The sequence below is a fragment of the Rhododendron vialii genome, chromosome 3a (assembly GCF_030253575.1).
Source record: "Rhododendron vialii isolate Sample 1 chromosome 3a, ASM3025357v1".
In the NCBI taxonomy this organism is placed as follows: Eukaryota; Viridiplantae; Streptophyta; class Magnoliopsida; order Ericales; family Ericaceae; genus Rhododendron; species Rhododendron vialii.
Window position 1 is genome coordinate 35,373,669 of NC_080559.1, and position 70,665 is coordinate 35,444,333.

Genomic DNA, 70,665 nt, shown 5'->3' on the forward strand with positions numbered 1-70,665 from the left:
TTTCATTTTGTCCATTTTTGCACGAGATCATTGAAATGACAGCTGTCATGGGCTCAAAGCCTACCGCTGGTTCTTCAATAATAGCTTCAGGAGCTTTGAATAGATCCCCTTCTCCCTCCGTCGACCTCCTTTCGTCGCCCTCCGTGTCGACGAACGGCACTCCATTGTAGTTGCCGTTCAACTTCTCTTCCGCCCGAATCAGCGGGTTCAAAAACGATGAGTTTGGGATAAAGAAAAATGGGTTCAGATAGCATCGCAAACAGAGTGGCGCAAGATCTGGAGTGGTGTTCGACATCTTTGCTGGTTAGCTCCATTTAGTTTTGTACTTTTTTCGTTTCATTGTGTTTTTTGTTTCAAACGTGATGTATTTTTCATATTGTTGAGTTTTCATGAATAAAACATTGTATATTCATATTTTTCCGTGGTGTGTATTCATGAATAAAACATTTTATATTCATGTTTTTCATGCTATTTTTCCGAAATGTTATGGGTTTTCAAGTTTCGCCCAAAAAATCATGATTTTGGTTTATTATTTTTAATGATAAATTAACCATGAAAAACATGGTCAGTTTGAATATTGTGTATGTTCCAAAATATTTCTTAAGATCTGCGAAAAATAAAAACATGGTCAATCCACCATGTTTCAAAAAAGGGCTATTTTCCCGGAATGTTATAGGTTTTCAAGTTCCGCTGAGAAATCATGATTTTGGTTTATTGTTTTCATGACAAATTAACCATGAAAAATATGTTCAGTACAAATATTGTATATATTCTGAATATATTTTATGAGAATTTTGCAAAAAAAAAAAGGTCAATCCACCATGTTCGAAAATATTTCATGATAATACGTGTATAAATGAAAAAAATAAATATGGTTTTCGAATGTAAATCGGGGAAATTTGGTTATTACGAATCTTTTAAGTTTTGAAATCATCTTTCATAATTATCTCCCGTAATTATTGAGATTGAATCTCACTAAATTAGGAAATGGTTGAATCCTACTAAATTAAAAAATGGTTGAATCTCACTAATTTAGAATGCCAATTTAATAAAACATATATGAATATATTATTAAAAGGGTAAGATAGGTAATTCATCATCTGAAAAGATGAAAACACAACTGTTCAAAATGACCGGGATGAATTCTTAAATGGGATGAGATTTGAGGATGAATATTTAAATCTCCCTAATATTTATACTATGAAACTGTACTGAAACAAGTCAACCATTGCTCTCTTACATTAGTCACGAATATGAAGCTACTAGGATAGAGATAGCCCATTCAAGGGCCCGTGGTGCCAAAATTATTGCTCTATAGTGATTAGAACCATACAAATGTGATGATAGGATCATAGAATAATTTGTTCAATTTAGGGGTAAAAAATGCCACGTGAGAATGTTAGGGTTCAAAAGAGAAACTTTAACAGCTACAGTGCACTCTCTCTCTCTCTCTCTCTCAAAACTCTAGCCGACACATTTATCTCTTAGAAAGCTAAGGTGGCTCAAGCGTGCCATGCCAATCCCCACAGACCTTTTACCCAATTTTCTTTGTGTGGTTGTTGCTCGAACTGCACTGTTGGGCCCGGTGTCCACATCTTGGACCTACTTTTCACGACTGTAGACAATGACGTTATTGTTGGATAATCTCACTACGAGATTAATTAGTTTTCAAACTAGTGGGTAATAATTAATTAGAATGATTAATTATAAAGAATAAATACACTTATCCTCTTATACATACTCAGAGAACTTTCCGTACTTTTATCTTTTAGGTTATAATTTGCAATAGCTATGAGAACATATTTTAGATCACAGCTTTAGATTTCAAATTCTAGATTCTTGTATAACGCAATAATTTTTTCTGGCTATAAAATTATGATTAAGCTGCAAAAAAAAAAAAGTAATTAATCAGCTTTCAGATTAATACTTAGAATTTTAGATCTGATCCCAAAAGCACACCAACCATTCTCTAGAATCAGATCCTACGTACACAATATTTTTTAGCTTCTAGAAATTCATAGAATCCCAAAATCTCTGTCCATAATTGTTTTTAGCAAACTAGCAGCTTTTTAAAAGCTAAAATCTCAAAATATGGTCCTAATATTTTCTTAAACACTTTTGTTTTCAGAAATTGTTGTTCAATTTTACCTCTTCCGCTGCAAATTTATTTGGCTACAATCTAAAAGCCCAATTATCTTTTATTTTGTTAGTGTTCATCCACTTTTTCACACATAGAATGATATTGTTGTAATTTCAAGTAGAAGAAAAGACAAAAAGTGGAGTGCTAATGACTAAAAGTGGAGTGTCAAAATCAATTTCCTAGAAAATATTGTTATTGAATGGTGTAAAATTGTGAGACTAGCTATGGTTTCAACTCCAGAAAAGTGATTGGAGTCCTCCAACATGGGAAATCCCAAAAGATGTACCACCACGTTTTTTTTTTTTTGGGGGGGGGGGGGGGTGTTGGTGGTGGTGGTGCGGTGCATGGGGTGGTCCTCTGTATTACTTATGAGGCTGTGATTTGCTTCTGGTTGTATATATATGAATCCTCATGAACTGCATGCTTATAGGATCACGACCTAGGTTACATAATCCTCTAATAAGCTCTTCCGCTTTCGTTTTCAATTCTCGCTTTTTGTTCCTGATTTTTGTTGCCGCAAATTTTAATTCTTTGGGTTGTTTTCGAAAGACACTTCTACACTTGCACTATTGCTCACACTCACACACAAACACACATGCACACACATTTTGTGACTTAAATATAACTACTAAGAAAGCAAAAATGATTCCAGGGTGCACACAAACTGCCAACCTGCCCAATCGGCCCAACCCAACCGATTTTTGAGGGTTTCGGGTAGTATTTCGGGGCATGGGACTGAGCTGGGTAGAGTTTTTAAACTTGTTTAATAAGTCGGATGAAGTCGAAAATATATTTCCTAACCCAACTAGGACCGGCCCACTTAAGACGTTAGTATATTAGTTTTGGGGAAAATGGCGACCAATGACGTGTTTTGATAATTAATACCCGCCAAGGACATGCTAAGAACATTTGTTAATGCTGAAAATGTTCTTAGCGAATATTAATTATCAAAACACGTCTTGGGCCATCATTTTCCCTTAGTTTAGTGTTTAGTATATATCCAACTAATTTACAGTACTAGTACTTAAGAAATAACACAATCCATAGCTATAGAGTATCATTTTAGTTTTAATTCTAGAATTTTGCTAATGCTAATTAAAGAAGCAATACGATCAATGACAAAGAAGGTACGGACAAATATTGTCAAAAAAGGAAGAAAAGAATTGTATTACTCCTTCCCATTTAGCTGTCCTCCATGCAAAAACAAATCAACAACTAAATTAATTTTGTTTGTTTCTCCTTTGTCACGTGCATTTTAATTTCTCCATACAAATTACTAGTAAATTGAAATCTTAACCCGGCCCGCAGGTGAGGAACTCGCATGTGGCTGGGGGTCCCATGCATACATATAATATCATGAGGCTGTCTGTTACTGTATTTGCTAATAATGCAAGCTAGCTTGGCAAGTTGTTGTGATTAAGACTGCGCGCAACTGATCATATGATAAACCCGGCCAATTTACGTGGTTGTTCCTTCCTTCCTTGTCCATCTCAATTCATATACGTAAGGCTAATAAACAAGCTGGCCAAGCACCAATTTATGCTCTTATCTTCAAGATCGATCGATGGAACTGTTAGGTAGTTTGAATCCTGATGACTGGCTGATTCAATCAGAGCCGGGCCCTGCTGTGCTCGAGCGCTGCCGCGCTGCGAGAATAAAGCGAGTGCTTGCAGGCTGCAGCATCTCTAGCTAGCTAGCTCGTCCGGAGGAGGGGGCTTAGGGCTGTCTTGACGGTCGAACGCGGACACGAAGTATTTCTATGTTCCTATATCTTTGTTTTTTTTTTTTTTCGGGTCAAACGGAAATTCAATTAAATTTAAGGAAGAGAATACCACATTAAGAGTACAACCAAAGTTTTGGGCATTTGAGCATAAGAGCTCAAATCCTAGTCAAGTACTTGCCTGATATTCAAGCTATCTCTAATTACAAATTTCCTCATCGCGATAGGCATGTCTATAACAAAAACGAGGGCTTCTGTGTGTTCCACTCCCATCCTAGCGAGGTGGTCGGCGCATTGGTTGGCCGAACGGGGGATATGCCCAATCGTAGTATTAGTTTGAGCCAATAAGAAATGGACTTCATTGATCAACACACCCTGGGGATGATTGCCTGGGTTTCCTTCCGTGATGAGGTTCACTGCTACCAGTGAGTCTGATTCAAGTTTCACATTTTCAAGCTTCCTTTCTAGTATAACGTCCAGTCCTTTGTGTATGCTCCATAGCTCTGCCTCCAAGCTCGAATGGAAGCTTCGCTTGCCATAGTACCCCGTGATCCAGTCTCCCAAATGATTTCTGAATATTCCTCCAAACCCTCATATTCCATTCGACTCATACCTGCCTCCCATCCATATTCAGCTTGATATTTCTTGCAAATGGGTTAGACCAAGAATTAAGGCAGATTCTTGTCAAGCCATTAGTGAGAGGGGACTTGAAAGCATCCACTATTTCTTGGGCATAAGCAATAATATTCTTAGCACTAACAAAGAGTGGGATGTCAATGTTATCAAAGCTTTTTTTTGTTTCGATCTTTCCAAAGCTGCCATAGAGAGGTGATAAACAGGATGTGCCAAGGAATATTATTACCATATCCTGCAAGTATGTTCTTTCTAGGGTTAAGAATCTCTTCTTCTTCTTGTTTTTATATTGCAGAGTGCCCTTGGATCAACTTGCGCACACTACAAGACTAAATCTATATGGCCCCACACCAGTCTGTGGGACGTTCTTAATTATGGGAGCCCATGGGGTGACCCTTAGGGGACTCGAACTGGGGACCTAGGGGAGCAAACCCTAGGCCTTAACCAATTGAGAAAGAACGGAAATTCTAATCGCAAGAAAGATTTGCAGAGAACCACGCGAGGAAAAATGCGTTTGGACCCATTCCGGGTCCCACTAAAATCTAAAAAATATACATAAATTTTGAATAGTATTATTTTATGATGCCCTGTAAAAAATCAACTCCAACGGATATCGGTAAGTATTACTTTTGGATTCGTAGGGGCGAAACTACTTACTTCGCCCATATTAATCTAAAAGTAATACTTACCGATATCCGTTGGAGTTGGTTTTTTACAGAGTCCCATAAAATAATACTATTCAAAAATTTATGGATATTTTTCTAGATTTTTGTGGGACCCAGAATGGGCTCAAGCGCATTTTTTCTTGCGCGATTCCCTACAAATCTTTCTTACGAATAACAGGGCTCGGTTAAGAACCTCATTATATTGAGAGAGAGAGAGAGAGAGAGAGAGAGAGAGAGAGAGAGAGACTATGGTAACTCTAGTGAGAGAATTTACGAGTGTTTTCCAACAATCAATAATGAACTGGTGTGGCTTCTGAGGAGTAGAGACGTACGTTGTCGACTCTTGTATCTTTCGTATGTTGCTCTTTTTGTCTTTGTTATTCTCGTGTGGGTTTGTTTCTATCATTCACATTATCCAAGGTTACGAGAGTTTGTGTATTCGTGAGTTCAACGCGTTATTCGAATTTCCCAGCAGAAACATCATTGTCAAATGCCAAATTAATTTGTGGCTTCAAAGAGCCTCCAAAAGGATCAAAACGGAGAGGTTTGGCAATAATTGTTCAGTTGCTGTCGACTCTGGCCGGCTGGTGGGTCTATATTGTCATACTATCCTTGAAGTATTCAAAAGTTTAAATTCCAATCCACTCTAACGACCTGTCTGTCAAAGACCAATAAGCAGTACTCCTAAAAATTCCACTTCATTACAAACTTCATACAGTACGACCAAACTTTTGGTTGGTAGTATTATTAATCTTGTATGTATCCTACTTTTCATAGGTTTAATTTTCTTCTTTTTATGCGGATAACGGTGTGGAGAATCATGGCAGGCCCCATTTGATGAAAAAGTGTTGGCCCTGGGCTGTGAAGCCGGTAATTACTAATCTTGCAGCATCATATTCCGTTCTGGGTGGGGTGGAGAGAGAGAGAGTGTGTGTTTACCAAAAAGAGAGAGAGAGAGAGAGAGAGAGAGAGAAGAGACTGTTTACATGGCATGCATTTAAGTCCATGACGTACAAGAGACTGTTCTACTTTTATCCAACAATCATATGCATATAGGGGTAGGGTTGGCTGTAAATAGGAAATTGAATCCAGTATTTAAACTAGTCAAGCCTTCCCACGATCTTACTTCTTTAAGGTGTCTACTACAGTATTTCAAATTTGTTATGTTAACGCCAACAAAAATATACCCCCACAAGCCTCCAAACTTCTTGTAACAAAGCTCGGGTCTTTCCTTAACTATCATAAACTCGTACGAAAAGTCACAAAACGTCCTCGAATGGAATTTCTATATAAATAGCCCGAAAAAAGATGCTTGCATATGTGATAATTTCTCACGGTCATCATGCGTGTTTGTTTTTTGGTCACTTGTAGTATTGAGAATCTTAAGATCCCGTTTGTTTTGGGATTTTAAATTTGGATTTGTAAGTAATGAGCGTAGAGAGAAATAGAGTAATGATTGAAAATATGGGTAATTATTGGAGATAGATAGAGAGAAAAATGAGAATAATGTTTGAAGAGAAATTGGATAATGATTAGAATCCAAAATCTAAAACCCTTAAAAGAACGGGGTCTTAGTAACCTAGCTAGCTAACCGTGACCTAACTCATCCGATGGTGGTGTTAATGTTTTTTGGGAGAAATGAAATTACAACCTCACTACACCTAAATAGAACTATGAAAGTTATATTGCTGGACACAGTACGTTCTGGTATTTCTCATGATCACTACGTTGTACGCTTCGATCATAAAGTTTAGGAGAAATTTCCTAAGGGAAAAAACCAATTAAGAAGATATGACGTGAATGGCATAATGAGCTAAATTCGGGTATTTCGTTTTTTGACCAATGTTTTAATATTTTTATCAATATATCCTTATGCAAATCAGTAATTGATAGAAAGGGCCGGGGTTAAACTAGCAGCAACTTTTCTTTTCTTTTATTGGGTAAGTGAAAAATAGCAGCAACTTGATCAACTTATCAATTTGGTTTTATCAACTCAAAGAAATTACTAATAAAAGGACCCAGGCCGGCCAGTTCAAATTAAACATGGTTTCTTTAAATAATTGTCGGTGGTGTACTGTGTATTCATCGAATGGGAAAGCAAACAGAAATTGAAGGAGAATGAATATATATATATATACACTCCTAAACAATTGCTTTGCACAAATCAAAATAAACACACCCAACCCAACAAACAGTCAAGATAGTGAGTTTTGATGAAATTAAGATCTAGTCAGCTAGCACGCTTATACTATTATCCTATCAAACAAGATTTATGATCACAAATCCAAGTGGGAATATCGATATATGTCCCATTCCAACTTGTCCCTTCAACCTGCCATTGGCAGAGGTAGCTAGCTATCATCTATATATGCATGGTTAATTTACTTCTTCAACCCAAGGGTTTGGTTTAGAGGTCAAAGTCACGGTACTTTGAAGTTTGCTCCATTTTAGTCCTAGGTCTTATGTTCGAAACACCTCAGGTGCTATATATTAACTCTGTTAAGGTCAGCTTATATATACATACGGAGCTTTTCTCTAGTTTTAATTGGGACGCTTGTAAGTGGATGGGAAAATTGGTCCTATGTGATAAGTCGAGAGATACGTATAAACTAGATAGCCCAAGAAAAATGGTAAAATGGTTGTTCTTGCTCTGGTCAAGGAAACTAGATAGCCCATGAAAGCGGTGGTGGGCGGCCGCCGGCCCAATTGTTTGACTGCTCGTAGTTGCAACTTGCAGGGCGGAGCCACCAAGGGACGCTGGCACCTCCAAAAATTTTCCTATATTTTACACGATTGATACCCTAGGTATATATATATATATATATATATATATATATATATATATATATATATATATATATATATATATCTGAATAGTTACGATATAGATTTGTTTCTAAATTATTAAGAAAAAAAAAGTTAGGTATGATCCTCACTTCAAATAGTGCTAAATTGCTCCTTGAAATCTTAGTTTTATTAGTTTTTTAAGAACTCATAATTTTGTTTTTTGGTTTTAATGTGTGAAGTTAACAAAATGCCCTTCCACTTTTCAATATTTTCAGTTTGTTGTTATTCAAATGAAATGATTTTTTTATAAAGTTTAAAGATATTTTGATAATTTCGTACTCTAAAAGCAAAAAGGAATGGTTTAGTTAGTAATAATGGGAGTGCAAAAATCACTCCACATATTAAATACTAATTAATTTTAAAATTTTGGTTTTGAATTCAATGGAACAATATTTTAAACAAAGGTCATGATAACAACGTAAAGAGCGTACATGATGCAGTCAATATCTACATCTGATGACGTATGACATGGGCTACACTATGAATGTCAATGACTACGAGCCACATGTTTTATTTTTTTATTTTTTATATCTTTCAATAACAATTTAAGCAATGATTTTTATATATACTTACGTTTTTTTATTCATTTGTGTTTGGGTTTGGGTTTTATAAATGGCTCTTTCATGTTGATTAAAAACTTTCATATAAGAAGTAGGGTGCTCGTTAAAAAACCAATGCCCTATGATTAATGACCATTGCAAATGGAAATCTTATCATTAACCCCAAGGGGTGTGGCCAAGTAAGCATGAGAAATCAAAGAAGTTTTCATCTTTCATAAGATAGATTTATGAGGTCGTTAACTTTATAGCCCTATAATAAGTTGAGATGCGCACAAGTTGACCCGATCATCCAGTTATAAGAAAATGGAAATTTTATCTTAGAATGAAAACGTGTAAGCATTGATGGAGGCTTCTAAACACCAAAACACAATTGGTCTTTCGCTCCTTAGTTTGACATTGTAACTGCGAGTTCAACAACATTCACAATTAACCTTCCACGGGAAATTAAAAAAAAGGTGAACATTTCCCATGGATAACAAATTACAACAAAAATTAAGGAACAAAATTTCCTTTTTACACCAGCAGACCCTAGCACCACACAGTCTGCTATAGCGAATACGCCGAATAGAATATGTTCAACCGCGCGCGTTAAAAGGCTTGAACTTAAAAATAAATAAAAAAAATTGATCCGATAGGCTTGATCCGATAGGCTTGGAGTTGAAATCAATCATGCAATCGTAACTAACGGGAAGCAGCTCATTAACGTCGAAAACAAATCAGAACACCACACACAATCTTGATTTCGATCGTAGGTTCAATTTAAAGAAAAGGTTTCATACTTTTGCACCCTAGTTCTTTCTTCCACCACCCATATTAATTTATTTATTTGGTTCATCCCCCCACTAAGAGCATCTCCAACGGTTTTGGCCATTTTTGTAAGAGCCGAAGTCATTTTTTAACTGGCTACATTGTTATTAGGTCAAAATTTGACAAAAATGCTCCAATGATGGTATTTCAAGTACCTGTTGAATCACACCCAGATATTCTTGTCATTGTATTACTCTCAAAAGCGATTAGATCACAACCTTGGCAAGACATGGCCCAGGCCATTCTCATGGCCAAATTTGGCCGAGCTATTTTTTGGCTCCTAAAATGGCTCCCCATTAGAGGAGAGAAGTTTGGTTTTGAAGCCAAAATATGACTTTAGCTTCCAAAATGGCTCCCGTTCCAAATGCTCTAATAGGGGTCCGAGAAGGATAGCTAAAATACAATACAAGTATCTAATCGGTGTATATGTATGTATACATGTGCATATGTATGTATGTTCAATGCATAGTCAATGTGAGAAGACTTCAAAAATAATTAGGGTTTCCAGCTTGTGTATCCTTTTGCTATATAGAATAGAGTGGTTTGAGAGAATTACCCACAAAGCGTGTGACCAAGCCAGAGAGTATAACAATGCGTGGTAGATAACAGCCACCACCTTCCATTCAAAACACAAGCTCCCCACCCCTTCTCAACTACTAGCCCAGCAACCAATATTTTCCAGGCATCCAAACAATAAACAAATACTACTTAAAGAACAGATGGACTCTCTTGAACCTCAAAAACCACTTTTACCCACAAACAATGCCAGCCAGTCCCATAAGCAGGAAAGTTCTTCAAGGCACATGAGATTCACAAGGAATATGGCAATAGAGCCCATCCATAAACAAGAAAGCTCGTTGAAACCTAATCTGATTGCTTCCTTCTTCAGCACCACATTAGACCAGATCAGTGGATACAAGGAACATTTACAGGGTGTTTAGGAGGAAGAAGAAACAGATATATTCCCAACAGGAAATTAAGCGAGACGGAGAGAGATGGGGTATGTCAATGCCATTGGAAAGTACCAAATCGGTCGGACGATCGGAGAAGGCACCTTCGCCAAGGTTAAGTTGGCGGTAAACACGGAAAACGGACAATATGTTGCGATCAAGATCATCGACAAGCATATGGTCGTGGAAAACAATCTCACGAACCAGGTGAATTTCCAATAACCATTTCTTGGAACTGCTGCTTTTTGGTTTACAGTCTTGTTGTAGTTTGAATTTTGCATCTTGTTCTGATACATGATGGAGCTCTGTTTTCCAGGTAAAAAGCGAAATACGAACAATGAAGCTTCTACGTCACCCAAACATTGTTAGGATACATGAGGTACGTTTGGCCGTCCTGAGGATTTGGTTTGACTCATTCCACGGAGTTTTCTTGAATTGGAAACTCATTTTCTTTCACAGGTGATTGGCACAAAGACGAAAATTCACATTATAATGGAGTACGTATCGGGAGGACAGCTATCAGACAGGATGGTGAGTTCCAAACGGCCGACTTTGGAATCCGAATTTAGTTTTCGAGATCTAACGGAAGATTCTGATTCCCTTGAGCTTTTCATTTCTAGTCCTATGCTGGCAGGTTAGATGAAAAACACGCAAGGAAACACTTTCAGCAGTTAATCGATGCTGTAGATTATTGCCATTGCAGAGGGGTTTACCATAGAGATCTGAAGGTACGAATGAATGAAATTATCTTGTTTCACAACTCCCCCCAAAGGAGGCTATGGAAATTGAATTGGATCTTGGGTTTCCTATGCAGCCACAGAACTTGCTTTTGGGCAGCAAAGACAATCTCAAAGTATCAGATTTCGGGCTCAGCGCGTTGCGGAAGGTAGCAACTTGGTCAATGTTTAAAGGCTGTTTGAAGCATTTGTTTTCCCTTTGTGTTCTGGTGGGGTTGTCCGAGTGGGAGAGGGTTGTTTGAATTTCTATGGTATTGTTAGGATTTTGGACTTGTGGAGAGAAAAAGAAAAGGAAGGGGAAAAGATGGGGTGAACAAAAATAGTCTCTAAGGTATTCTTTTTCCTCAACAAAAATACGTCCACAAATCCAAGAACCAAACAAAATGTCCTTCCTGCGACGTATTGAGCATGATGCACTGAAGCTGATTGAAGCAAAAAATAAATGCAGCCAGAGTGGATTATAATCTTTATAAAAGTGGAAGAAACACAAGTAGAAGTGGGAGTTAAAGAACCTTAGAGACACCATCAATACAATGGTGCAGATATAGGGTATTTAGATTGGAGAGAGGCAGTAGCATGATTAATCGAAAGTTGTCCATGTACTCTGTTTGGAATCTGGATTGGGATACCATTTTAACTTTTGAACTCCTTGGAATCATGTAGAATTTTTGTTTCTTGTTTTCTTTTGAGCATGCACAGTTTGGTCTATTTACTTACAATTATTGGTGCCTCCACAGCCTGGGGATGTGCTATCTACTGCATGTGGATCTCCAAGCTACGTAGCACCGGAGGTAAGAAACAGTTTTCTGATTGGAATAATATCTCTAGGACATTTTCGCTCTCAGATTTTTGTGTCAAAGAAAAAGAATAAAACCAAACAAGCCCAGAAAACAGATACTCCAGTAAAACTATGCCCGTTGCTATAAAAAGCACATACCTATAATCTTTTCCATCCCATGTGCTGATGCTTCATAATCTGGTCAACAGCTTCTTGCAAACAAGGGGTACGAGGGAGCGGCTGCAGATGTTTGGTCATGCGGAGTAATCCTCTTTGAATTGCTCGCCGGACGTCTTCCATTTGATGATCAAAGCCTAATGAACTTGTATAAGAAGGTAGGCTCCCAATCTAGTATACATTTCATACCAAGCTTCAAAAATAGAAACTTGAGATATCTGATAAATTTTTCCATTGCGAAGATATTGAGAGCAGATTACACATTTCCAGAGTGGTTTACAGAAAGCCAAAAGATGCTCATCTCTAGGATACTTGATCCAAATCCCAAAACGGTAGTGCTCTAAACCATTGTAACAAAGAAGAATGCATTTTGGCATTAAACTGGTAAGATGAAAGTTTGACGTCTTGTTTTATCCCTACAGCGAATAACAACGGCAGAGATCATTGAAGATCAGTGGTTTCAAACTAATTATGAGCCTGCTGTTCGAACTGAATGTGAGGAAGACATCAACGTCGATGATGTTCATGCAGCTTTCAGTTCAGTTAAGGTAATGACCAAACAAAGTAGCAACATAGAGAGTTTCACAACACCAGCTAAATGTACCGTCATCTTGTTCAGGAAATTGAGACAGAGAGAAAGATACCTCATACTCCAAGTTTCATAAACGCTTTCCAGCTAATAGCCATGTCTCAAGACCTTGATTTATCAGGACTATTTGAAGAAGAGGCAAGTTGTGCAAATCTAATACCATGTTCATTATGAGTTTTCCTCTTCTTTAATAATAAAATCTGATAAATCTTTGTCGCTGTTTAGGATAATGAGAAGCACAAGACAACGCTTGGATCAAAGCTTACAATCAATGAAACCATAGAGAAAATTGAGGCAGCTGCAAAGGATGTGAGTCTGTCGGTTGAACGGATGAACAACTCCAAGGTAGTATCTAGGTGTAAACCAGCACTTCTCTAATTTGCTATCCCAATTTCTGCCCAAATAGTGTAACGGTTCTTCACAATATCAGGTGAAAATTCATCCCAAACAGAAGATGACTAGATGTTCAAGGTCATGCTTTAACCTATCAGCCGAGGTAAAGAATTGTCAATACTATTCGGTATCCCCTCAAAAAGCAGGATATCAGATTCTCACTACCTCATGTGTGGTATAATTTAGGTAATTGAGGTGGCACCCACACATTGTGTTGTAGAAATATCAAAATCTTTGGGGGAACTGGAACCATACACAGAGGTAATAAGATATACATCATACATGTCATAGCATATGTGTTTTGTACAAGTCAATCATATCTAATTGTGCTTATTTGACCGTTGATGACCAGTTCTGCAAAAGCTTATCAAGTATGCTACTGACAGAAGAATCAGGTGCGTCGTCCGAAACACAAGCACCCAAGGAAGTCATTGTCAACATCAAAAATATCAATCAAAGTGAAAGGTAATAATAACCTACTTTGAAAACGTGTAGAATCCATAATGTTCCGGTCCACTCACCAGCATCTCCAATTATGCAGCTTTGGGCAGAAGGATGACAAGGATACCATAGACAAGCGGGGATACTCTTCCTCTTGATAGCTAACCTTTGGTTTCAACATTAAGAGGCTCTTGACGAGCCCTAAACACAAGTGTAAAGCATACAACGAAGCAATGCATAAGGCTGAATGTAAGTACATAAGTGAATCCAACAGAAATGTTGTCTCGTGTTAAGGCTTACACTCCCATGCTGTAGAATTCAAGATCCTCGTATTTATAAATTTTGTTTCCTCTGATGTAATTAACTCAATGACTTCAATAGACATATTTATTGTATGAAAGGAAATTCACAGAAGAAAAAATCCTTTTTCTGTCAGACGTTCCCTGTAATACCTCTATCTGTCCATTTTCCATTAGACGTTCCCTGTAATACCTCTATCTGTTCAACTGACACTGCTCAATCTTACATTGAAGCAAGATAGAATTAAAATAAATAAAAAATAAAAAAAAGAAGCGTATCATTTTTTCAGGAGGGAGCCAGCCTCTCAAATTTGACCAAAGTATATTTTTCAGAAGGGATAATTTACAGTTAGCAGTCAACAGTTATCTTAACACCCAAGTAATACAGCATTACAACCCAACTATCTGATCGTGGGATTAAGCGCCAAGTATTGAGTAGCATGGTCATAGACAAGCGAAAAAACACAACAGGACATCAACAAGCCAGCACGATGATTCTCACAAGAAACAGGACAAGAAACACAACGGAAACTTCTAAAAAAAAATTCTCTATACAATTATTAAGAGGAATATACATGAAACGTAATTCAAAGATAAAGGGGAAAAAAGCCACATGACGCTATTCGAATTAATTCACACACCCGCTCGTGTGCAGGGACCTTCTATTTCTTTTTTAGTTTGAATTGAATGTAAATTACAAAGTCCTGCGCCTTGTGATGTTTGCAAGACCAAAAAGCAAAAACAAGTACAAACCTATGACAAACCATGGGGACGCAGTAAAAATGGTGATATTGGATTCCATGGCGCTCTCACACGAATGGCCAGTGTTACTACTTTAATGAAGCATTCCGTGAATCTCCATAGATAAATAGAGTAACTGAGTAAGTGGAAGTGGAATTTCCAGATACAGATAACAGGCTACTCTCTCAACGAGCTAAAAAGGAGTGATAAAATAAAGATACTAATGTCCAATGAGTAAATCTAATGTGTTATCAAGTTCACATTTCTGAACATAGCTGGACAGGAAACATAGCTAATGTAATCTTGAAGCACTAATGGCCTTGGGGAAAGTGACCCATGTAACAATCATAATGGTAAGCTGGCTTACATCTAGGAAACACCAGATGGTTTACAACCTAACCATATGAAAAGCAATCTCATGTAAAAAGCAATCTCATGTACAAACATTAATGATTTTTCATGAGATAAATGATTATCACCATCTACTAATAACCAAAAAAGAATGCTCACAGAGCCAAGACCTGCTTTGCATTACAAAAAAGAAGAGTTTGGAAACAAAATTTGTTCAACTAAGAAACAGATTTAAGTAATTTCTCTCATTATAATACAATGCAAGACCTTTACTTGCAACAACAAACATGACATACAATGGACAAGCTATCTAACCCATCACCAAATGAACAACTTCTAGGTACCAATGTGTAGATGACTAGAGCAGGAAGTTATCAATCATGTGGAGAACCACGTCAGCACCATCAGAATTCAACCAATAGCTCTTGACCTGAATTCAAGGGGAAGCAGGGTAAAAGGAGAAAAAAAAAAGAACAAAGTGAATGTAAGGAAGAGATCAGATGACATCAAAAGAGAAAATATGAAATGAAAACACACACACACACACACATATATATAGATAGATACATAGAGAGAGAGAGAGAGAGAGAGAGAGAGAGATCAAATCAATTAACATTTCTATTACATAAACAGGCTAATTAATAGCGTCCATAGTTTTCTTCTATTAGCATGCAGATAAATTTTCCTACAAACTGAAAGATGGAAAAGTATGCAAGATTGATTGAAAACAGAATAAGCGGCATAATTACTTTTAAAACACACTGAGAAGCAACAAATATGCTTAAATCAATATATCATATTGCAGATGAACAAACAGCGGGAAGGGATGCTATGAACTTTACTGTTTGGCAACATTGTACAAGCACTGCAGCTGTGAAAGTTGCAGGGAATTAATGGGTTTAAAGATGATACAGAGCATATAAAATGCAGTTCAATCCACAGGAATTACTGCTCAGTAAACGATCCACTTTAAAGCTCACCTGAATGGTGTTGTGTGCTATATATCGTTGTTTACTCTCATGAAAGCTAACATCAACACGCTCCCAAGCGACTTGAGTGAGACCTCTAATCATTTCCTCTTCACAAACCAGAAAGAAAATGCTCATAAGAAATAGGAGGAAAATTTGCACAGCAAAGCCAATAGAGTAACAGAACATGTTGACAAGCAAGAAAGAACAAACACTATGGGTACGTAATCAATGATCTCATATATAGGCAAAGCAACATGAATTTCCGAGAAAGATTTAACCATTGGGCACACTACGATGAATCACAGCCTCACAGGAAGAGAACAGCTTTCCAAAAAATAAACTTAAAGAGAGACATTGACATTTTACCTGCAATATGAATCACTCTAGTACAAAAAATGCAAAAGGGAACACAGCATATTTGGAAGATGGTGTACAGTAGAGGTAGACTTTCATAAAGTATTAAAATCGTTATTAAGAAGTTTGAGGTCCTAGATCAAGGGGAAATTTTCTTATAACAATAGCATATCAAGCTAAATGGCTTATTATTGGCTATGATGTGGGTAGGATCTTCATAGAATGGTAATGGCCTTATTTGCGATGGACTGGGATTTCCAAAAAAAACCTGGCATCCATTATGTTTAGCTGGTGCAGACAGTAGAGGTTGCATAGTGAAGTGAAGGCAGAAGGTGTTACGCTTGATTAGACAGTGTTTACAGTGGATTAACTGGAGGGTCTAAGATTGAGAGAAGCACGAGACACTGCAAGCATAACACCGGCCTTCATATGAGCTTAAGAGCCATTGTATGAGCTTAACAATCGTCTTATAGCCACTTCACAAAGTTGAATCTCAAGGAAGATCATGCCTAATCCAGATCAAAATTATGAACACTCAGCAAATTGAATCTAACATTATATAGTTCGCACCGCAAAAGAAAAGGTTCACAAACCTTCCAGGTCAGTTGCTTGCTTTTCAACCACAGAAGACGCCCCATCGTGATTGTTTTCGGTAGCTTTGCGTTCAACATACACAACATGTGGGTATTTTCCGTCGACAACCAGAAGATTGGACTAGAGAAGGGAACAGGAAGAAAATAAGGAGGTTGATTTTGGAAGAGATGCGATAGTATTAATTGTCACTTAACCAAAGAAGTGCATGAGGTAGAAACCACAACAACCTTTGGAAGCTCATGCTGACGGCGTATTGATGATGTTCTCCAACCAACCACATCTTAAATATCAGTTAATATAAAACAACCTCTTAAATAGGGGGGGCGAAAAAGCACATTTTTTACACAAAATCATAGTGGAAGCTAACTTCAACTCAGAAAGGATACAATCATAATTTGCATTTGCATATGCTACACAACGCTTGAAGGAGCGTAAAGCTGATCTATAAATGTCACAAAGCACGCCATTAGCTTATAGACAGGAACAAAAATCCAGTCTTCTAAACGAGTGAGTGAAGTAGGGGAATTAATGAATACCAACATGAATTTAAGGTTGTCAGAGTCTTTAACCATCTGAAGGAGAAGGGGAGGTTTTCCCTCATCGTTGTCAGTGAGGAAAAGATGCTTCCCAGACCTCCCAACAACCCAGTGTGCCGATTGAGAGACTCTTCTTTCCAAAAAAGGAAGACCACAGAGAATGGGGAGCTGTGAAAGCACATGCAACAGGACAAAATGTAAGAAAAGGGACAACTACAATAATCTTTTGAATTGGCAATTTAATATAGCTTTAGGAAATAATGCTGCATCATACAGAAGGACTACCGACAACCCAGTTTAACATCCTCCTCATGATGTGAGCACAAGTGGAAATGAAATGAAGTCTTGATACAAAAATTCATCCAAGCGGCATAGTTACTCATAAGATTCATAGATAAATTTTTTCTCCTGATGTTCGTAGTTGTAGAGAATCCAGAAGTCGTAAGTAAAGTAACAATAATTATCATTAATAAGCATAACAAGGGATCACATTCACGAATCTAACCATCAAACCAGGATAAGAGAAATAAGAAACTGCCACAGACGCACACATACACATGCATAGAGGCACAGACAAGTATTGACCCTTGGAGAAAATCAATAGTTATAGAACCTAATATTGCTAATATGAAGCACAAAATGAGACAACCGAATATGTAAGCATAATCACACCTGCCTATGTCCCCTCGAGCCAAGATGCGGTGTTGCAAATGTTATGAAGTTCATAGGTTCCAATCCAGCAACTCTAGCTTCAAAATGCTGTTCCAGGTATTGTGTTGAATCCTTTAGATCACCTCCATTTAAGCAGTTCCCGGAAAGTCCTGCAGTTTCCACTCTGGGCAAAAGTTCATAGAGTCTCCCAATTGCATACCTGGCAACAAGGCCACCCAAGGAGTGCGCCACAAAGGAGATCTTATGCACCTCAGGCCAACGTTTCACAACATTCATCACCTGCGTAAGAAACTAGTTACTGTTCACATAGGTACCTTCCACCTTTTTGGTAATTTATCAACAAGATATTCCCACAAAAATACTTAAGCATGTTCAAGCAGTGAATTTAAATAGCCAGCGCATGCCTAGAACCATGAGGACCAAAATGGGAATAGAAAAGTACCTCTCCAGCTAGTCTCTCACCCATCTGATCTACGCCATCGAAAGTCAATTTCGATGGATTACACTCACTACCTGCTCAAAAAAGATCATATAAGGAAAATTCCAGCACAGTTAAAACCGTATGCAAGTCAGAGAAGGCGGGGTGACAGATTTTGGAGTTCATAACAATAGTTGATAACCATTAATACTCCAACAATTACATGACCAACAAATTCTCAAAATGCTAGGAGCATAAACAAACAAATTAGCTGAAGAAAAGAATGGAAGTCCTAACAAGAGCATCCCAGGCCGATCCCAAAAAACCAAAAGAAGAGCATCCCAGCAAAAAAGAAAATAAATCCCCAAAAAGACTAACTGGGCTTAAAGTTTAATCAAACATGATAAATTTCTCAAATTAATCTTTGTTCTGCTATCACTGACCAGCTGGTAATTTAAGAGATTTAGCCAAGTTTGATCAACCAAACCACTAGTGAGGGGATTAACAATACAACATCCCTCAATGAATTGTACAATAAACAGGATAAAGCTAGCTTGCATTGTGTGCATGCTACACAACATGCACTGCCATCGTCCAGCTATCCCAAACGATACTGCCAAATTAGTAATTACAAAGCTCAGAGCCAACATGGAGAGTGATGTTCTCCCTAACTAGCGTCTAAATCTTTGATTCCGTACAAAGCCTTGAAGATGACAGGTCACTGTCTCCAACATGAGAAAGGAAACACATTCACAACGTATGCAATGCATTTGATAGAAGTGCACCCGATTGGATTAGAACAGTTGCTTATTACATGAATTCAATGCCTTCAGTCAACCTAACAACCAAATTCATTCCACAATAAAACAAGTAAAAGAATTGGAAAGAACTCTTTGAAGCATGCATAACAAATACGGTGAGAACAAACCCAATGGAAAAGCTTATGAGAGGAATAAGTCATAGTTGACTTGGGAAATGAAAGGTCATCTTCATAAATTACCACTGGTAAGATTGTCTAATCTAAGCTCTGTCTAAGCCTGGCAAAACAGCCATTTGTAAAACCCAAAACTTACCAACACATTTACAAATAACACGTTAGGGAAATTTAGTCTCACAGATCAAGTTTCAGACCAACAGTGCTCCTAAAAAGTGCAGTAGATGGCCGAAGAGCTGTTTGACACCATATGTTAGGGAAAAATTATTATTACGTTAACAACACAAGACAGATACCTGACTAGCACCCAATGTAATTATCCAGAATTACCCATTAGAAAGGAAAAGGGGCTACATGAAAACAAAAACTCTTACGGTGAACAATAATTTTGTCAGGAAGCCTCTTCACAAACTGCTCGGCAGCATATCTCCAATCTGCAGCACTGAATGCACAATAAAGGGTTAATAAATAGCACGCTTTGCAGAAAAAACTTCTTAACAACGGGTCATACCGTGATAATGGAGGTGCTCCATACTAGCATGAACATTAATCATATTTGTTGAGAGGAAGAACTAGGAACCTAAGACAAGTATGGGGAAAAATGGTAGCGTACACCAAACCCAATCAGTTGCGTGGTAGTGAGTTCAATTGAGGAGAAGTTTGCACCACTACACAAGATAACTCATGAGAAAGAAGACAACTTTTAAACATTCAATTAAATTGATGAAGCTGGAGGTTTAGAATTTCAACCAATGCAATGAACTCCAACTGAAGACAAAGGCTATAAAAAAGGATCTTCTGTTTTGGCAGATGTTTTGAGTTAACATATATAGCTAATAGAATTCAGTGAAGACAGAGACGACATTTGGAATGGAAATGTCCAAGAAAAAAGTGAGGCCAGACAGACAAGTGGAGAATTTTTTTTCCAGACACCATGCAATGAGAAAAACAGACTATTGGATCTCTCAAATTACTACAAATGGCCTTCAGTTACCAGCACAATAAATTACCAGAATTTTTTCGTAACGATAATGGATAACTGTAAAATTATAGTTTAGAACATTGCGAACGCTTAACCCCGCAGGTGATAGAATGTTTGTGGGCCGCAAAATGTTTTAATGGATAAAATACTGATAGCTTACCGAATTGCAAAAACAAGACTCTCCACCAGGCAGGGACGAAGCCAGGACTTTGAGGTGGTCAAACAGCATAATAGCATCACTATTAGTTTACAGTTGATTTTATAGACGGGTAGAGAACTAGGGATGCATAAGAGGAGGTTTAAAGATTGAAAGGGTTAAATGGTGAAAACAGCTTAAATGTTCCATAATACCAGAATTATTTGCAATTTTAGATAAAATAGCAAAATGAAATAATTACAACCTAAAAGATTTACCCAAATTTTTTAGAATTTTCAATGAGAACTCAGAACTTTTGACACACACTCAAAGAGGAGGGGAAGGCTTTTTGTGTTTTAATAAAGTGGGATATAGATTTCCCCCTACTGAATCTCTTTGCTTGATATTAGAACAAGTTTCCTTATTTCCGTTCCTCTTCAGTGTATCTAACTTGAAAGAGGAATAAAGCATGATTTTTATTTAAAATTCATTAATAACAAGAGAAAAAGATAAAACAGATACTTCAATTATTTAAAAGAGTACATAAGAATTGAGGGACCTTAAATAAACATGGGGCTCATTACACAGATATTGTAATACATATCGGGATATACCCAGGGGTAATTGAAGGCTTTAGGGTGACCGGGGCAACCCTTGGCCCCAGCATTGCTTCGTCCTTGGCACCAGGGTGTCCATCATAAAGTTCAAATGCATCTTTTATTTAACTATTCCATAGTAGAGTACAATTGATGAAACATAAAAAAGAATGGTTGTATCAAAATTGTAATGTGCTTGTTCATCATATATACAAGAAGTGCAGTGGTTTCTAGAAACTCCAAATGCCTCACTAATCACAATGCAATATGCAGTGTACATACAAAACTTTCATTAAAAAAAAGAACAAGTCAATGGGCATAAGAAGAAAAGGAAGGGTTTTCATCTACCGTCCTTTCTTCGTTTTTACTTGTTCAATTATCAAAAAGGAATGGTTTTAGTTTGATTATCTGTATCTCTGCTCTTTATTCAACTACTTTTTTCTTCTCCAAATTGCCCGAGGTCTATGCTTTTTTGAATCCAATACCCGTATCAAATATTAAATAGAACAGGAATCTAACAAAGATACCTCCCGCCGATCCCATTAACCATGATCACAAGGTGCTCCGGTGGCACCTTGGCATCGGCAGCCGCCTTATCGAAGAAATCCACGCCACCATCCACAGACTCGACCTCCACCTTCTGCCCCTTCCTCCGAGAATCACTAAAGCACCCCCTGCTCAACTTGCGGATCACTTCCATCTTATAATCACTCTTTCGACATAACACCAATTTGCTGCGCCGTGGGCCCTGGTTGAGCCCAAACCCTAGATCGAGACGCGCCGCTGTAGCGGAAAGGAGGCGGTTAGGTAAGGGTTGGAGGGAGAAATTCGTGGGTCGGACTGGAGGTTTGGCCTCGGCGGTCATGCGGGGCTGATTGAGTGGAAAAGTATCATGGAGGTTTCGGAGAGGAATAGGACGAGAAAGCGAAAGGAGAGACTTTTTTGATGGAGAATGGGTCAGGGTTTTTAGAAGGCGAAAGAGCGGGTAAAAAAGGGAGAAGAAAACGACATGCGAGCGAAACTGACGATACTGTTGGGGAAGACGACAACGGTTGAACGTACGTAGGAGTAATTCGATGTCTGGATTTTATACTTTTGGTCTAATTAGTACGTAAGTAGTATATCATACTCCGGCGCTGGGACCATTATGGGCTCCTTCGTTAAATTTAAGTAATTTGAACTGTTCATATTATGATTCAAGTAAACAATTAACTTGATTGAACCTCGATAGGTAAATCAAAAAAAATTATTTTATTTCATTAAATGGTCCATGACCGTTTCTTTAATAAAACAAAATTCAATTTTTTATACATCTATCGATGTTTAATCAAGCTGACTTTTTGCTTAGATGATCAAGAGTCTTACAAGATGAACGATTCAAATTACTGTAACGAATACAAGGTGAAACCCACAATGGTCGTAGCAGAAACCACACGGGCCGGAAAAAAAAAATCCTCAATATCATAAGCACCGTTTCGGGTTGTACCCCGGGCTCTGGCTTCATTGTGGGTAAATTTCACTCACAGTCTGATGACAGATGACTTGAGGTTTTTTTTTTTTTTTTTTTAACGATGGATATCACGTATGAGAAATAACGATCAAGTACTCCATGCGATTTCTATATCTACTCTATCGATACTCCGAATCGATAATTTTATGAGGAGTGACGATGAACTCCATGCATGTGGTTTCTATATCTATTCTATTTGCCTAATTGCCCTAGTTTCAAATTAAGGTAATTTTGTTTTGTTTTTTTCTTTGTTCAACAATATAAAATGGTTTGTTTCATTTTGTGTATTTATCCTATGATCATGCATGTGTACGATATTAGCTCGTTAATCAGTAATAAGATTACTCTTAGTACGTACAATCATAGTTATTAATCCCGTACCGTACCGGCCGATACGTACCGGATTTGAAGAAAACCGGTATCCTAACACCCCAATACCGTTCCGGTCCCAATACCGGGGGAAATACCGGCCGGTATCAGGATACCGGAAATTCCGGCCAAAATTTTGCAGCGTTTTTTTTACGTTTTCAGGAGGATTTTTTTTCCTGGGTTATCTCTCCAAAAAATTAAAAAACGTTTTTCAAAATTTTAGCAAAACGTGGGCCATAGTACGTGTGCGAAGCTTAGATTCCGGATTTACACTCCTCCTGCGCGCGAATAACCCGTGACGCACGCTCGGAAAAATGTGCCGTGGCCGAAGGCAGACCTCTCATTAGGTCCTCATTCACAAGTTCACTAGTGTGCAAAATCATTTAAAGTGAAAAAGAGTTTTGTAACTAAGCAATGTGGGACTAGAAGTATTTTATGATAAATTGTATGGTATGAGAGATTTTTTTGAATTATAATTATATATAATTATTATATATATTGTAGTTGCGGGAAATCCGAAACGGTATCCGGTACCTGACCGGTACCGGTACGTACCGTACCAGTGGAAAAACCGGTACCCTATCCGAAACGGTATTCAGAACTATGCGTACAATAGCCGTTTGATGATTTAGGATGTTAGACAGAAAACCAGTCATTGATTAGGTGTTAAGTGGTAGTAGAGGGGAGGGGTTTAGAGGGAGATTTGAACTACACGGTACACCCAAGTGGATAAATGCCATAAAAGCGTAGAGCCGGCTCACTCCATCGACACCCACTTGCGGTTCGAACAGGAAAGTTACCCGTTTCGGTTTCAGAAATAAGTACTTATTTTTTTTAAAATAGCTAATTTTTTTATTTTAAAGGTGATGTATTATGAGAGGGTGCCCTGTCTTGGGAAGCGAGAATAAGTATTTATTTTTTAAGAAGAGAATATGAAACACACCCTACTTTCTTCTATTAAGTAAATTAATTTTATTACTAAAGAATTTTGTATCATTTCTTTTTTTGTTTAAAAGAGGAAAGAATATAACCCTAATAAGAAAGTAATGCAGTACTAATTTCTTAACTACAAGGATCCGTTCAATTGTCGGAAATATTGTGTGAGAAATTGATTCCCAGAAAAAGTGAAGTGAGTTAAAATAAAGAGAAAAAAAAATTTCTATGTGTGTTCTCTCTTGACAAGAAATCTTACCAAAAAAAAAAAATTCCTTTATTTTGGCAAGTCCTATTTTGCGAAAAACCGTTCCTCGATAAAAAAATTAAAATTGTGAGTCCTACAACTTTTTTGATAACTAAACACGCAATAAGTTACAGAAAAATTATTTTTTTCATCTTTTCCGTGCAATTGAATGGAGCCCAAAGTGTCACCCTTACTACTCCTAAGTCCTAATTAAACACGGGAAAAGTCAAACAAAAAAAGAAACATCATAAACAACTTTAAGAGTTATTTTGCCTGATCCAATCAGATTTTGTGAGATTTGGTTGTCAGACATGGCAAATGAAAAACTTAAAGGCTTAAAGCCCAATTGATTAATTGAACGCTGTTTTTGGTCGTAGGATCTGATCTACTACTTGTCAGCATGTCCTGCCCACGTCCGGGGATTTTCCCATTTATTTTTATGAAAGACTATGAATAAGATCAAAGTCAACTTTAACACATGATTCAAATACTCCATTTTGTAATCAGAGATACAGCCATATATTTTGCGAAAATACTCGCATAGGTGGACGGTCCCACACATATTGCATGACTGTGTAGGAAGGCAACTTAAAAATCGTATTTATCGTCGTTCCAAAATTATTTTGATAGTCACCGTTCTTCAGACAAGTTTTGTCGTCGTTCTAAAATTGTTTTGATAGTCGCCGTTCTTCAGACAAGTTTTGATAGTCAATTAACACTCTTGGATATACATTTGTAATATCATAATGTCCAAAACTTTTCTTAATTGTCTAAAGTATTATATGAAAATGGTACGCAGTGCAAAGCTTAATAAAAAGAGATTAAATTCTTTCTGCTAGAAACTCCACGGTTTCCGCCACCCATTGTATAGGTCCTACTATGCGTTTATTGCAATAATCTAACTCGTTCATTTTGTAGACCCTGTAGAATAGTATATCTACGTCGAAAATTAGATTGATCGAACGTCGATAGATATATATCAAAAATTGACTTTTGGATTATAAAGTAGATGACCGTCATGGACAGTCTAACTTTAAATATTGACAGAACAAGCTAATCCAAATTATATAATAAAACAAAGCACAAATGAACGGAACTCTATCGATAAAAAAACAACCCGAAAAAAACAAGTACAAAAGCCGGGGGGGGGGGGGGGGGGGGGGGGGAACAGTAGTAACAATATGTGAATATCCAAACAAAATAAACTTTTGCCAATTGCGTGTAGTTTTAATTCATCACATTCTCTTGCTGTCGCTTTTCTCTATAAAACTGATAAGTACGTTGAACTTGGATTTCTGAGGAGGAGTAACCTCCTTCCGACCGAAGGCTTAAGAGGATTATTAGCGTCACAGCATAAAGAAATTCGATCCAAGCCCAAGCTATCGATCGATCGATCCAACTGAAAAACAAGCGTAAAGAGGTAATTAAAGTGTATGTCCAACCAACTTATGAAGACGAGGTTAAAGGCATCACAATAAATAGGCGAATAGAAAGAGATTTTCCATATCGTAGTAAAATGTCAACATTCCCACGAAAGAGGTTATGATGATGATATATATACGAAGAAATTAGACAATCAATAAGGCCTCTGTCCGATGTAATTTCCAGGAGGGTCATAGTTACAAGTCATGAAAACCCCCTTCCCATCAAAACAAACAACCCTAGCACACCCAATTCTCGTCGTTGTCCTCCACACAATCTGTGTATAATGCCCACATTGCTGCCCGCCGGCACAAGAGTTTGACCCATAGTTGTACCACGGCCGCTCGGAAACCCACGCATTGGCAGCCTGAACTGGGGTCCACCCGTTGCCGCTGCCCCAAAAGATGTTCTCCCCGTAAGGCCCTCCGGAATGCTTCAAAAGACAGTCCCCCCGTCTTTGATTGGCGTACCATTTCGCGTACTGGGCTAATCTCCCATCCCATACCAACGGATGCAGTCCAAGGACAGCCCGTGCTGCATTCTGGGGAGCCATGATTCTGTTCACAAAATCATTTCGGCCAGCAATGGCATCGATGCTTGAGATTATAAGGAGGACTATGGTGATGGCGCCGGAGAACAGATTCATTGGGATAGAGAAACACAGAGAGAGTTGTTTTTTGGTTGGGGAATTTGTGGGAGATTATGGTATTAGGAAGATTATATATATAGAAGAGAACAGGACTTGTGGGGGGTGGTTTGATTTTTGGGGTATGAAGTTTTTTCAACTATCGGGTGGCACCCATGTTCCTCCTTAATGATTGCCATATTTGTTTTGTGGGGTAACATAAAGAATTTAAAGTCTTACTAAGCTCTCCCTTTTGATTATCAATGTTGGTGTGATTTTTATTATATATTTTCTTCGATGGCGTAGAAATAGACTTTTATCATATATCTTGTTTAAAATAGTTTCTTTAGGAGAGAAAACTTATATACGGCGGAGCTGTAATTAAGTTCTTTACAACAGCAATCAATCGCAATCGTCAAAAAGTGTTCTAGACGGTCTGGATTTTAATGAAAAATTTTCCTGGAAAAGTTTTTTTAAAACTCAGATTGTCCAAAATACTTTGGACATGTGAGTTTCACCTCCGTAAACCCATTTTCAAGATATTCTCTTTCTTTAGATGGTAGTGTACATAGCTAGGTCATATATTGTTATAAAAAACTGTTTTGCTATATATTTTGTAACGTTGGAATTGATTACAATAATAACTTGGTGGTTGACCAAAATTAAGGGCATTCATGGTAGTTTCTCAACAGAAGAGTTAAAGCAATAGTTTTAATTCAAGTTAAATTAGGTCAAACTTATATTTATGCTATATACTTTATGCTGTTTCTTATCCAACTGCTCGTGATTTTGAAGGCTTCTTTTTTTTTTTTTATTACTAAAAGTCCCTATCTCTAATCCAAAAATTGTCTCGGCAGGGTTTGTGTAGTTACATGCTCAATAATTCGCGAGTTTGTGTAGTTACATGCTCAACATATTTTAAGTAACTTTTATCAAGTTTTTTTTTATAAAACTTTTTTTCCCGATCAAAAAAATTATTGGACATAAAGTCGTAAACCTTCTATTTTTTGTTAATTAGAGTCTGGACTATTGGAGGTTAAGCTCTATTGTTTAAACTTTTTCTTCTTCATTTTGTGTATTTTGTTCGGTTTTTTTTTTTTTTTTTGATTTTTTGTTATGTTTGCGTTATATTTTTTGGATTAATCATCCATTTCGTTGAGAGGAATTACTATGAAAAAAATACCAAACAACTGTCTTTTTGGTCTAAAGTATCGCCTTATATGAAATTTTTCAACATCGGCTCACATTTTTATATTTTTCTGGTCGAGACGGATGATTAATACCAAATATTACAATAAAAAGCTCAACAAAAAGTAAAAATATTGAAAAAAGTTTTAGACGACAAGTTTACAAGAACGGAGCCGTAGTGTGGTCATTAATTTATAAAATTTTAAAATTTGAATAAGTCGAGGTACATGTAAACTGGTCCGATCATCTGTTACAAAACAAACATTACTTGATGCCAAAAACTATTCCATATTGTTTGGGATATGGTATCAAAACTTTCCCAAAGTCAAGCGAAGCGATCGATAATAGTTTGGTCTCAAATTACAGAACCGAAATCCACGGAGTACTTTCGGGTGCTGGCTCAAATCAATCAACTACCACTCACTCTCTTTAGATTATTCTGTCAGCTGTTTCATATTGTGTGTGTCACAGTCATTTTTTTTTTTTTTTTTGAAAACATATGAGAATGTAAATTTTCATTTCAAACAATTGTATTTGTAGCACATTCACACTATTGACCCAAATCTAGTCCCTTTTCCCCCGCTCTTCATGGCACCCTTTGGGGCACTTTATTTTAAGAGTTATATTTGAGTACTTTTTCTTGTTTTTCAAGAACAGTGGCCTAATTTTGATCGCCAGATCGGACCTTTAGCCTATTTATGGCGTTTATGTTTCGGTTTTTGCGCTCGGAGCTTGCCGTGTCTGCGGGGGCTTGTCTCGGAGTTTTCTCCATTGCTTCAGTTTGAGGACTCGTTTGTGTCTCCTTGTCCGGACCTAGCCGGTGTGCTTATTGGACAATGGTCCAAGAGAGTGGATTTGTAGCCTCTGCGCAATTTCTTGATCGATTTCCGCCAACACTTATTTGAAGCCTCTTATTGGGACAGTACATCATCTGAGGTGATTCAATGTCGGGACACCTTTTTCTCACCTACGCTAGTCTCTGGTCAGTCTGTCTCGGTAATAATGTGTTAGGAGCTTTGTGCTAGCGATTAGGGCTTAGGCATTAGCTAGTTTACCTCTTTGCACTTATTGTTTGTCCTTATCTCTGTATTAGATGAAAATCTTGTAGATGCCGTTTGAATTTTAGTTTGGATAAAAATAAAGAAAAATGTGACAAATTACTTGCTTTCCCATTTAAATTCCTTTTGATTTGATTTTTAGAAGTCAACAATAAAAAGCAGTGTCTCGTTCTATAAAAAAAAAACTCAACCAAGAAAGAGTTATACTCTTTTATGGCTCTATCTATAAAAAGCAGCGCCTCGATCTATTAAAAAAAGGAAATGATTTTGCCACTTCTATTTTTACCAATGACACTCTCCTTTTGTCTCTCATAGTGTGTAAATTTACAAATTAGTCCAAACATTTTGTAAAAATTTATTGCATTGAGAGGTAATTATTAAATTCACCCAACTAAAAGATAAAAGGGGAGTGGCAAAATCATTAACTTATCCAAGAAAAAGTTAAACTCTTCTATGAAAGAGTTCTGTTAAAATCCGGATCTTTGATTGCCGAGAAAAATAAATAGTGAGATGGGCAAAACAGCCCCTTGCTTCCAGAGTAACTAGGGCTTCAAATGAAAACAGCCGTTTATGAAAAGTTCGAGACTCGACTCGATAGAGGGTAGTTGAAGTTCGCTTCATCTATTAAACAAACAAATTGAACCAAGGCCACTGTTGTAGGCTCGTTTAATAAATGAGATTATGAGATGAATCGGAACCTAACAATATTACGCTCATTTAGGTTCGCAAATCTGGAGCATATGAATATATATCATGAGAACTTTGTAAACAAAGTATATGTATGAACTTATAAAATTGTTTCGGCTCCTAAGAGATAAATTGAATGCAAACAATGATGTTTGGGAGTAGATAAGAAGGGAGGGTAACCATCCAAATCTTCATTCACCGCAAGGTCCGCAACATATATTCTGCGGTGTGCCCTCCGTGTTCAACTCCCTGGCAGAACCCAAACTGCGGTGCTAACGTTGTCCACGTTCGGTAGGGTGGTCAATGAAGAAAAATAACTACTACTATATACTTCTTTAAATACAGTACACACCAAAGGGAAATTCCCTTTTTCATGTCCTCTTCATGTCTCTCTGGAGTGGGTGCTGCTGTCAAGCAGGGTGCTTGGCAACGGTGCCGAGCACCCTATTCGACTGTCCATCTCGGTAATGAATGACTCAAATCTTTGCCAAACAATCAACGGCTCATATTTAATTCGAGTCATCCGTAACGAGATGAACAATCAGATGAGATGGTCGGCATAGCTCTGCTCGATAGGGGATGCCGCTCATCCCCGGGCCCATGTCTCCCCTACCAAAATCACACCATGTATAAATTTATCATATTAGACCCCATTCTGCTAAGATTTGTTATTTTTGAAGTATTTATTTTTCGCCTTACGATATAGGTCATTCTATGCTATTTTTCGGCGATGGAGTAGACTCCGGCACTTGAAGAGAAGAGCGTGAATGGCGTGTCGCCACAGTCGTTTCCTCTCCCCCTACGGTATTTTTTTTTCATTTACAGAGAAGCAAACAACAGCAAGCACGAACCATACACCATTATTGCTTTATAGCCTTCGAAATACGCTTCCTCGCACCTGCATTCTCTTTTTCTGCCTCTTAACTTCTCTCTATCCCCTAATTCGAGCCACTCTCAATCTCACCCTCTTTCATCGGCACCCCAACCCAGTAATTTACTTATATTTATATGACAAATCTATTGGAGCTCTTGCCGATTGGGAAAATATTTATTGAAGCTATGTTTTCTCCATTGGAATAGAGAGGGGGTGTAATGACATTTTTGCCCCTTTCATTTGAGTTCTGACTGCACGCGAAAGGCACGTGACAGGGTTTTTGTCCAAAAAGTTTAACCATTGTTAATGATTGGATTGGATGACATAGAAAGCAATCAAAAACTTGAGGGGATAGATTCATTAAATTAATAGTTTAGGAACAAAGTAGAATAATTTAGAAGATATAAAAGCAAAAAAAACCTCAAGAATTTAACATTGATAATGAGAAACCATTGAGCTGTGTGGTCGGGGACCTCTTCTTCATCTTCTTGTCATTTTATACAGTAGATATACAGATGCCAAACATGGCAGTTTGCTTCGGCCGAAAGAACAGCAGCCCACTTTCCCCATTTCATCTTGTGAACAAAAGGTCACCCTAAACCCACAACAGCATGCCATGTCTCCCCATTGTGCAATGAACTATCAGTCTATCACTGCCTTTGTAGCCAAACTCAAATTCGGCACTCGAGTCTATGAGACGTGGCCTATTTTAATTGGCTGCCATTTTTGGGTAAAAACAGCAGTTATCAAAATACACTGAACTTTATACAACCATTTGTGTTTTAGACTACATTATCGTCAATGGTGCATGCAGGGTGGAGCACAAATGCGCAAAAAGGTAAATTACCACTTAAAGCCGACAAAATAATCGGCGGCAAAAGAGACGGCTGCTACAATTGGAATAATGTTGGCTAAAACAGTTGATAGCACAATAAGAAAGTCGCAATATCTACGAGTACCACAATATGCATAGGAACAACCACAAACTTAAACGTATGTGCGTGCGTTTTGGACCTAAACTACAGATCTACAGTGATCCACTTCACCAAAATACCATTTAACATGAACTGCAAACTACATCAGCATGCTCCAGCAGCGACAATGCCTCCTCAGGTGTCTCCTTGGGACCTACGAATAGCACACGAGGAGGATATAATTTTTATTGAATAGAAGTCTAAATTTCACATTGTCATGACACAAAAAATAACTCAACAATATTTCAATAAATAGTATCTGGACTAACTTAAGCATAAAAAGGTTGAGAATGCCGCAGATATAAACTTTCTTGCTAAGTAGTTTACAAATCGACAACATAAAACTCTAGTTGTTAATCTAATGGACTCTTAGAGCTTGGTTCTCCATGTTTTCTGGTTTCCTTATTCAACAAGGTTTCACACATAGTCCAGCGGATGCCTCTCTGTTTGCCAAGAAATCTGATGTTGGTATTACTTTAGTTCTTGTATATGTGGATGATATTTTGGTTACAGGGAGTGACACTGAGTATATCACAGAGTTGGTTAAGATTCTCAGTACCAAGTTTGTTATCTTGGATCACTCAGCTATTTTCTGGGTATTGAAGTGCTTCAACATGGCTCTCGGATTATTTTGTCTCAAACAAAGTATGCTACCGATCTTCTTGCCAAAGCAGGGATGCATGATTGTAAGTCTAGTCCTTCTCCTTCTTCTTCTAAACCTGTAGTTTTAATTTTGACCTAGACCCTGACTTTGCTGATGTACATTGGTATCGGACTGTTGTGGCTCTCTTCAGTATTTGACCCTCACTAAACTTGAAATCTCTTTTGTTGTTAATGTTGCTTGCCAACACATGCACAGCCCTAAATATAGTCATTTTGTGTCTGTCAAACTCATTTTAAGATATATCAAAGGCTGTATCCATGAAGGTTTACACTTTGTTCCTGGTTCTTTGCAATTAACTGCTTTCACAGATGCTGACTGGGCAAGAGATTATTTCGATAGAAGATCTACATCTGGTTATTGCTTGTATCTTGGTCCAAATCTTATATCGTGGTGTGCCAAACAGCAGCATACGGTTGCTAGATCATCTATTGAAGCTGAATACCGAGCACTTGCTCAAACAGCTGCAGAAGTTTCCTGGATCCAGCAGCTTCTAGTTGATTTGCATGTTCCTTTTTCCATGCCTCATGTAATCTGGTGTGACAATATTTCTGCCATAGCATTGGCCTCCAACCCTATTTTCCATGCTAGGACCAAGCATGTCGAGGTGGACTATCATTTTATTAGAGAAAAAGTTCTCAACAAGCAGATTCAAGTCAACCATGTTGGGACTCTTGATCAAATTGCAGATATATTCACCAAATCTTTAACTGTGGATAGGTTTCTTTTTCTCAAAGCCAAACTCAGTGTGTTTCCCACACCCCTGAGTTTGCAGGGGCTGCAAAAAAAGGGCATTAAGGTCATTTAGTTTATTAGTTTGATTAGTTGAGGAGATTAGCAGTTAAGTAGGTTTTGGTTATCTGTTGTAATAAAGATTAGCTGAGAGCTAATCAGAAGATACAAAGGGGTTTTCCCTTGTAGTAAAAATTCAGAAAAATAGATTACGATCGAAACAGAAATGGAAAGTCACTTCTCTCCTTTCCATTCTTTCTCTCTCTCTACTTCTTGATATATGATTCTGTTCTTGATTGTTAGAAAGATTTCAGTTTTTCTATAGCTGTACCAATGGGCCTGCAGGTCCTCGCTTTCCATACGCCGTGGCATTGTACTAATTAATGATTTGTTTTTGGGCCACTTGGATTACATTAAACTTGTAAAGTTTAACCTTGTCAGTGGGGAAATGTGATTTGAACTCTTACTTCTCAATCGGACAATCTTGGTAAACTAGTGATGGGGAAGATTTTGTCTTCTAACCCCATTATTATTAAGTAGGAAAATGACAGCAAGTTCCCAACAACGCATATAATGCCAATTAAGCTAGCTGTGTTCTTGTTCCCAATCCAGTGATTGGTCCTCATCAGTTGATACAATAAGGTGGAAATTTTGTGGAGTAATTTTATGGAACTGATCCAATGCATACCCCCTTCAAGTTGCCTAATTGGACTTGCGAGGAAGAAGGAAAAAAAATGCTACAGGCCAAAAATTTTGGCTCAGAGATTTACCAAGACGCACTACTCTGTTCCTAGTACTTAATGAAAATTATTCCATCGTCTTGGAACACCGCTACGTGGTGTCCCAACACATTTGTCCACCAAAAACTCATGTGGTGCCCAGCAAGAATGTGTGTGGTGGAAAAGGATGTTGGAAAACCAAGTAGCGGTGCCCCAAGACGAGTGAATAATTCCTCATTGTGAACCCTTTGTTTTTTGAAAACGTGCACTTTAGGTGGAGATATATTTTTAGTATTTATTTTCCGATTTAGAAAATCTAAAATCTAATTAAGGTGGTTGATGGGTGCAAAAAAAAAAGAAAAAAGAAAAGAAAAAGAAACCACGAAAGTACACCTTTTTTGTCCAAGAAAATGCACCTTACATTACATGATTTTTTTTCTTAATGTATAAAAAAAAAAATGTTCTTAATTATGACATGTTCCTTGCTTTGTTCCTGGCATCCTGCTGAGCCACATGTTCAGAATATTTAAATAAAGAAACATGGAAGTTGTTTATCTAATTTCCACACGGGTTATATTCTCTTCGAGTGCGATGACAGAGAAGTCCATCTTGTGGTTTTCATGTCTCAAACATTCTACTGATCTGTTTGGTATAGATAGGACGGCACTGAAGTCTATCTTGTGACCTTTCATGTCTCCAACATTCTGCTCTAATTGAGAGAGAGAGAGAGAGAGAGAGAGAGAGAGAGAGAGAGATTTTCAGAGGAAAGAATGGAGAGAGATGAGCAAAAACAGCCACTGATTCCGAGAGAGGGAGTGACCAGCAGAGAAGAGATTTTCACTGAAGTGAAGAAGCAGTTGTGTTTGGCTGGGCCTATAGTTTCAGTGAATCTGTTACTATGTTTCTTACAGATGATATCAGTCATGTTTGTGGGGCATCTTGGGGAGTTGCCTCTTGCGGGTGCTTCCATGGCTACCTCATTTGCTTCTGTCACCGGCTTCAGCCTCATGGTAATTATTTGGCTTCTTCTCAATATTCGTTCTTCTTACTTGCAAGAAAATGATTGGCAATATGTGCAGGAGATAGGCAATATGTGTACACAAACAAAGATGGAAAAGCATTCATTTCGGATGTGGGTCCCACTACTGTACCAACTTGAATTTTTCTCCATTGATTTTTTCTACACTGTTATTTGTTGCATATCGATGTTCTGGACTATCAATGAAGGAATCATAGTAATGTGCACATAAATTGATTTGGGTCTCTAAGTCTGCCCTCTTTGATGCCATTTGGCTTTGATTTTGGGGCATAGTTTTACAACAAAACGTCCTTGTAGCTCCTCGGTTCTTGGAGGTTTAGGAGGGCTACTGTTTTAGTGGTATTCTGAGAGCAGCCACTTTGTGCATATATTGCCAAATGTTAGGTCTGTCTCCAATCATCCCCGCCCATACCCCCAATGGTTGGAGACTAGATGGGTTATGTTATGTTGTTGTTGTTGTTGATTTTTTCTACACTGTTTCATTACACTTTGGATAGTCCTATGGTACACACCTTTTTCTTGTTTCTATATTGTCATCTCCGTTTTGTAGTTTCTTGCACTGTTCCATTCATCGATAGACATCAGTCTTTTCGTTTCCATGGTATAGCCGATTTTTATCAAAAATTTTCCTTCTTGTTTTTTCAATTGACCTGTTGGAGCGTTAACAAGCTAGGAATTGAAATCTGCTGCACCGATTTCTACTGAATCACTAATATGGGTTTTGGCCCAAAGTGACGTGACCCCAAGATACAATTAGCCTTTTGATGCACATCGTTGTACTGAATCTAGTGCTAGTAGCACGGCTCAATACATATATATTAGGCAATATATTGGCTCCCGAAGCTTCAATACATACATATTAGCCAATATATTGGTTCAACGCGTATTGAGACAAATGAATAGGTATACATACACATGACGCTTGATACTTTTAACCTCATATCAGTACTTTGTTATTTTGGACTCAATGTTTCTTAAATATTGGCAAGGATAATTTGGATATAATGACTTAAACTTGTTAACACTAAATTGTCGCTTTGGTTTAACAGGTCGGAATGGGAAGTGCACTGGACACATTCTGTGGGCAGTCCTATGGAGCAAAACAGTACCACATGCTTGGCATTTACTTGCAAAGAGCCATGTTTGTTCTTTTATTGGCCTGCATCCCTCTTTCCTGTATTTGGGCCAATACGAGTCAAATCCTTCTATTCTTCGGCCAGGATCCAGAAATTGCAGCCGAGGCCGGGTCCTATGCCCGTTACTTAATTCCAACGATTTTCGCGTACGCGATCCTGCAGTGTCACGTTAGGTTCCTGCAAGCCCAAAACAATGTTGTCCCAATGATGCTGAGCGCTGGATTCACTACATTGTTACATGTTTTCATCTGTTGGGTTTTAGTATTTAAATCGGGTCTTGGAAATAAAGGCGCAGCATTGGCTAATGGTATTTCTTATTGGGTCAACGCAATATTGTTGGCGGTTTATGTTCGGGTATCTCCTTCTTGTAAGAAGACTTGGACAGGGTTTTCCGCGGAGGCGTTGCATGATGTTATGAAATTCGTTCGGCTTGCTATTCCTTCGGCCATTATGATTTGGTAAGTTATCGGTTTCCTAACTTTGTTACTGTGTTTCGAATAGTGGTGATGTAATTTCATTGTTGTATTTTTCTTGGAAACAGCTTGGAAATCTGGTCATTTGAAATGATGGTTCTCTTATCCGGTCTCCTCCCTAATCCGAAGCTAGAAACCTCTGTTCTTTCTATCTGGTTAGTAATTATTTTTCATTGAATCGACAGAAAATCAAAAACACTTTCTACTTTGTTGTCCTTACTTTTGCTTTAGTTGGTTTTCTCCATAAAAAGCTTTTTCCCACACTGTTCCTGGCAATTGATTCTGACTAACCATTTGAATTCCCAGCCTCAATACATGTTCTGTTGTTTACATGATACCCCTCGGACTCAGTGGTGCTACAAGGTAATAGCTTAATTGTTGACTACTATTCCAGGTCTGTCCATTTGCCTCCTTTGTCTTGGTCATTTTGTACTCGGCTTTTTCACAAAAATGGCCCACATCGTGAGGCCACGTGACCAAACTGGACGGGCTAATCCATTAACTAATCAGATTGGACAGAATATCCAAACTTTATGTTGTTTTTCTACCTTTGTTTTCCTTGTCATAATTTAGCATCAGAGTTTCCAATGAATTGGGTGCTGGGCGACCACAAGCAGCCCGTTTAGCAGTATGCGTGGTGGTGTGCTTGGTTGTTGCCGAAGGCGTTATTGCAGGAGCTGTCTTGATTCTGGGGCGTCACGTTTGGGGATATTGTTACAGTAAAGAAGAAAAGGTAGTAAGATATGTGGGACAGATGATGATATTGCTTGCTGCATCCCACTGGTTGGATGGTCTTCAATCTGTTCTTTCAGGTATGTACCAATATAATTCTAAACTCCTATCTGCAACTTCTTGTTTCAAACAAATAAATTATTTGGACTTTAATTAGTAATTGTGTCGAACAAAGAAATTTTGGTATCGCTTATCTACGAAACATGAAGAATAGGGCCAGGGAGACATTGATATAGCCATAAGCGTCACCCGACTCAGATTGAAATGTTATTGTGCATTATGGTTTTTCAGCCATTTTACTATTTCGAACACACTGCATGTTCTAGGAGAATGCCATAGCTTTCTCCCAAGTTATAAATAGCCTCCAAACCCTTGCACATATGCTCTTTGATATGTGTATCCTAAATTACTAATTTAAATTTGAAAAAACAAGTTTCATCAATTGGTTTGCAATCAATTTCAGGAACTGCTAGAGGATGTGGTTGGCAAAAGATTGGTGCTTTTGCTAATTTGGGAGCTTATTATCTCATTGGTATACCTGTTGGTATAACATTAGCCTTTGTTTGCCACATTGGTGGAAAGGTAATTTATATGCAAATAATGAGCTTTTTAACATTCTCTCTCCTTTTTTTTTGTGTGTGTGTGTTACATGTACCGATTCTCTCTCTCTCTCGATCAAAAAAACACAGCAATGTTTTCTCGTGTTTCAATTGTACATGTGATGCAGGGACTCTGGACTGGAATTATTGTGGCACTATTTGCGCAAGCATCATTTCTCGCAATCATAACTCTATGCACTAATTGGGAGAAAGAAGTAAGTACTAAATGGATAAAAAAAAGTGTTTTTTCACTGTATTTCATTATGAACTACTATAACATACGACTAAGTGATTCTGTGAATATTAGTCAACATGAGTCCACTTTATTGTATATTTGTTGTTGAATTATAGTGAACAAAAACTGTCTCAACAACTTTTGTCTCATACAATTTTGTTGGTCTCATTATTCTGTAGGCAAAGAAGGCTAGTGACAGGGTATATGGCTCAATCATACCTATAGAAGCATCTTCAGAAAGTTGAATTATGAGAGTGGAATACCTTGTTGAATGTTAGAAATTGAATTTGAAACAGCTTGGAAAAATTGGAAGTGCATCTAAGCATGTCTAGTAACAGGGGAGAAGAGGTGTTTGTCAACAAACTTTGACAAGGGGGGTTTCGTCGTTTTCCAAACATTGAGTGGAAATATGTAATAAAATCAAAACTCGAGGGGTGTAATCAAAATTTCCCCCAGAAGTTATCAAATCAGGATAATTATGTTCTTTTGGTGATCATGTACTGCATGCAGCAAACATTTTCCCTACTTTCCCTTACCGCCTGCACAAATCCCGAGCAGTTCACTCGTTCTCTCAAAACCCTACTTTTCCTCTCTCTCTCTCTCTCTCTCTCTCTCTCTCTTGGCCGAGTAACGGTGAGATATTCGTTTTCTTAGATCATTTTGTATATGTATGTATGTTCATGTGCCAAGATGATCTGTTATTGTGTTTTGTTCTGATGTGCGTTAATATCCCTTTCATTAGGAGTAAAACTGACGAATCTTTCAGCATTTGTCTGATTCCAGTGCTTTTTGTGAGTGTGAATATGTTTACAATGTTTTGATCGGAAAGAATAATGATCTTTTACTGGTAGATCTCTGTCCACAGGAGATAATTTAGTGTTATTCGTTTGCACTACAGTCACTAATGTTGGTGTTTTGTTTGAATCTTCAACGCTTAAACGAGTGTATACTTAAACAAGTTGATAGTCACCGTTTTGTTTGGTTTATCTATCGATTTATTATCTTAAACGAGTCACTGGTTGGGTGTATTTTATTCATGGGGGGACCCACATCTAGTTATATTCTTTGGAAAAATTCCTGTTTCTGATTACTAGTGGGACTATGTTTTGACTAACTAGCAAAACCCAAAACAAAAGGGTTTGTATCCATCAACCAATTTAGTCCATAAATGAGGCCTGTGAAGGGAAGATTGGGTGCACCTAAGCTTTGGCAATTTTGTAACTAGTTGCTTGAGGTCGTTTTCATAGCCGCAAACGAAGGCCAATTTAACACCAGAAGCCCCCTGTTATATCTGTCATCTATTACTAAGAATGTTAGTGTAAAGCGCATTTTTGGCACCATTAATTCAACTTCCTACCTTTCCTAAATTAAGCTACATGTCTTAGTCATAGTCTCTATAGAGCACCCCTTCCCCCAAAAAAAAAGCTCTAGCTCTTATATAGTGTAACAGGGCGATATAGGAAATTGAAATACTCACAGTCTTATGTGGTGCTCTTGGAGTTATTTGTAAGGTTACAAGTTTTGGAGTTGGATTTTGTTCACCTTGATGTTAAATAGATTGAAGGGTTTATGCATGTATAATTTAGTCTCAGATGGTAACCGTTCATGTGTTACCTTGGGATATCAACTTCATATCTTCATTACCTGGTTTGAAGTCCACCATCATGTGAGTTGGCCCTGTAAATTTGACAAATTGTTAATATCCGGTTTTGTATGAATTGTATGCTTGGAAATCATGTGTTGTAATAGTTCTTAAGTTGCTGTTCAAATGCAAGCTGCTTTTGAAACTTTTAAACTTTATTTTACCTAATTATACTCGTTCTTATGCCATGTTGTTGATAATAGCATCTTGGCAGTCATTTTCGTTACATCAAATGTGGTTCGGAAATCAATTGTATGTAGGTTATTCTTCAGATCGAAATTCATCATATGTCCATGGGCAACTAATGTACCGGAAACGTTCTTCTTTGATTAAAATCTTGGTTTCACTAAAATGTGGAACTCTCTTTGTGAATGTTTGAGCTTATTCTTTGATTCCTTTCAGAACATTCTATTGTCATGAACTCATGATAGTAAACATAAAGCAATACTGTAGAGTTTTTAAATTTTGGAAAAATAACATTTCCTATAAAGATGTTCGTGACTAGGTCTTTGCTCTACTTTCATATATACTCCTATGCTGGTATGTGAGGGAGCGTCTCCGCGTATATGTATCCTGCTCCAGTAACTACTTAGAGGACAACGGAATCTTCATGAGCAATCTTGCTGAGCAAAATTTCTCTTACATTAATAACGTTTTGGCTTCATCTCTTTTCTTCACATGCCACTATACATCAGTTCTTTCCACATGATTCTATCGAGTGTAAAGTATCAACCACATGGAGAAAGCTACGAAACATGCTAGAAAATCTCCTCTCTAATTCCTAACTTCTGATTATAGCATGTCGAAAGGTGAAGATACATGATACTTGTAGAGTTACACTTTTTCTTAATCAGTCGTTATCTTTGTGATTTTAGTTACACAGAAATTTGAATTTCTATTCAATTGTATCAACCTCAGATTTTTGGGTCGTACAAAAGCTTCGGATTTTTGAGCCATTGTCCGTGAAATGTGGAAATTCCTTCGAAAGTTAGTCCAGATGTCTTTGTTCGCTCACTTTTGTACATGCTAGGAGTATTTTGCTGGCTAGTTTAGTAGATATGACTAATGAAATTCTTGTTAATGCACGAACAAATGATTCTCTCTCTGCTTGACCAAAAAAAAATGATTCTCTCTCTTATCTTCTGCTTGTTTTTATTCCCTCTTTCGAGTCTCCGTGATGGTTTCTGTCTGCTTGTATTGAAAAAGCCATTTTTATAAATTACATTTGTGGCAATGTGTTTGGTTCTGGACAGTGAATTTCCAATGAGCAGCAGATCAGGCAAAAGGTCACGGGAGGTCATTCCCTCCCACTCTTCCGGAAAATCAGCTATTTATGGGACTGTTGGTGCATTCATAGGAAGGCCAGTGGAGCAACCACGGTCATACGAGAGGATTACCAGGGCCAGATACGAGGATAAGCAGACCGGCAGTTATGAACGCTATACCACAAAGGAGAAGGCCTCAAGCGGCGAGCGACATGTGGAGAGAGGAACAAGACAGGTTGGTGTCAGGGATGAGGTCAAGAAGAGCTCAACTGTCAAGGTTGGTGACAAAAGCGGCTACACGGAGTACCAGGTCGAGGAGAGGATTCGACATGTTGACTTTGGTCGGGGCAGTATTACAAATGGCCCAAACAACTATGCCAGTTACAGCCATGATAGTGTTGGCGATGATGATGACAATGGTGATTATGGGTCTGGCTATGCTGATGTCAATGCTGCCCCGAGCTATGACTGTGATGGCAGCTACAGCGATGATGATTATTATTAGGGTTTAGTCCCCATCATCATTATGCTGTTATTGTCCTCAGTAGAAGTAATATGCAGTTTATGGGTCCTTTCTTGGTGGTTATGTTTTCTTTCAGTGTTTCAGCACGGAAGTTCCTAGCTGTAAATACTAGGCACTTTTAATCTTTTAAGTTGAATGGTTTATATTATCTGATGAGACGAAGTTAACTCTTACTACTAGTTTTTTATCGGAAGTTAACTCTTACTAGTTAGAACTGTGATTCAGAAATTGCAGTGGCTGAATTTGCTTTTCGATTCTTCGGTTATTAGTTCTTAGCGAAAACTTTCTGGGTTTGCATGTATCGGTGTTTGCACAATGTGAATTAAGTTGTGATTACTTATTAGTAGGTGTTTTCCGTGTTTGTTTATCTATTTCCTTGGGTCGAAAAGTGCGTCTGTGTAAAAAGTACGTGAGCGTCCTCTCACATCACTTCTTGTCTAAAGTTAACTTCAAGCTCACTCCCTATCTATTCATGATCCAAATAATACTTCTCACTTTCTTTGTATGCATCTCATCTCACTTTTCTTCCCCGAAACCAGCCAAATGGGAAACAGAGTTTACATTCAGAACCCCACCCCATGTGATGTGAACCAATAATACATATGTACAGTATTACCTTTTCTCCTTTTTACCTACACCAACGAATCTGCCTTTTGAACCTTATCTCTTTCAATAGCACCTCTAACCCTTTAAACGAGCTTCTACACAGTCTTTACTACCCTCTCACTCTCTCTCCCTCTCCCTCTCTCTCTCTCTCTCAATCTCAAGCTCCAAGTCTTCGAAGGTGAGTTAAGATTCTGTTCAATTTTAATTTCTAGTAGGCTACTGCGTCTTATTACAATTATGTGCCCCGACCATGGAATATCTGTTTATATAAGTATATGTACCGTGTTTATCTGTTTATATAAGTATGTGTACCGTGTTTGAGTACGTGATATTGTGATCACCACATATGAAGTTAGTTTGTGCAACCAAGTGTTCAATTCGATATGTTTGGATTGTGTGAAGTTCTTCTTTCAGGATCAGAAAAAGATGAGCAAATCCACCGGAAGTGAAGCAGTTGTGCCTGCAACCATTGAGAGGACTGGAATGCCGAAAGTAATTACAGTGAGCGATGCAATGGTCAAGATGCCAGGGGAGCGATCGCAGGCCTACGAGTGGACTTCAAAGATCAATCGCGAGGACAAGCTGAGTGGCAGTTATGAACGCTACACGGCGAAGGAGAAGGCTTCTCGAGGAGAACCACACGTGGAGAAAGGAACCGGACGAGTCGGTGTCAAGGACGAGTTTCAAAAGAGCACGACCGTCAAGTTTGGCAACAAAAATGGCTACAGGGAGTACCAAATTGAAGAGAGGCTTCGAGATGTCAACTTTGGTGGGAGCAACAACGGAGAACAGGGTCCTAACAAATACACAACGCGTGATGAAAGTGACAGTGACAACAACGAAGAAAGTGACAGTGATGAAAGTGACAGTGACAACAATGAAGAACAGGGTCCTGACAAATGTTCTACGCGTGATGAAAGTGATAGTGACAGTGACACTGAGGGTGGTTACAACTATGAAAGTGACAATGACACAGACGGTGGTTACAGCTATAGCTACGACGATAGCGATGATGATGATTATTAGTAGATTTAGGTATCATCTGATGTGGCACTCAACAATCCCCTGTGACATAGCAAGTGACGCATCTTATGGTACCCAAAGTGTGGTAACTAAGTATGGTCATTGTAGCTGAATTCGTTGTTCTTGTTTTCAGTTGGAATGTGGAGATTTTTTTTTTGATCCGCGAATGTGGAGATTGTTATGTTTATTTTGAGTGTATTTATGGGTGCTTTCACTGTGGTAGTTCCTAGTAAATAAACTGCTCGTTTGGAGGAGCAGAAGTTACCAGTTCTAAGTACTAGGCTCTTACAAGTGTTTGGGGGCCAGTTTCTGATGTACCTGAAGCGTAACTTGGAAGGGTTTAATGTGCTTTAATGTAATGTCCTGACTGCTCGATGTATTGCATGATTACTCGAGTAACTGTGGTCTGTTTGCATTGCATTATCTTATCGGTTTCTGTGTTGATAAACAATTGCTGAAGCAACCGTCTAGAATAGGGCTGCAAATGAATCGGGCAACTCGACGCTCTACTCATTTAGTAATCGAGCTGAGTTTGAGCTCGAGTTTTATGCTTGTGTAGAGCTCAACACTCTAAAACTCGGTTCGTTTAGTGAATGAATTATCCGGGCTCAGCCGGGCTTGGGGCTGATTTGTAGGCTTGGCTCAAAAAACCTCGGCTCATTTGGTGAGAATGAAGCGGTCTTGACTCATTTACAAACAAGCCGAGCTCAAGCTTGGGTCTTAGGCTCGTTTTGTAAACGGATCGAGCTCAAACACAACGAAACTTGGCTCAGCTTGTTTGCACCCTATTTCAGTTTCAAAATGAGAGTAGAATGTTGGCCTTTGTTCACGTAATTTCTCCTATTTTTATTACTAGGTTTTTTTTTTTTTTTTTGCTAAAAATGATATGTTAATTGAAAAGGTAGCTTTTTCTAGACATACACCATGTTGGAATGAGCGATTCACCTGATAATTATGCAAAGTGGAGACTGGGAGAGACTGCACGAAATGAAGACATCTCATGCTTTAGGATGCTTCAGAAGATGACACGTCACTCTGCAATTATACACCTGAAGCTTTCGTTGCAAGCTTCTCATACTTCTTCTTCTGCTTCTATATATTGCTGCCCTTTGAGAGGACGGAGAGAGAGAAACAGAGCACCTTTATTGTCAGACAGACATGGATAACCGAAAGGGCAAAGGGTCGCCACAGGTAGCAACTCCCAGCATATCTTCCAGGAAAACAACACTAGTTGTCTCTGCTGCATCTCAGGACTTGAAGGTTGGCAGGAAAAGGCGAGCCCCAGGCCCAGCGGAGAGATCACTGGGTTACGAGTGCACTTCAAGAATCAAGCGGGAGGACAAGGAGAGCGGCAACTACCAGCGCTACACCACGAAGGAGAAGGCATCGAGCGGCGAGCCACACGTGGAGCGGGGGACCGGGAAAGTGGGTACCAAGAACGAGTTCAGGATGAGCTCGACCGTCAAGGTTGGAAACAAGAACTCCGGGTACACTGAATACACGGTGGAAGAGAGGTTTCGTGATGTGGAGTACTTCGGAAAGCAGCGGATCAGATAGCTACAGCTATGTCGACACTAGTTGCAGTGACTATGGCTACGGGTACAGCTGTGCCAATGACTATGACGATTACTAGCTATTAGGTCCCATCTGTAATAAGTTGTAGCTACGACACTTAGTAATCGTTGTTTTGTGGGTTTTTTTTTTTTTTTTGAAGTACTTGTGCTAGCTTTTGTTGTGGTAGTTCTTTACTAGTAAGCACGCTAGCTGCTTCTTGGTTTGTTTTCTCATGTGAACTCGGTTTCACAAGAGTTTGTTGACTGTATCTTTTTTAGTGTTAGAATATTTAGCACCATCAGATCTGCCCAAATTCAAAGAAAGAAAGTGTCGACATGGCCGGGCCGCTTGCTCTCTATATAGAAATTAATGGAACAGAGAGAGAGAAAGAGATGAGAGAGAAGAGATAAGAACAGGAACTCAGTTTTTCTCATTCATGACTTGTTCGATGATTACAAGAGAAGCCAGACTTGGCTTTATATACATTTCACTAATCCAACTGAAAACACTTGATTAACAACTAATCAACTCAACCGACTTCAACTAATATGCTGACATGGCAACTTAAACAAAGCAGAGATCAAGTGCATTGAGAACACCTAGTGATTCTCACTTACACACCCCTGCAAACTGATGGGTGTGGTGACTACATGTAAAAAAAAAAATGCAAGAAAATAGAATGGGATCAGAAGAAAAATTCATGAACACGAATGCAAGAAATATTTCATTACAAGAATTGTACGAGTTACCTTTTTATACTTAAAGAAAGAAAAGCTTATTAGTATTTGATTGTGCAGAAGTAGTAAATGGAACAAGATCAATGAAATTAACCAGACATTCAATAATTAAATGTAAATCAAGCAAAAAAGGAGGCATTAGGCCATCCACAGTGGTATAACCAAAAGACAATTGTTGTTAAAGTTAACAATATTTGTGCAAAAAATGGTTCACAATGGTATAATAAAATTTAGCAACATCCTTAGAAATAATCAAATTTTGGGCTTTGGATAACCAAAACTAGCAACTTTTTTCAATAATCAAAATTTGTGAACCCCACACTACATAAATTAACTAATTCCAAAATTTATATACACATGTATTTTAACTACTATTTTATTCTTCTCTTCTTCACTTGTTCTATATCTTCTTCACTTCAACCACAAACTGTTTCTCTTTTTTTTCCTCCAAAAGTGAAGCTCATATTTCTCGATCATCTATAATTTAACTCATCGTTCCTGGATTAAGGTATTTTACTATTCTTTTACGTTTCTATTTTAGGCTGCATTCTTATGAATTTAACTTAAACTTAACTTAAATATGAAAAATATCTTTATTTGAATTTTTTTCGCATTTTTTAGTTTTGCGCCAAATTTTTATAGGTTATTGATTCGTCTCAACGAGAGGAATCGGAAAAAGGGTTTTTTTTTTTTTTTTTACTTTTACCCAAGTATTTTTATAAATAATCACTTTTTAGCAAAAAAAAAATTGATTTTTTCTACTAAAAAGTGGTTATTCATTTTTTTGTTCCTCCCCCTATGGTTGAGTAAACAAAGAACCTTGCAAAAAAAAAAAAAAAAAGGAAGAACCTTGCATTCTTTTCCAAATTTAAGAACACATCTGATCTTTTTTTTTTTTGAAAGATTAAGAAAGTAGTGGATTTGTGATATAGGCTATAGGAATAGGAAGAAAAAAAAATCGGTGTTATTTTGATAGATAACACTAGGAAGAACACCATATATTCGATATATTTTTGCCCAAAAAAAAAACGTAAATGGAGGGAAGTGAATGTCGGGAAACAAAAGGAGAGAGAGAGATTGTGTGAAATTGTAGTGGATCCCTTATTTTTGTTATGGACTAGAAGTAACCATTGTGAACCTCAACATTGTTAAGCTTAGCAATCTCTTAAGTGAATAATCAAAAGCTGATGTGTCAACTTTTGGTTATCTATTTTTGATTATACCACTGTGGATGGCCTTACCTCTTTAAGTTAGTTGTTTAATTGGAGGATTTAACAGTGGGGAGGGATGGCAATGGAGAATCGTAAAATATTTACTACGTACGTGCTTCCTCGTCGTTTAGTGCTGGCTTAGGGCATGGTTTCGAAGCAGTACTTAGATAGATATATGAAGGCCGCTGGTCCATAAAATGTCACTCAGGCTACCGAATTCTCCATTGCTGGGCCGCTTTGTTTCGGGCTTTCGTTTAATCATGGGCCTCTATCTTTATTAGGCCCAGTTGATTACTATACACAAAATCCCAAGTAACACATGGAGCCCTAGGCCCCGTTTGATAATAACGGTGATAGATGGATGTAATTCGTAAAGAGATGGGATTAAGATTGAGATTGGTAATGAGAAGGAATTGATAATGAGTATATTTGTTTGGGATGTGATTCGATGATGAGATTATTAATATTATGTTTGTTTGAGATGGGATTGGATTGATAGAAGAAATTGGTAATGAGAAGGGATTGATAATGAGGAGAGGATGAGATGGGATTATCAATACCATCTCCAATATGGTATTAGCAATACCCCCAAATTGGAATATTAGCAATCCCATCTGATTGATAGTCCGGACCATTTTTGGGAAACCAAACAAGGTATTGATAATACCCCCACTCTACCAATCCAATCCCAACCCCTTGGAGGGTTATCAAACGGGGCCCTAGTGTACTAGTTTTCTAAACCAATTACTATTATTCAACCACAAACATTTACACACACACACTTTATACATACATTTACATCTTTTGGAGGAGCCTACATACACAGGAGGTGTAGTGTGTGTGGGCCCCGATGTGAATATGAGTAAGTTTGTGTACATGTTTGTATAAGTATTTATGGTTGTAGAATGATTGTTGCTAAACTTGGGAGCCCAAAAATCGATAGTTTGTGCAAGCAAGCCCAGGTGACGCTCTAGCACACAAATTTCTTCTTCAACTCTTCTACAACCACACTTACACACACAATATGAGAGCGTTTGTGTGTTTGTGTACATGGTTATAGATTAATTGTTTCTTCTTCCCGTAGAAACGCAATCTAATAAAAGCTTTTTGTTGTTGTGTCCTTTTTGCTGAAATTCACACTACAAAAAGGGATTGGGTTTAATTCTGGTTGTGCGCAGATCACAGATTAATAGTAATAATTTGCTTCAACTTCATTTACCAACGTATGATGATCTGCGCCAGCTAACATGTTTAACCCTTAACCTATGCATGTTACTCAAAAAATTAATCTCGAGTTATACAGTAGTTGCTCGAGATACCTTATAAACCATTCAACATTCTCCCAAGTGTCCGATGTGGTACTTAAACTTGGGTTCTCACAATGATCGATTCTGACCCTGATCAATGTTCGATTAACCTATTGTACACCTGCCCGCAAATTAGAATGAATTGGTGATCAGATCAAATATTGCCTCAAGAAAAGAACTTGTGATGCATGAGAGCAATGAAGCATTTAATTAGTTTCGATCTTCGATCCAATGAAGCATTTCAGGAACACTCAACTTTTTTGCATCACAGATTTCTGCTCAACGTCAAACTGGGATTTGTAATGCCTAAGCGATTGTGCATGGCCAGCTAATTTCAGAAGTACCAAAAAAAAAATTATACATATCAACTCATTGTTGATTATAACCGAAATGGTATTTAATATGCTATGCCTCAAACTAGAGTTGATCATGAGTACAAGTTTTATTATTCACTGGCTTGTGCAATCGTTAACTTCAAGATTCTGACAATAGTCGAGGCATAAGCCAGTTCAAGAACACCTGCTTTATGGTAAAAATAAAATAAAATCATAGGAAAGAAAACCACAACAGAACAATTTTATTATGCACACGATTTACAACACCACCAATTACCATCTTCTTCATCTTCCCTTCTTATGAGCTTCAAAACAATCAGACATCCACACTTGATGTCCTTAGCACTCTAGATTGTAACCTAGTACATAATCCTCGTACGTCCCCTTTGATCGAACGACAGAAGTAGAATCCCAAGAGTTTAAGGAAGCTGATTTCGAGTCTAACTGATCATTAGACCACCAAATCGAATTGTTCTTTGAGCAATCGATTTCCTTAAAACAATCAAATTCAGCTATTGATTCCTCCCGCGGTTGAAACCCAACATCGACCTCCCCTTGGAATGTCTGAATTCCTTCGTTTGATTGTTCGATTCCAGCTAAACTTGGCACAATAGTTGAGTCCAGTAGATTTCTTCCATTGTTGAAGCCAAGTGAACTATCCATAAGATTGTCCAAATTTAAATTGCTTATTTGTTCATAGATTCCAACCTTTTGTCCTTGACCTAGTTGAGTACTAGAAGAGGAAAACTGCATGGGGTTAATGCTCTGAACCATCTTTTCTTGGAGGGGAAGCAACTTAGGCCACATTGAAACGTTGTTGTAGAAACACATATTAGAGTTTTGAAGCTGCATGTGGAGCTGAAGTCTTTCAAGGGCCGAGTCGCTGAGGATCGGCGAACACGATTTTTCTTCGATCCCATTTGTATCTTTCGGGTCATGGCTCATTGTTGATAGGCGATTGATGTTTGAATTCTTGCGCCTTCCAAGCAATTTCTTCTTTAGCCTGGTGTTCCAATAATTCTTGATGTCGTTATCGGTTCTTCCAGGCAATTGTGCAGCAATTATGGACCACCTATATAAATTCACATACATAGAATCCGGTCAGAAATAATTTTACTAAGAACTAGAACACGCCATAGAGGTTTGGATCTGGAGCTGAGGGAATATATTAATTCTTTAACTAGAGAATGATGGACAAAGACATAGGACAAGAAACTTAGGTTGAAATTCATGCCAAGGGGGGGGGGGGGGGGGAGAGAGAGAGAGAGAGAGAGAGAGAGAGAGAGAGAGAGAGACCTGCTCCCTATACTTATATAGAGACTGCATATGATGTTGTCTTCTTCCTCAGAGAATCCCCCATGCTTGATGTTGGGCCTCAAATAATTCAGCCATCTTAGCCTGCAACTCTTTCCACATCGCTTAAGCCCTGTGTGTTGATCGGAAATCATGTCATATTCAATGAGTTTGAGAAATAAATGCATCTTTTCAAACACATGGTGTTGAAAACTTGAAATACATATTCTAAAGGTAGAAAGTTTCTTATGAAAAATTAATTAGTTCAAATTGATGTGGCAGTGATATTGTTTAAGATTATTTAAAACCACAATTTGTGATTGCATAGGATCAGAAACTGCTACATCAATCTTTTGTATGATCATTTGCAAGACCAAATCATTCTGTATCGAAATAGTGTACGAAAGTTCCATTGGTAGAGTAAAACCCTAATCCAAAATAGCTAATATGGGGGGAGATATATATATATATATATATATATATATATATATATATATAGAGAGAGAGAGAGAGAGAGAGAGAGAGAGAGAGAGAGAGAGAGAGAGAGATTTACCAATCTTCTGTGGGAGAGCAATCCAGTTATTACCAGTACCATACTTCTCAATATAAGCCTTAAGCTTTGCATCTTCTTCAGGAGACCACGGACCCTTCTTCACATTGGCCTTGTCACAGCATGGTGCTCTACCCATTTCTTTGTTCTCTCTCTCTCTCTCTCTCTCTCTCTCTCTCTCTCTCTCTCTCCACTGTAAGTGTAAAAATGATTGAAGTTCTTTGTGATTGTTGCGGAAAAATGTTGAAAGGGAAGACCAAGCTTTATAGATAGGAAATGTCGGTGACGTGATGCTCATGAGGACCAAAAAAGTCCCCCACCATCAACATCTCTCTCTCTCTCTCTCTCTCTCTCTCTCTCTCCCTGAAATTTGGGTTAGTTCATCGTTCATTCATTAATATATTCTTGTTAACAAGTACGAACACATACTTAACCTAGACAAAGCACCACACAAATAATCTTCCACTTTAGTGTTTTAAAATACATAGCCTTTTAGACTCCACTAGTTTATATTATGAAAAAGCAAGCAAGGGTAACAGTGAAATTAAGAGAGAAACCTCTATCGTCTTTAATCGTTTGTCGCGAATACACCTTTAAATGTTCGATAATTGAGCTATGCCTTTAGGTATTATATGGTTAAGGGATAAATACGAGAAAATCAATCAAAAACCTGAAACAGATCACAGTTGTATAATAAGCTAAAAATTTGTAAAAATATTCGGTTAATTTGTGTGCCGATATATTTCAAACTAAATGCAAAAAACAAGAGTTATCAGATTATGGATGGTGAGAAATGATTATTTGTGGCACAGCCGCACAGGAAAAAATTGTGTTGAAATGCAGGAAAATAACAAACCGAAGCAACTGTTTAGGGCTTGTTTGGTAAAATATCTTCACAAAGCAAGAACTATTACTAATCGATCATATAATATACGGTATATTATATACCGGAAGTCTTTCGAGAATTTGATAATTAATGTAGAAAGGGCTCCCTAATAATTCTTAGAGTAATTGATTAAAATTATTGTTTGATCCTAAAATTGTCACCAACATATCCTAATTCTAATTGTAGTGGAAGGACTTTAGGGTTTCACAAGTCCTTTTCGAAGCTCTGCACTTAAGTTTTAAATATCTGAAAAAAGAAGAGTCTTTTTTTTTTTTTTTTGTAACGGAGGAACAGCCCAACAGCCAAGCTACTAAAATAGTGTTTCAGTTTACCCCTTTAAAAAATAAGTACTTATTTGTAATTTTCAAGCTTAAAAATAATAAGTTTATTGAAATCAAAAAATATGCAATATGAATCTTGTTTGATACCCTGCAAAAAAAAATTGAAAAATTATTTTCGTAAACTCATTATTTTTAAGCTTGAAAATATGTGATTATTTTTTAAATACTTATTTTGGAATGTAGAACGGGGCCTAAATAGACCCGACCACGCAATCCAAACCTCCGAAGAGCTAGCTTGCGCGCAGCCACACTATTTACGGCCCACCATTTACTGTAATGTGTTCACCTTGTGGGGAATCAAACTCCAGACCTTGAGAAGTACTCCCAAAATCTAGGTATCCACCGGAATCACTCGGCCGACCCTGAGTGTGTGAAAGTCTTATACTTTTTACACGTCAGTATAATTCCATTTCAGGTCAGATTTCTTCACGTCCTATATTTTCAATGTAGCAATTTTAAGCATGGGGTTTTATATAGTATATAATATATATCTCTATCTTCTGTCAATTTGATAAGTTTTCAACCCCAGCCTACACGTTACGGTTCTGTTGGTCATGAAAACTTTTCCCGCAACAGATCAAGTCATTAATCAAGTCAAAAGACAATAATTGTAGTCTGAATCAATTAGCTAGCTGGGTTTGTGTCTCTTGAAAAAATAAATATTGACGTGGAAGAATTTTAAGGGGTAGACCAATAGTAAACCATTTCATTCTAATTCTAAACCCTTTTGAGGCTCTCTCAAGATTTAAACTCGACAATTACTTGGTGAGGAATTAAGGGGAGATAGATGTAAAATATTACTCCCTCCGTACTTTTTAGATAGTTCTTTACGAGAAAACGTGTAACTTTTGAATTAAAAAATAAAGTTCTTTCGTACATGACTTTTCGAGTTTCTTCGCACCAAATAAAAATCTCGATTAGTTCTTTTATTCAGTGCAAAAAAACTAAAAATTAAAAAAGCGGAAGTACTTTATTGAAATGGGACAGAGAGTATGAATGAAATTAATGTATGCATAAGTTGGTCCGAACACATGAGAAGAATATTGGGAACAAAGCTAGCTCTAGCTCCGGATACTTTTCATCATGCAGGGAGAAAAAAAAAGTTAAAGGACAAATAATTGTTATGAACCCTAGATTACGCAAGTTGGCTAGCTCGGGTTTTGTGTTAAAGTACAATAGAAGCAAGACAATTATTAAACAAGAAAAGTAGGAAAAAACAAAAACAAAAACAAAAACAAAAAAAAGGGTGGGCCTTGAGAATTATAGCGCGCCCCTTTAGAGATCAGAAGCCCGATTCATTGACATTTGTTTGCTGCCATAATAATCTTCTAATCACTTATTATATACGGTAGTAATCAAGAAAGCAGAAGAATGGGTCCAGAACCACACTGACGCAGAGAAATAACAAGAGGAAACTATCAAAATTTCAAAAAGCACTCACTCCCACATATATTAATATATTCCGATCAACATAATTAAGATGGACTTAGATTTTAGGGGAAAAGAAAACATCTTCTGTTTGTCTCTGTCTCATTACTAGAATCTCTCTCTCTCTCTCTCTGCAAAAGACACTTCATGCATCATCAACGAGACCATTGGGTAAGACTTTTAAAAGGTGAGCTGGTGAAGGGTTTCTTGATAAGAAGATAAGCTTGGGTTAGGGTTAGGGTTAGGGTTAGTGTTAGGTTATGAACAGCGAGATTAAATTCTATCCGCCACAAGTGGAAATAGTGTTTCCGTCACGGCCCAACTGCACGTTTGTTGTTATAGTAATTTAAACCGTTCATCTTGTAGAACCTGCAGAGTAGTATATGCACGGAAAAAAATCAATTTTATTGGACATCGATAGGTATATCAAAAATTAGATTTTGTTATATAAAATGGACAAATTAGATTTTGTTATATAAAATGGACAGTCAAATATTTTAAAGTTCAATTGTCCACGGTTGTCCATCTTATAAACTAAAATTCAAATTTTGCCATATTGATCAATGTTCGATCAAACTGATTTTTTGCGTGGATATACTACATTTGTAGAATCTACAAAATAAGCGGTTTAAATTACTACGACAAATGTATGGTATGGACTCACAAATGGCAGTGATAGAAAATTTACCTTTTCCACCTATGGTGAAAACAATTTAAACTCATGAACAAAATGCGGAATGATTGGTGCTAACTTGATTGACCTTTTTTGTGAAAAGAATGCTAAACTAATATATTCTCTCTCTCTCTCTCTCTCTCTCTCTCTCTCTCTCTCTCTCTCTCTCTCTCTCTCTCTCTCTCTCTCTCTCTCTCTCTCTCTCTCTCTCTCTCTCTCTCTCTCCTGTTTTTGGCCCTTGGGTGCCCTTGTAGAGTTTTACAAAGTGTTTTCATATGTGATTGGTTTATATAAGAGGTTATTACTTTTACCTTGGAGTTTTATCGCCCTCTAGGGTGTTTGGACTTTGTCTGATCAGGCTGTATTTTTCAACTTTTGGTTGAAATTTCTCTCCCCTGTCTCCTTTTAATAAAATATTTTTGCCGATAAAATAAAAAATAGTGATGTGGGTCTACGACTCGACAAGTCCTGCCTAGCTCACATGAGCTTCTTATAACTGAAGGGATAACTGAAAACAAAGATTTGCCTTTGGAGTGTGAGAATGAAAATTCCGACTTAGTTAATCCAAAAATCCAAAGATAATCTTATTTGACTTCCAGCTTAATTCGACAGAAATTAATTTTTTACTTTCTACCTAAACACCACTTTCCACAATGAATAAAATGCCCACATTGACCAAACTACCAAAAAGTAAGGGGAAAATGTTATTTTTGTGGAACTTTATTTCAATGTTCTTCAAAGAAACTTAACTGCGTAATAGTTTGTTACGAGAAAAATGTTTAGCATTCTTTTCCTGAAAAATGTTTGTTTGGACATAAAATATTTTTCGGTAAAATGTTTTACCTATTTTCCGGTGTTTGGTTGTGTAAAAAATGAGAAAAATATTTTACATGTAAAACATTTTCTATCAATTGGATGAAAATGACTTACTCTTAAATCTTCCGTAAGTTATTTTCCGAAATGAACCCGCTGCATTTTACTGCAATTCTCACTATTCAGTTTCTTCAATCGTTAGTTCTGACCCACGTTCAATTCCAATAATCTCAGACCTCTTAACCGTTTAAGCCCCTCCTCTCTCTTTATACTTTTTTGTTGATTTCTGAAAATATTTTGAAGTGCTAGCCAAATACAGAAAAATAAAAGTTTGAAGTTTGTTTTTCTAGAAAAATATTTTACATGAAAAATATTTTACATTGTAAAACATTTTACATAGAAACAAACGGAGCCATACTACTACTTGAAAAGAAAATTTAAATTGGAATTTTACGTTTGATGCATGGAATGACAAGTCTTATGATTTCTTGAAATCACATCTTTTGCTTTTTCTCAGCTTAATTTTATAGTTGCCCACAGTCTTCATTTTCCTTATTCTGTGATCTCTGATCATTTTCCTTGTAAGCTTTCTTCTTCTGTGATCTGTCTATTTTTAACTGATGTTTCCAACCAGTATCTTAGCTTTCAAATTATCCGTAAACTTGCCAAAAGGCTTGTAGCCCAATGATATTTTCTGGTCTTTCCTTGTGGGAGGTCAGGGTAGGTGTTTGTGGTCGATCAGAGCTATGGAAAGCCTTTGGACCCCATGTGAACTAACTTACTAACTACCTCCTGTAGACCCTTGTGAACTAACTTACTAATTAATTTCTAGAGTAATTAATATGTAGCTAAACGTATGAGAAGGTAAGTTTCACTCTCTAGTTCAATTCTGTAGATCGAGTGATAGCCGCAGTAGAGGTGCTAATAAGATTTGTAATAACAGTGTCTGGAGTCTGGACTCTTGAGGCCATATCAGTCCTGCATACAAACATAAACTTTGAAATCTTTTTTAATAAGAGAAAGAATTTAATCAACTTAATCAAGTAAATGTTACAACAAACTAGTAATGAGAATAACAATAGCATCATTGTCAAAGAAATATATCCGGTTGATAATTCAAATTGGTAATACGTCTCAACTAGGTTACTAGGTTGACAAATATAACATTAACTTTGAATTAATTGGTAATTTAAAGTAGGGTATTGTACACCTAGAGAAGAAAAAAGAGCACCCCTACTCGGCTACTCCAAAGGTTGACAAAAATGCCATGGACCCATCTACACACTGTTTGGACCATATATTCACCGTCCGTCGATAATCGGCCGAAATGTGGGAATTATGGGAATGCAACCTATTTTATTATTATTTTTGGTATTTGTATTTTAATAACATGTGCAGGACACTTGGCGTATCTCTATTTACTTGGAGGTTGAAAGGACACATGGCATTGTCCTACACACTTGGCGGTTGAAAATAACACTTGGCATACTCCTACACACTTTGATGTTAGTGGGAAGTTATTTGGACAAGTGGAAGCAAAGGAGAATGAGAAGTATTGAAGAAGTTGGGAAGTTATTTCCTGCGCATATTTGTTTTTCTATAAATAGCCTTTTTAGGCATCATTGTAAAGACACACAAACAACGCCAATCAGGCCTTTATCTTTTCTTTTCTAGGAGTAGAATTAACTTGTAATTGTTCACTCAATCATTTCGATTGTTTGTTCTTCTACTTTGAGGGTTAATAAAGTCCATTTTGTTAATCTTCTTCCATACTTCATCCACTTCATTGTTTGTTTCCAAAGAAGTTCTGAAATACGGCAAGGAACCAAACTCCACTTTTCACATCCACATTCCAGCAAGCTTTACAATACAGTTTCCCGTCGATTCTCCGTCGATTGGAAAGAAAACAGGAATTTTGATAACAATTTTGGCGCTAGAAGGAGGGCCTCGTTACTAATTTGGAAGTGAGCAATGGCACCAAATGGCTCAGAGATTGAATCATCTAACTTGATTCAACGATTTGCGAGGGTTTTAAATGATCCAGAGAGTGAAATAGCCAAAACATTGATGGCTATGTTTAAAGTTGCAATGGCTCGAAATCAGCCAATAATGGAAGTACCAGTAAACGTTAACCTTGGACAAAGCAGTGGATGTCCAAATCATGTTACTGAGGTACCTTTTTCTCAAGTATTTGAAAATTCAATTTTTGAACCTAGGCCTAGCCCAACAAGGCCAACGGATTTTTATCAACCACTTCCAAATACTAGTGGAAGTAATGGAGTTGGAAGTCAATGTGGTAATGACCAAAATGAAACCATTCCCATTGGTTTGAAAGTACCGCATGGATTTGGTACTAATCAAAGTCAATATGTGCCTCTTATGGCACACTACACATCAACCACAAGAACCCCAGAATTATTTGTTCAATTATTGATCAACAATATTCGGAAGAGGTATGAATTTTTTAGAAGCCATCTATATTGGTATCCGTATTGGTTTTGGTTGAAACATGCCCAATTTTGGTTAAGAGGTGTAGATATCTATGTTCATTGCTTTTCTACAGTTTTTCCTTTTGCTTTTAAATTGTTTTCTCGTATATATATGATTTACCCGGCACAAGCCTTGAAAGGGTATGACTTATAAATGGCTTGAGAAGCCATTTGTCAAATTGTAATAGTTGGTCTCTGTTCGAACAGAAAAGGAAACGTTGGCCATAATTTAAAGCATTCACTGGGGGGCATCAATTGATTTGAGATTGCCCCAATCCTGTTAATTATGATAATGGTTTCCTATATATTATTTAGAGATACGGAAAATTATAATGGTGATTTTCATGGAGAAAACAAAAGCCAATAATGAAATGGCGGTTACTCATATTTTGGCCAAACGAAGGCCAATGGCTGATTTCGTTCAAGATTTTTACACGAAATCAGGACATACATGGCCAAACTATGAAATGAAATAGCCCTCTTTTGATATCGAATTTGCTTGGGGGGCAAACTCATCTTTAGAAAGCCAAATTGTTAAAACAAAATGGCTTAGAATGTTGAAGCATTCAGCCTTAAATGGAAGGTTTGAACAGTTAAATTTTTCAAAGAAGGACGGCTATTTGTTGGCCAATCTTTGGAACAATTCTTAAAAAAAAAAAAAATCTCCGTCGATGAATGAGAAGGCCAAATAAATTAAATGGATCCAGTACCCATTCCCTTCGTTTGGCCAAATTAAGCCATTTGTTGAAGATTATGGCCACCAAGAGGACTAATGTACGGAGACATGTTGGTTTTGGAAGGAAATTGGCCTTACAACCACCAATGGCAGTAAAGTGGCCAATATGTTGCTGCCTTTTGCTCTGGATTTTCCAGTTACCCAAGGCCGACAAACTTTATCCAATTTGTTTGGATATCGACGGTAAAAGAAATCAATTTGTTTAGCCATGGATAGCAGGTTATGCTCCCGTCGATAGGAACATTTTTCTGTCGATCATAATTCACAAGGCTTACAACCTATTTGGCATCATGGTTCTGGTAGTAATTGCCCTTGATTATAAACTGTAATCACGTTTATGAGCCAAAAGAATCCTTTGAAAATATGTGAAAATTGATGGTTGCCCGGTATTATTTGGTTTTGCCAAATGAACTTGGGGGGCAAAAATTCATCTTTGGAAGAGCCAACTATAAAACTTAAGGGGTTCGAAAGATTGAAACGCAAGTCGAGTCTTGAGGGTCATTCGACTAGAGATTTTCAATTTAGACCATAGATGGTCGACGTAAAAAATGATCCTTCCACTCCTCCATATTGGTTAAGAAGATGTAATGGTGAAAACTTAACCATGGAGTACGTTTTCAGCCAAACATGGGTATAAATACTTTGCGTATTGATTTTTGTCGATCAATATACATTTTGGAGGACACGGAAAATTAGATTTTGATGGAGTGGCTAATAAATGTTGGTATTTGGTATTTATGCATATGCACAGTAGCCAAAGTGTGAAGCCAAATGATGCCTATTAATTGGCTGTTGTTTATAACTTTAAAGTTCATTATTGTGGGGATTAGGCAGGGCTCATGGCATATGTATCGTGCTCTGATCGACGGACCACATTTCGATGCTTCCTGCTTCCTTTCAGTAGGAATCAAGGTTTAAAGGGAAACTAATCGACGGAGGCATGCCACCATTCGATGGTTGTTTTTAAGCCTTGAAATCCCATCATGTTATTCTCGATAACGGCTTTTAAGCCTTTAAGGCTTCGTTATGTCAGTCCAAAAAATGAAAGGGTTAGTGTAAAAGTTATCTAAAACTCTTCAAGAGTTGGGGGGTAAATGTTTACACCGTAAAGAGTTATCACCCGTTGATATCGACAGAGGGGTGATTTAAAACTAGTTCATTATTCACTTGGGTTACGTTAGCACTTTACCCAAATGAATAAAGGGGGCATTGTTTGGACCATATATTCACCGTCCGTCGATAATCGGCCTAAATGTGGGAATTATGGGAATGCAACCTATTTTATTATTATTTTTGGTATTTGTATTTTAATAACATGTGCAGGACACTTGGCGTATCTCTATTTACTTGGAGGTTGAAAGGACACATGGCATTGTCCTACACACTTGGCGGTTGAAAATAACACTTGGCATACTCCTACACACTTTGATGTTAGTGGGAAGTTATTTGGACAAGTGGAAGCAAAGGAGAATAAGAAGTATTGAAGAAGTTGGGAAGTTATTTCCTGCGCATATTTGTTTTCCTATAAATAGTCTTTTTAGGCATCATTGTAAAGACACACAAACAACGCCAATCAGGCCTTTATCTTTTCTTTTCTAGGAGTAGAATTAACTTGTAATTGTTCACTCAATCATTTCGATTGTTTGTTCTTCTACTTTGAGGGTTAATAAAGTCCATTTTGTTAATCTTCTTCCATACTTCATCCACTTCATTGTTTGTTTCCAAAGAAGTCCTGAAATACGGCAAGGAACCAAACTCCACTTTTCACATCCACATTCCAGCAAGCTTTACGATACAGCTTCCCGTCGATTCTCCGTCGATTGGAAAGAAAACAGGAATTTTGATAACACACACCCCTGCGTACATAGCAATATGAGGATTGCTCATGGACTATGAGGAAATTGTTGAAGTTGAGAGTCCAGTGTCAGAGCTTTGTCAAGCACTTAATTGGTGATGGACAGGGGACTTTCTTATAGCTTGACAATTGGCATCCCAATGGTCCTTTATACAAGCTTTTTAGTGATCGAGGGCTTGCTAATCTTAGAAGATCTATCACTGCAAAAGTCAGTTCTGTTATCTTGGATGGAGAGTGGAATTGGCCTCGACCAAGATCTTCCTTGATTCAGCAGATTCAACACTCAATTCCTACTTCAATTCAGCCTAGTAGGGAGAAAAAAGATGAAGTTAATCAAGTTATATGGGTTATATCTCCTACAGGCCATTATACTTCTAAACATACTTGGGAGGCTCTCAAAAACAAAGGAGAGAAGGTCCAGTGAGCTTCTATTGTGTGGTTTTCATGAAGTGTTTCTAAATGGTCTTTTATTTTATGGCTAGCTTGCTTGAAAAGGCTAGCTACAAAGGAGAGACTTTGTAGATGGGGGATGGTGAAAAACAAGACACCAGGTGAACTACACTTGTTAAGTATACAAATGGAAATTTGTTGTGTATGTAGTACGTATGTATGGAGTATGTACACACAAATTACCAATCTAAAATGTTATCTTTTTTTTGATCGGCAAAAAAAGATATATATCGACAATGGATAGATCAAGATGAGGCAAACCAGCAACCAACCACAAGGGTAGCTAGAAAACTAGCAAAACAAGGGCTAGGAGGAAGCTGCCAAAGGAAAGAAAAAGAAAAATGAGAAAAAATAGACACTAGCTAGCTTATGACAAAGATATGTACCGATCTAATGGGGTCGTATAAATTGTAGGTACTTGAATTTATGAGATTACCCATCTCTTGTTCCCCACAAAAATATAAAATTCATGAGAGATATAATACTGCTAATTACCAATTAATTACCTCACCATTTGCCAGGTGAGCTTACTCATAAAAAAGGTCCCATATATACATTGATGATACAAAGAATAATTGTCTGGAAGTGACCCTAATGACTTTTGCTTCAATACTTACTAGTTACTACCTTATACTAATATTAATGAGGAACGCTAGGAACAAAGAAAACTTACTCCGAAAGTATCTTGAAAAAAGCAATTAGTGGTTACACAGACACACACAAACACGAAAATATTTTCTCGATCGCATGCACTTTTGTAATTAATTTAATCAGCACAGCCACTACAAACAGATGCGTGAGTTTGAGGGGTCAGTAGTTGTAGAGTCTTTTAATCCCCCAAGGCTCAGGTTTTCTTTAGTGTTTTCCATACAATTGTCAACCCCGCGGTTTACCAAATCAGAAATGATTCGTGCACAGCAGCCTTTTTCTCCTGGCCCGGGTCGTACAAAGATGATCGGAGCCTAAATTCTGAAGTGATTTTGGGTGTTTTGTTAACGCCTCTAACGATATCGAACGAAGCTCATTTTTTACAGAGACCTTAAACGACATATTTTGAACAAAATGAGCGGCTCCGATCATTTTTGTGCGACCCGGGCCGGAAAAAAAAAGGCTGTTGTGCACAGCAGTCTGTGCACGTAGCACAGCTCCCTATGTGGGAGTTCGTTTTTGCTTCAAAATACAATCCCACTCAATTCCTTTTCCTTGTTGCTTTTTCCTTTTTTTTTCTTTTTTTTATCTCGAAATACCCTTTACCGAGTTTTATTCATAAAATTCTCTTCGCCAATTTAAAAAAAGGAAAAAGAAAAAATGGTGGTGCCGGTGAGCACCCCAACTTGCACTAAAACTTTGACTTCGCAATAGAGTCAAATTCCATGTAGTAGGTATTAAGTTTTTGCACTGTTTCTAGAGAATGATGAAGTAAGCGGATTAGTGGTGGAATTTGACCCTTGAGAGATTTTTAGTAAACTAATAATAAAAGAGGAACTGTTCCAATAATGAGCACAGCAAGAGAAGATTGGTAGTGATACCAATGGCATTTCATGGGGGGCACAGAGAATAAAGTCAACAAGGTGTTTGGAAAAAACGTCTAATACATCTTGTAAGTTGTAAACAACACTTCGGGTGGGTAGAATTGGACCCACCAAAAATCACAAGCGCTTCAATTTAGCTAGATTTTGCAATTTAGCTAGATTTTGGATTACTAGGTATATGTTCAAAAAAAGAAAAATGCACCTGAGGCAACTTTGTCATAAAAGAGAGGGGAACCAAGATCACCTGCTCAGATTATGGACCATCACCTCTCCAGACAAGGAGATTCCGTAATGCGCCAATGCACTATGAAGCCCTCATTGTGTCCAATCACCGAGGTGCCCTAACACCCCATAGTGCATTGGCACAATGCACTATTGGATCCCTTGGTCCTCACCTCTCCACTTGTAGCACCATTGTCGAGAACGCTACAGCCTCCCCCTACTAACCCACCAACACCACCTTTGCGGCTTTGCCACCTCCATCCACAAGCACAACCAGAACCATACGACCACCTTGTCACCACCACAACGGAAAATATTTAAAGAGGAAAATTAAATAACACTTAACTGCAGGATGTAACTGTGACAGCCAGATTAGTAATCGTCGGGGAAGATAATATGCACAAGCATCAGCGAGCATTCCCTGTTGCCAAAATTGCAACAAGTGGGAAACAGAAAGAACAAGAAATTGCATAGTTGTTTCACATAAACCAAAGGAACGTTCTTAACTGGATCATCCAGAGAGTAGGGTAAGATTCATCCATATCCTCTGGAGTGTGGTTACGTGCGGCCATAGGAAGGACACTAATTTGCTAGTAATATACAACAAGATAGAACCCAACGTCTGAGAAATACATGAAACAATATCTTAGACTATTACACATTAAACACCTAAAAGTTCAAAAACCAACAAGCTACCCAACCATACAGAATTACAGACAAACACCCTCTTCTTGCATAACTCAGACTTCTTTCTCGCCATACCCGCGTATCTCTGCTTCACAGTCAGTAAGAATTTCATTTCTCATCCTTTTTATCTTTTGGTTTTTTTGTTTCTTTTCCCTTTAGGGGGGGTCAAGTCGATACAGTAAGATGGGAAAACATCACAAGTTGTAGAAATAATCCCATGGATGTCCCTGTACAATCTACCTTGCATCCAACGATATCCCGAGTCACGACAGAGCACCAGAATTACGATGCCCAAACAAAAGCTTCTACGCACGAACTTACTTTCAAGGCTTCTCCACGTAATAGACATTTATTCAGAGAATCAGAATAAAAAGGCTCTGATCATACCTTCGTCGGTACCCTGGAGAGATACGGGGAAAAGAAGAAATAAAAGAAAATTAGAAGTAGCCATTAATATTACCCTCTGACAGATGGATATACCCAGTTGTTCCATGGGTCAAGTCCATGCCATAAATATGGTTATCTTTTTTCAGGACGTGTTTCCAATAATCCCTACTTCCTCAGCTAACCCTTCACTGATTCAGGAGTTACTCGATCACTGCTCCCTCCAAGAGCATTAAATCCAGACACAGGCAGTGATTGATCAGCAAAATCTATTAACAGCTTCCTCTGGAGCTCATCGGTGTGTGGAAGACTAGCACGTAAGAGTTCAACAGGCATTTCCTTGCTTATAGATTTTGCAGTATCAGAACTAACAATCTCAGTGCTCGGCTGATTCTGTGCATACAACGATTGTACTATACTATCGTATTTACTAACGCAGTACTTGGTCAGGAGATCAAAGAAGGCATCAAACGATGCCTGCCAAAGGGCAGGATTTGGTACGGTACAACTGGTAGCAGCACGAGGATCGGTTAAAAGTTGAGTTGCCCTCTCCAGGACGGATTTTAGAATAACTGAGGCTCCATCTCCGGCATTGCTTCCAAGGGGACGAAGTGGCGGTTGCTCTGATGAACAAACAACCGCAGCAAGACAAGCACTGAGGGCATTAAGGTCCATTCCATTAACACATGCGGAAACTGTCTTTGCAAGATGAGTGATTGTTTCGGTCGCACCAGAATCAGAGGGAAGACCGCCAAACAGAAACCTCAAATGACGGAATATTGCCATGCAAACTATTCTTGCAAGCTCTCCACCAGGGAAGAGAAGTTTCAGGTACCTAGAAAGGAGCTTTCGGCCCTTTGGCAGAGAAACTAATCGTAAGAACACGATGTCGTCTTTGGGGCCCAGCCCAACAGGGTTCCCACTTTTCCCAAGTGGGTCAACAAGTTGAAGCGATGTAGCCAAGCCTTCTAAAAGCATCTGTCGCTTACGCCTGAGATTGGCCCCACCATCTTGTGGTTGACTAAATTTTAGGAGGCGGTCAATGTCATCCACATCAAGGAGAAGACAGAGAGCATCTTCGATGGTGATTCTAGCCGCAAGCATTGGTTCCTCTTCGAGTGGCTTGTCAGAAACTTGCTCAGTCCCATTGCCAAAAGCAGAGGAAGGAGGGTCCACTTCAAGGAGAGGACTTGGCCTTCTTATGCAAGAGAAAGAGACCCTACCATGTGCATCAACATGGAGATGAGGATGTGACGATTCTGAACTGTTACGTGATCGAGAAGGAAGCTCCTTTGGGTTGATAGGGCAGAAACGGTGTTTAGATCCCGATTCAGTAGCTTTTTTTGCAAGGCGAGCTTGGTGATAATAATCATCTACATATGGATCGTTCCCATGCGTTGCGGCATGTTGCATTCTGAGAATATTCTCTATCTCTTCAGCAGTCATGTACTTGGATCTGAACTGTGGGCAACTGTTATCAGTCTTCTGGGTAATAGTATTATCGGAACCGTGTTGAGAAGAACGCATGTTGTGTCTACTTCTTTGTGATGATTTAACTCTTTGGTCTCTCGTATCCACACTGTATTTACCCAAATGTGAGGGCAAAGAAGGAAGTCCACTAAATAAATGGGATTGCATTGCTGAGAAATGGGCTAAAGATGGTTGAACATGCATTCTCTGCTGTTGCAGTAGCTGCTGCTGTGTTGGTATTAACTGCGGGGACAACAACCCTTTCTGGTGAGGGATTTGCTGTCGCAAAATATTGTTTATGAGGTTAGATTGGTCCCCATGAAATAGGCCAGCGTGATTGGCCCATTGGTTTTGTGTTTGGCTATTAATAGCAAGACCAGAAGGGTTTAACTGAGCCATATTTCCACCGTAATGCAACCCATGATGTAATCCACCTAAATGAAGATTCGAGCTTGATAAAGGAGAAAGGTTTGGGGCAGAAAGGGGTAACTGATGACCACCAATAACAGATGAAACATTCAGGTGAGTGGAGTGGTTTCGGGGTGAAGCCTGCTGAGATCTGCCACCTGGTGGAGGGAAAGAAGTGTACGCCGATTTGGGTACCAAAAGAGGTTCACTAGAATAGTGTTGAAGCTGTTGTTGCTGATGAGGATATGACGACGTTCTGTACAAGGGATTCTGAGGCTGTGACGACCATCTCTTTCCTTCCTGGGTGGAACTTTCACTTGAAAAGTGTTGTTGCTGATGTGGCTGCAGAGGATATGATGACGTCCTATACAAGGGTTTTGTTTCTGAGAGATGCAATGAGGAATTATGCGGTTGTGATGACCATCTCTTGCCTTCCTGGAAACTTTCTGTGTCAAACGTATGCTGATCTAGCCAGTCATGGAAATCTGCCTCCGGTGCCCATTCGGTGACAGATGAACCTGCAGTTAAACAACAATTAAAAAAAAATGGACCCAAGGAATGGAAGATTAAAAGAATATCAGAGTATTGATTTAGTAGAAGTGCCCAAAAGTAGGGAATAAAAACAAAAATCAGAAAACAAAGAAAGAGACACCGCTATTGGCACTGCACGAATGTTCAACAGGCTTTATAAATCAAATCTGATCCAGCTTAAATTTTTTCTAGTATTTTGTAGCTACAATTCTTTTAACTAACAATAATGATATGAAGGGCGCACTGCCATTTGGCTGTGTGCTACATATAAATACAGAAACACATATGTGCACATATGTATACATGCACATATAAGCACAAGGGATTTGTCAAAGCTTTTGGGTTTTCTCACTAAAAAGACAAGGTTAAATCTTCTCAATCCACCAGAGTCAACCAAAGCAAACTCCTGAAGAAAAGAGTAAACGTGCCCCAGTGGTCCAAGGGGCAAGCCATAATTCATCAAAATGGACAACAAAGGGGATGAGCCGGGGCAGGGCAGGGCGGCTTCAATTAACTTCACTTCGTTCTTTTTGTTGTGTATGGCCTTTGATGCAAGTAGAATAGCAATTTAACAGCAGCAAATAAAGTTCCATATAAGTCATTTTATTGCTGTTTGAAAATAAAGAAAATACCCCAGCATGTAAGACATACAAAATTACAAATACAAGTGGCATAGAATAGCAAAAGAGAACCACAAAACATCACCTGTCTCAATCATCTGTACCAAGGCAAACAAAAACCAAGACCATATATTACTAAACAACGAGAATCAGAACCTCTCAACCAGCTCTAACACCACACAACAATATGCAACATATGAACTTACTTTCCCTTGAAATTGATCCAGATCCTCGATCGCCAATTACCCCAGGATGTCTTGGTCCAGTAACTACTCTGTTCAACTGCAAAACAGAACTACTTATCTCAAAACCGCAAGAAGATAAACCAGAATCTTAAAATGATCTGTGTACGCTGTAGGTGTTATAAAAAGCTTTAGGAATGTCACATGCTACAGCACCATGGTGATACTGGAAAGATTATCAACTTGTTCCTCTTTACAAGTCAAATAGCCCATTCTATTTTCATTATCATTTCTCAGTGCCTTTTTCCATGATACCAGCTCTATCATGCTTTCATGTCCACATACAGCGGAATTCTTAAAGTTTAGATAAACCCCCCCCCCCCCCCCCCCCCCCCCCCCCCCCCACAATTTGGTGAACTCATTATCATTTCTCAGTGCCTTTTTCCATGATACCAGCTCTATCATGCTTTCATGTCCACATACAGCGGAATTCTTAAAGTTTAGATAACCCCCCCCCCCCCCAATTTGGTGAACTCATTATCATTTCTCAGTGCCTTTTTCCATGATACCAGCTCTATCATGCTTTCATGTCCACATACAGCGGAATTCTTAAAGTTTAGATAACCCCCCCCCCCCCCCCCCCAATTTGGTGAACTCAATGCATCAAAGTTATTTACTGAAGTTGGGACGGGGCATCAAATGGTGCCTAACTGACAACACACGGAGGCAGTTGGTGCCCCATTGCGAATAAACAAAATATTTTGGACCAAAGTTGGGATGGGCCTTAACTCCTCACTAGTCACCGCTCATCAATCACAGAAGAATTATGCTGAGCCCAAATTCTCTGCAAATCTCCTCTTTTAAAATCTATGAAGAATCTTTAATCTTTAATTCTCAAAATCCCACCAGAACAAAGGAATACATTTATGCACAGGCAAAGGAATACATCTTGATGGTACCTAGGCACCCAGAGATGAGGCCTTAGTAAGCGACGAAATGCTTCGGGTAAAATGAGCAGGTAAATGCACTTGGAACAAAACTAGCAAAATGCGAAGGTAAAAGCAATACCATTTAATTGCTAAAAACCCCTCAAGCATAAAATAAGACAAGTTGTTATCAAAGTACAGAAAATAAACAAACAAAAATTATGTGTTTCCTGTTTACTACCTAAATTCCATAATAACAAGGGAACTGACCTTTGCAAATGTACTTGTAAGATCATCTATATCAGATAACGATCCAGTAACTGATCCCTAGAAGGAACGAGATAAAACATAGTTAGACACAAGAATACAGGATTCACTCCCATGAAGCTTCAAAAGTAGTACACAAATGCACAATGCATACATCAGACCCCATAAATCCAACATATCCAGCAGTTACAGAATTAACCAAAAAAGATATTGCAGTTGTCTGAACATCCTATAATAAGAGCACCGAAAGTCAGAAGGAAAAACTTGCCGCAAAAAATATAGTACATAAGCTTAAACTCAATGGCAAAGCCGCAAAAGTTTCTTGCAGACCGTGAAAAGAAAACAGGATTTTTGAGAGGATCCTTTGTTTTTCACCAATACAATGGAGAGTTGTGTCATATTTTTACCCTGACCTTTTAGGGGGTCTTTGTTTATTAGTGGTGGTTAGGAATTGGAGAAATGACCACGATAAATTTTGTTACCTTCTTTGACAAGTAATACAGATACTAAAAAAGATGGCAAGTGGGCGGCATCACGTAATGTTTTCTTACACCAGAGGAAGTGTAGGTAAGGGAGGCAGTGTGGCATTAATGCCCTAGCACTCAACGTTGCTTCACAACCTACGTTATCTTCATGGTGCACAACAATGGTCCCGTTCTCACCTGCCGTCTTCCAGCCTATGTTACGCGGACACTGGGCGGGTGTATATCTAAGGATTGGATACCTAAAGGCTAAAAGTTTAAAATAGAAGATACACAAATATGAATCCAAATTTGGATAGAGACAATGGGATGCGTCATAAAATGATTTTCTATACAAAATTTTTATACCATTCAATATGCTAAAGGAAAAAAGAAGTAATTTCTCCCACTTTTGTGAGAAACAAAAATAAAATAAAACCTCATCACATGATATTATAGCAGCACATAAAGAATTTTGAAGGCACTAATCGTCCATAATTGTCACAATCTTCTTCTTCGGTGATATCAGATCTGAAAAATCAGAAGTGTCCGAATAAAAGTCGCCCCACCCGACACCTACCCCACACCTGTGTCGTGTTGTTTCAACATGGATACTCTGCCAAAAATCACGGATCCATGTATCATAGCTTCCAGCACTACATCCGCAGAAACATCTGTGATCTGACCCTCCCTGGCTATTCTCCTGCAACCCTCCTACTCACTAAACCCATAAACTCCTTCTAAACGCTCTCACGATTGCTGGTTACTTAATTGCTTCTATTCATTTACGCATCCAAGTTCTGTGCCTACGGTGGCTATAAATCTGTGATAGCCCGAGTTCAATGCAACCCTAGCCTCTATCGGAGCTTCATGATACTTCAATCGCTTACATAGCTAAGAACTCCAAAGCCCTAACCTCAACCACAACATAATATGGAAATTCCTCATAAGCTCCAACTACCCTCTTGACAACTCTGAGAATCAAGAACCTCTCTTCCTTTCCCAATATCTAGCAACAACCTTCCTAATAGCATTCACCAATCTTCAAACTACAATTCTAGCTCAAATGACCTCTCCATCCAAAGCCCTAACCTCAACCACAACATAATATGGAAGTCCCTCACAAGCTCCAACTTCCCTCTTGACGACTCTGAGAATCAAGAACCTCTCTCCCTTTCTTAATCTCTAGCAACAACCTTCCTAATAGCATCCATCCATCTTCAAACTATAATTCCAGCTCAAATGACCTCTCCAAGATCCCACAAATGCAAGACTTTAAGAGGCAAAGAAGCCACGACCAATTCCTCCCAAGTTATGGGACCCCAAAGCCCAATAGCCACGTCGATGTTTTTTTTACCCCCATCAACATCCATGATCCACCACAAGTACTTTTCTCCCTTCTCCTTCTTCATCGATGATGACAAACAACTAAGGTCCTTGTCACATAGTTTCCCAACGACATACTATTGCTTCAACGGCTTCATTCTCCTTGGTCTTCAACTGCATAATTATCATCAAAGGGATTCCAAAGTAGACATTCTAGACCCATATCCTCCAAAAAGTTTTGAGTGACATGTCATTTTGCCTTTCGTATTTATGTTTGTCCCTAGAGGATAATTTGTCCTCCTTTTGTACCTGTTTCCTTTCATTATAACATATTCCCAACATTTAAGAAGAAACCAACACTAACTCCCCTGAACATACAAACTCTCCACAACCCCCTATATCCTACATCACCAACCATGGGCTTCACCCACAACGAGAGAATAAAACCTCCAAATATCCACCCTGCAAAGCAAGTATGACAACCTCACGAATGAATACCTCTATTGTAGTTTCTTATAGTTATAGACCGCATCAACGCACCTTTCCTTCAGACATATGTTCGACAAGAAAACCTCATTTGCCAAAATATTCAACCCTGCAACAATTCACGAACTTATTTTAAGGCTTCAAAGAGCAGCAGTCAATAACCTCCCCTCCTTCCATGTAAGCGTCCACTAGATCCGTCATTGCCCTTTATCCTTAATTTTGAAGTAATCACTATTTGTAAGGGCTAGTTTGGGAGAACTAAAATTTCGTGCTTTCCAGACATCCACAATGGGTAGATGGACAAACAAAACGTGACAAAACGAGTATTATCATAAACGATGTCACAGTACTAATTACAAAGCCTTTCAATATTACAAGGCAACTGAAATAGTATTCTGAAATTAAACTTTAGTAATGCGTCCATAAGTACTTTCAACACACAACGGAAATGCAAAACCACAGAATGACATGATGCTTAACACTAAGAGTGAGGACCAGTAAGATTAGCAAGGTCACAGAGGAGGGGGAAAACAAGGGGAAAGGAAAAAATATTATTTCCCAAAGTTGAACAATTACTTCTTACAAAATGAGTTGATGACACAAGCAAACTAAAAAAGTCGTAGCTTCATCTCTAATGCAAACATGAACTCAAAAATAAATTGCTTGCAAGGGTTAAATCATAAACAAGCCTTACCTCTTCCCTATCAAAGAGACGGTACTCATCATCACCATACCCAGTGACAGGAATTTCATTTTCTTCATCTTCCATACCCCCCAACTCAACTTCCTCCATGGCATCTTGACCGAAAAATGAATATTGTGATGCATCAAAGAGAGCATTTTCTACAAGAAAAGAAAAACCAGCTTATAGTTGCAAGATAATACTCCTTCAACACTCACAGTTTTCTGGACAAAGAGGTTGTCAAAGCAAGCAAAAGCACAAACATAAATTTAAAATAAAAAAAAATGCTCCAAAGCGTCAAGACAAAGGTAAAAGGAAATAAATGGCGTATGCCTGGTTTAGGTAGCTGCTCCAGATTAAATACTAAAGACAAGGACACGTTGTGAGTTGGTCTATAATGATAACCCCAAATAGATAGTTGTTCATTCAAAATGGACATATACACACTTAAAGATACACACAAGTATGCATTCCCTTGTGCTAATCCATGCAGACCATGCCCTAGCAACACATAATACCATAAGACCATTATTCAGTTGCACACCAATAGAAATAGGCATGCTCCTAAGGTCAAGTATTTGATTTGAAGTTAACTTTACTGAAATGTATTACAGCAATTGTACACAAAATCAATTCACCCTAGTATGAAACAGCGGGAATCAGAAATTAATAACCAATATGCAAGAAAAAAAATTATATGCTACTCATTGGATAATGCCATTAGCCTGCATATTTATATATCACTGCATTGGTAATTTAAAAAAAATAGAGACATCAATATCCTTCATCTCCTTACTAGCTCCAACATATTCTGCAAATGACGTTCAAAATATCGCTGATGACAATAATCATCAATTAATCATGAATGGTGTAATATAACTCCCTCATTTACTCAACAATTCTGGCAAAATTCCTCTTTATAATCTTGATTGTATCAATAAATCTCTCAACATTAGCTTCTCCAAGAACCGCAACTTATTCAAATGGATCTTCTCAAATATGTTAAAAAACATCAAAAAGCAGTCAATAGCAAATGAAACAATGCATCATAAGACTCATATCCAAGAAAGTAGAAAATTTCTATTGACTCGCCTGTCAATTGTGTGACTTTGTCATGATATACCAAAGAAAAATTTTTGAGAATAGATTTACCTAGTTTCCTTTCTACAAAGTCAAGGAATCAAATAATAATCATCAAAACTCGGATGCAACATTGCAACCCGTGTCAAAGCTAAGTAGTAAGGAGGCCAAACAAACATACACGGGGCAAGACAAAAAGCCCCGGAACAGAAATACGTGCCAAAAATCCATTATGCAAGGAATGATATATCAACTCCCATAGTCTGTAGTCCTGAATCCCAACTACACAAGATAGACCTAAGGGGGCTCTCGAGTCTTTGCCCCAGCTCCTCCACCCCCAAAGCAAATTATCACTTCAACAATTTACACACACACACAAGGAGCGAAAAGGGGAGAGAGAGAGAGAGAGAGAGAGAGAGAGAGAGCTCAATCCAGTAAACACAAGGTCAC

The 70,665-nt window shown here is 38.1% G+C and overlaps 6 protein-coding genes and 1 non-coding gene across 12 annotated transcripts in view; 3 read left to right on the forward strand and 4 right to left on the reverse strand.

Moving 5' to 3' along the window:
* The first annotated feature begins 9,935 nt into the window (after window positions 1–9,935).
* On the forward strand, window positions 9,936–13,872 carry LOC131320878 (CBL-interacting serine/threonine-protein kinase 21-like). 2 transcript variants are annotated; one of them, XM_058351773.1, is made up of 15 exons: window positions 9,936–10,529; window positions 10,639–10,701; window positions 10,782–10,853; window positions 10,943–11,050; window positions 11,137–11,208; window positions 11,797–11,850; window positions 12,047–12,172; window positions 12,257–12,346; window positions 12,437–12,562; window positions 12,634–12,741; window positions 12,829–12,948; window positions 13,034–13,099; window positions 13,183–13,257; window positions 13,349–13,461; window positions 13,538–13,872. In XM_058351773.1, exons 1-15 carry the CDS (start codon window positions 10,368–10,370, stop codon window positions 13,593–13,595), a joined length of 1,413 nt encoding a protein of 470 aa, XP_058207756.1. In that variant the 5' UTR covers window positions 9,936–10,367; the 3' UTR covers window positions 13,596–13,872. The 2 variants fall into 2 exon arrangements, with proteins under 2 accessions (XP_058207756.1, XP_058207755.1); XM_058351772.1 differs by having other exon boundaries at window positions 10,010–10,529; window positions 12,047–12,346.
* A 1,116-nt stretch (window positions 13,873–14,988) lies between these two features.
* On the reverse strand, window positions 14,989–22,044 carry LOC131320879 (uncharacterized). 2 transcript variants are annotated; one of them, XM_058351775.1, is made up of 10 exons: window positions 21,549–22,042; window positions 19,682–19,749; window positions 18,398–18,468; window positions 17,956–18,234; window positions 17,288–17,451; window positions 17,134–17,189; window positions 16,975–17,027; window positions 16,747–16,867; window positions 15,809–15,906; window positions 14,989–15,258 (listed from the first exon to the last, which is right to left on the reverse strand). In XM_058351775.1, exons 1-10 carry the CDS (start codon window positions 21,884–21,886, stop codon window positions 15,187–15,189), a joined length of 1,320 nt encoding a protein of 439 aa, XP_058207758.1. In that variant the 5' UTR covers window positions 21,887–22,042; the 3' UTR covers window positions 14,989–15,186. The 2 variants fall into 2 exon arrangements, with proteins under 2 accessions (XP_058207758.1, XP_058207757.1); XM_058351774.1 differs by lacking the exon at window positions 14,989–15,258 and having other exon boundaries at window positions 15,591–15,906; window positions 21,549–22,044.
* Window positions 22,045–25,559: 3,515 nt separating this feature from the next.
* LOC131320883 (pathogenesis-related protein PR-1-like) lies at window positions 25,560–26,649 on the reverse strand. The gene has a single exon (XM_058351779.1). The coding sequence runs from the start codon at window positions 26,146–26,148 to the stop codon at window positions 25,657–25,659; it is 492 nt and encodes a 163-aa protein (XP_058207762.1). The 5' UTR covers window positions 26,149–26,649; the 3' UTR covers window positions 25,560–25,656.
* Window positions 26,650–33,480: 6,831 nt separating this feature from the next.
* Window positions 33,481–42,716, forward strand: LOC131320884 (protein DETOXIFICATION 16-like). Of its 4 annotated transcripts, none has more exons than XM_058351781.1 (10): window positions 33,481–34,030; window positions 35,109–35,653; window positions 35,737–35,823; window positions 35,975–36,031; window positions 36,242–36,480; window positions 36,864–36,982; window positions 37,128–37,214; window positions 37,414–37,861; window positions 40,130–41,448; window positions 41,673–42,716. In XM_058351781.1, the coding sequence occupies exons 1-8, from the start codon at window positions 33,791–33,793 to the stop codon at window positions 37,477–37,479; spliced, it is 1,440 nt and encodes a 479-aa protein (XP_058207764.1). In that variant the 5' UTR covers window positions 33,481–33,790; the 3' UTR covers window positions 37,480–37,861; window positions 40,130–41,448; window positions 41,673–42,716. The 4 variants fall into 4 exon arrangements, with proteins under 4 accessions (XP_058207764.1, XP_058207765.1, XP_058207763.1 ...); XM_058351782.1 differs by having other exon boundaries at window positions 33,579–34,030; window positions 41,685–42,716; XM_058351780.1 differs by having other exon boundaries at window positions 33,579–34,030; window positions 40,130–42,716.
* LOC131321464 (small nucleolar RNA snoR100) lies at window positions 34,240–34,347 on the forward strand. Its single transcript, XR_009198509.1, has one exon. It is a non-coding gene; the product is annotated as a small nucleolar RNA snoR100 (small nucleolar RNA).
* Window positions 42,717–47,653: 4,937 nt separating the features above from the next.
* On the reverse strand, window positions 47,654–49,673 carry LOC131320885 (transcription factor MYB36-like). Its single transcript, XM_058351784.1, has 3 exons — window positions 49,284–49,673; window positions 48,734–48,863; window positions 47,654–48,509 (listed from the first exon to the last, which is right to left on the reverse strand). Exons 1-3 carry the CDS (start codon window positions 49,576–49,578, stop codon window positions 47,777–47,779), a joined length of 1,158 nt encoding a protein of 385 aa, XP_058207767.1. The 5' UTR covers window positions 49,579–49,673; the 3' UTR covers window positions 47,654–47,776.
* Window positions 49,674–61,161: 11,488 nt separating this feature from the next.
* The window catches only part of LOC131320886 (protein PAT1 homolog 1-like), a 9,947-nt gene continuing 443 nt past the window's right edge, over window positions 61,162–70,665 (reverse strand). The window contains exons 2-5 of the mRNA XM_058351785.1: window positions 69,148–69,296; window positions 66,184–66,240; window positions 65,012–65,087; window positions 61,162–64,172 (exon numbers count right to left, since the gene is read on the reverse strand). Coding sequence (XP_058207768.1) covers window positions 61,957–64,172; window positions 65,012–65,087; window positions 66,184–66,240; window positions 69,148–69,296 — 2,498 coding nt within the window. The 3' untranslated portion in view covers window positions 61,162–61,956. The remainder of the gene's footprint in view (window positions 64,173–65,011; window positions 65,088–66,183; window positions 66,241–69,147; window positions 69,297–70,665) is intronic.

Coding starts and splice junctions, on each gene's coding strand:
- LOC131320878 (XM_058351772.1), top strand. CDS start 10,368: ATGGGGTATGTCAATGCCATTGGAAAGTACCAAATCGGTCGGACGATC. Junction 11,051..11,136: donor TTTACCATAGAGATCTGAAG/GTACGAATGAAT, acceptor TTTCCTATGCAG/CCACAGAACTTGCTTTTGGG. Junction 11,209..11,796: donor GGCTCAGCGCGTTGCGGAAG/GTAGCAACTTGG, acceptor GTGCCTCCACAG/CCTGGGGATGTGCTATCTAC.
- LOC131320879 (XM_058351774.1), bottom strand. CDS start 21,886: ATGACCGCCGAGGCCAAACCTCCAGTCCGACCCACGAATTTCTCCCTC. Junction 18,469..19,681: donor TGACAAAATTATTGTTCACC/GTAAGAGTTTTT, acceptor TTTTTTGAGCAG/GTAGTGAGTGTAATCCATCG. Junction 17,028..17,133: donor TGCAAATGCAAATTATGATT/GTATCCTTTCTG, acceptor CTGATATTTAAG/ATGTGGTTGGTTGGAGAACA.
- LOC131320883 (XM_058351779.1), bottom strand. CDS start 26,148: ATGAATCTGTTCTCCGGCGCCATCACCATAGTCCTCCTTATAATCTCA.
- LOC131320884 (XM_058351781.1), top strand. CDS start 33,791: ATGGAGAGAGATGAGCAAAAACAGCCACTGATTCCGAGAGAGGGAGTG. Junction 34,031..35,108: donor TCACCGGCTTCAGCCTCATG/GTAATTATTTGG, acceptor TTGGTTTAACAG/GTCGGAATGGGAAGTGCACT. Junction 36,032..36,241: donor GGACTCAGTGGTGCTACAAG/GTAATAGCTTAA, acceptor GTCATAATTTAG/CATCAGAGTTTCCAATGAAT.
- LOC131320885 (XM_058351784.1), bottom strand. CDS start 49,578: ATGAGCATCACGTCACCGACATTTCCTATCTATAAAGCTTGGTCTTCC. Junction 48,864..49,283: donor TGCTCTCCCACAGAAGATTG/GTAAATCTCTCT, acceptor ATCAACACACAG/GGCTTAAGCGATGTGGAAAG. Junction 48,510..48,733: donor TATATAAGTATAGGGAGCAG/GTCTCTCTCTCT, acceptor GAATTTATATAG/GTGGTCCATAATTGCTGCAC.